The sequence below is a fragment of the Sorghum bicolor genome, chromosome 6, assembly GCF_000003195.3.
Source record: "Sorghum bicolor cultivar BTx623 chromosome 6, Sorghum_bicolor_NCBIv3, whole genome shotgun sequence".
Taxonomy (NCBI): Eukaryota; Viridiplantae; Streptophyta; class Magnoliopsida; order Poales; family Poaceae; genus Sorghum; species Sorghum bicolor.
In genome coordinates this window covers 53,679,263-53,743,141 of record NC_012875.2, presented here as the reverse complement: position 1 = coordinate 53,743,141, position 63,879 = coordinate 53,679,263, and the positions used below count along the sequence as shown (strand labels likewise).

Here is a 63,879-nt window from a genome sequence, read left to right as displayed (position 1 = left end):
GAAGCTACACTTCCCCGTGGATGATGTCACAGAGGCTTTTACTACCTGTGAGCTGCATGTACCAGATGGGAATGCCACCAAAAAGGTGGCTATCGCTGTTGTCAACCCTATCGACCGAACGGGCACTCCAAGAATCCATAATCGACAAGTACCTGGTGGATATGCTAGCGTCTCGGTTGATAGGGTTGAGAAAGGTTGTGGCAATGTGCCACTAGACATAGAAGGGGGAGATGGAGAGAAGACCTTAGGTGAAGCTGAGAAGACATTTATTTGTTGGCGCAAGCGCTTCATAATTATTCCTCAGCATAGGTTTATGTGTGATTTTACTTCTTATATTATTTATTATGTATTGAAATTTAAAAAAAGTTTACTCACAAAACTTGTAATTGTTTTCTTTGCAGGGACTCCTCCAACCTAAGTCCAATTCTCTCCCCAGCGCATCATAGTGCTGCGGGCGGTGACAATGCTGGATCTCCTCCAACACCTGCGGCGGCCAAACCGACCCCGCCACCGCCTCCACCACGGTCTCCACCTCCTCCACCGAGGTCTCCAAGTCCTCCACCGCGTTCTCCAACTCCTCCACCGCGTTCTCCAACGCCAAAAAGATCGGCCCCACCCCCTCCACCGCCTGCACCGCCCTCTCCAAAGAGTGCACGGTCGGTCCCCTCGCCTCCAAAGCGAGGTAGTAAGAAGCGGTCCGCCCAAGAAGGACCGAAGTCATCGGTCCCACCTCCAAAGAAGGCTGCCTCAGCAAAGAGAGCTAAGACGCCAGAAAAATTACCTTACGAAAAGAGTGAAGAGGAGGTAATTGCTACATCTAAAGCTGAGGTCCAACAATTTTTTGATAAAATAAAGGAGGATAGAAAAAAACGGCTTAACCCAGAAAAGCCGTACTTTTATGTGAAGCCATCGGAACTGAGGCAGAAGGTGGCGGACCATCAAAAGAAGCAACGCGAAGCTCAGAAAAAGCCAGCACTTTCAGACTATGAGCGGTCTCTGGTCAAGTCTTCACAGCCTACTAAGAAGAGAGTAGGAAAGGGGGTCCCACAGCTCAGAGAAGTATCAAAACCGGTGCCCCCTTTGATTGTGCCAAATCAATACGGCTCAAATGAAGACTTGATGCCAAAGAAATCCTTAGCGTTGTCTGAGCTAGACTCGCTTGAGCGTTACTTTGGACAGAGCGGTTTAAATATGGAAGAAATTGCCGCCATTCTTGGATGCCAAACATTTGAAAAAGCCGAGGTAGTTGATCAATGGAGGGCAAGATATGAACCGGGCAGGAGTCTATTCGACCCTAAGCGTTTACACGAGCTCGGCACACAAATGTTTGCAATAAACAAATGGTGCATTGAGGCGTCTAAAAGGGGAGATAATTGGATTTCTGTTCGTATTAGACAACATCACTACTTCCGTGGAGATGACCTCATATACGTGCAGTTCGAAGAATTGCACCAATTATGCCACCTTGACGCTCTTGACAAATCTCTTGTCAGCTGCTTTTGTCTGTAAGTATTTTTTTCTTTTTATTATACTTCTAACTTCTTTAATTACATGTATATAATCCTTACACACTTAGGATTTGTATGTATATATGCAGGCACCAAATGAGAGAGCTCAGAATGAAAAATGACAATAGTATTGGGTTCGTTGACCCTTATATTGTTTTCAAGGCTCCGCAGGCAGTGTGGACAGCAGATCATGAGACAGAAGTCTGCACCAATCTTATGAGGTTCTTTGTGAACCAAAAAGAAAAAAAAAATACTCTTCCCCTTCAACTTCGAGTGAGTTATATAGTTATTAAGTATATGCATATTTTATTTTAAATTAGAGGACTGACTATATATATATGTGTGTAAACAGCTTTCACTGGATACTCATGGTCATTGAAATTCCCAAGAACCGGTTCATAATCTTTGACTCAATGAGAAAACCACAAGAAAATTATCAACAAATGGTAAACATTATTCAAAGGTACGTAATGTCGATCTCAGCTACAAAAATATCATAATATGACTCTGTAATTATTAGTTCACGATATACAATGGCTGTGTATAGGGTTTGGGAAAGATTCATTGACCGTGAACATCTCAGTGGATGTAAAGCGCCGCTTAACATAATACATCACAAGTAAGTTCTACTAGCTAACAAACTTTCGCTAACTTTTAGCCTTCTTATTGTCGTGGTCGTGAATATTTTTATATATATATCGTACAGTGGTGTTTAAGACAAGAAGGGGGGAACAATCTATGTGCATATTACGTGTGCAAATTCATGATGGCACAAGTCAATCAAACACCCACAGAGACGCTCAGAGTACGTTACATGTCTCTTTTCATTATCTCCTGAATTATATTGAATAACTTAGATAACTAATACCTTTTTTATTTATTTCAAATTAAAGACGGAATGGCTGAGGGAAAAGGTCCTACAACCAGACCGAATCAAAGCTATCCAAGAGTCGATAGCAGGATTTCTCCGCGACCAAGTGATCAATCCAAACGGCGAGTTTCACTTCAACGGCAACGAAACTCTTATTCCAAACAACGATGATCATTTGTATCGTTTGTAGACATTGGGAGAAAAAACTCTATGTATATATGTGTTACGAATTTTGTACATATAAAACTATATATATATATTAGCACTTTTTACATATCTATTTAATTTTTGATGTGGTCTATTCATTTTATTATAGGCAAAGCTTAATTATTAAGCTAAGCCTATAATTTTCATTTATATATGCTTAATATGCGTGTAATATAAATATATTATTGTATCAGCAAAACATGTATTGAAAAACCTATTATTATATATTATATATAAACAATAAACAGAACCGAAGAAGTGAACCAAAAAAAAAAAGAAAAAGAAACCCTTTAACGGTCCTGCAACGTGGCAGCCCTGGCAGGACCCTTGTTACCAACCGGTGTTAAAGGGGGGGCCTTTAGCCCCGGTTGCCCGAACCGGGACTAAGGGTGGGCCTTTAGTCCCGGAAGGACAGCACCGGCTCGGGAACCAGGGCAACAGGCCCTTCCCGACCGGTGCTAATGCCCGATCATGCAGCATACTTGCTTGCACTGACCGACCTGTGCTTGCTTTTTTGATCCCAAAAGGCATTGCTGCCTGCAAGGCGTTGTTAAAGGATAAGCTCGAGCGCGCCATGCATGCTTGGATTAGGGCACTAGCTAGGCGATCGAGCTAGCAGTATGCAGCCGGGCCTGTGGTTGCGATGGATCACGTGGGCCAGTGGTGGTGCATTGCAAGAAACACCGTACGGTCGACAACACGGACGCGGACAAGGCGAAGGTCGGCCATCACTGTGATGGGCCCCCGGCCCGAGGGAGAGACCCTGGAGGAAACGTCGCGCGTCACTCCATCAGGACACGAAAGGCCTAATCATATAGACGATCTCCAAGGCCCACCCGGCCGCATGGAGCTTTCGCCTTCTCGCCGCCAGCCCGTCCCGTCCTCATTCCGGCTAGAGCTAGGGGACAAGTTGCCGTTATGGGGCAACAGTACAAACACTGTGCGTCGGCGTCGCATGTGTGGTAGCACTGGCGTACCTGCACATGACTTCTACTAGTATAGAGCGGCATTCACAGCCGTGTATAGCTCTATAGTGTACTGTATGTAGTAGCACTGCCACACTACTGTGTACTGTGACTGTTGTGTGTAACACATTAGTCAAACATGCATCTGGTTCGTGGGCCCTTAATCTCCATGTCAAGGGCAGGCCACATGAGAGGGACGTCAACGTAAGATAGCCGTGCCGCGATAAACATCGACGCACTGTTTCCTTGAATTGATCAGTGCGCCGTGTCCTCGTCGCGCTGCCGGTGGCCGCCTGTTTTGTTGCCTTGCGCGCGGAGCTGCGGTCCATCCTCCATCGTCGACGTCGTTGCAAGCAATGCAAATAAACACACTCCGCGACGCGTGCCTGAACACGCAGCTATCTTTGCTGGTGCGCCTCCTTTCATGCGGACCACGGCATAGTTGAGCGCCCGTACGTCCTGGCCTGATTGATGCACTATCGAGCTCGCTGTTCACAGGTAGCCATCCTGTGCGTCCCAGGGGAACAGTTCTGGTGATGTCGATTTGTTGTTCGCTTCGGCGAGGACGAACGCAACGTGACATGCCGTGAAGGCTGGACGAAAAACGAGCGAGACTCCGGCTCGTTATGATAACAAATTGAGTCGAGTTAAGATTTCAGTTTAATTAGTTATAGTAAGTTATTTTGAGCTAGCTCGCAAGCCGCTCATATGTTAAATGAGCCATGCTTCTCGGGGAAAAAAACAGTTTGAACTAAAATTAGTTTTTTATTACTCATGTATTACACTTTATAATTCATTGATGATTGGTCTAGACTATATAAATTTGAGATTATTATGACTTTATATTTTGTTTTTAATAGATATTTGTATACTTATGGACGCATTATGTATGTTATGAAATATAGACCATGGATGTATGATGTAATACTATACTACCTCCGGTTCATTTTAACTGGCGCGTGCAGGTTTTTTTTTTGCCACAATAGGAGGCGTATTAGAGTCTCGAGGGTGCATTTATTTACTTAGCTGGCTAGCATGGCAATTAAACTACTCAAAAGTAAAGCCTTACATGCATGCATGGTCATGCATCGAAGCAGAGCAGCCACTAGTTTTGTGGACGATGCATTGGTTTGGGGGCACATATGTTCAATCGTGAGGCTGAGTTAATATAACAGCGTCGTTAAGTAAATTTTCTTGGTATCTGGAATCAAGCTCCTCACGCTAGTTAAAACGGACCGGAGGGAGTAGTATATTATTATGTTAGCACATATTAATTTATTGTTTGATTTAAGGTTGTTGGATGTGTTGTTTTTGTATTATTATAATTATTCTCATCTTTATATAGATACAGATATTATATTTTATGTATTTTTTATATTTTTGTTTGCTCACGAGGCTAATGAGACAACTTGAGCTCGTAAACAAGTCGAGCCAAGTTAGCCTTCTAACTCGTTAAGATAAGGAGCGGATCCTACGTGCCTATCTATTTTGTATAGCAAATGGGTCACGTGGCAAATGCTGGGCCGAGTGTGCTAGCTAATGGGAAGTTGATGGGCTGCGTTGAGGTAGGGGAATCGCGAACTCCTTGATGTCCATTTGAGTGGACAACATATATTGGACTTGTGTTATGGGCCTCTCTTATTTACTGGGCCGGCTCTGGTTGCCTAGCCCAACCGGGCCGTTCCTCTTCACGGAACTAGTAGAAGAGTATTTCTTTTTTTTTTTATGAGGGAATTTCCGAGCTAGAACTACCTGTGGTCTGTGAATGAATTCTCCAACACGAGAAAGAAACACGCACCGGAAGCACACCGTCTTGCCTCACTGTCGACTTATTAGCGTTCGTGCACAGGCGCACACGAAGCGCACACCGAACTACTGAACATGCACGGACGCCCGTTCCATTCCATGTGTCAAATTAAACTCAAACCGCACGTGTTACAGATTTACAGCAGCCAGCACGTGCACTGCGCGGTCTCGCGGACGCAAAGAGAAATTCCCGGCACCCGAATCGTAGTAGCGTAGCAGTGGAGCTCGGCGGGGCGGAGGCATCGCGGGGCCCTGCAGCCACGCGCGGATTCCGTCGCTGCGCGCTCCCCTTCCACACCTAGAGCGGCCTGGACGGGAGCGAGAGGCGTCAGGTCCCCGCGCCGCGCCGATGGATCGAGTGAGTCCGGCCTAGTTGGACAGCGACCTCCACCGTGGCTCCATTAGGCTTGACCTGCTCTCCTCTCCTCTCCTCTCCTCCGTGCGTGTGCGTCCGTCCGTCCTGGGGAATACGAGAGCAAGGTCAGCCACAGAGCCCCACGGTCCACGTCGACCAACACAAGCCGGCCCTGCCCCCGTCGTCGTCACGCGCGCCGCCGCGCAGCCCGGCCAGGCCCTGCTGGCTGGGCAGGCACTAGCCCGCGTCGTGCGTGCCGAATCGGTTTTTCGTGGTGGCTGCGCGCGGGGCGGCCGGCCGGCCGGCCGGTCCGGTTGACTTGATCGGTCGAGCGTGGCAGTGCTAGTGCGGAGCAGGAAGGGGAAGTGGTGACTACTGACTGGGGAAGCGCTTCGCTTCGCTTCGCGTGGTGGTGGTGGATGTGGTTGGTTGGTCGTCCCGGGCGCCGGCGCGTCCACTGAGATTTGGAGCAGGTATTTTTGGCCGGCCCCTGTCCCCTTGGGTCCTTCCGCTGCGCGGCTGCGGGCTGCGGCGCCGTCGCCACCGGGGGTCAATCCGGAACGTACGCGTCCCATCGATACGATAGCTAGTGGAGTGCCGGGCCAGGCGAATAAACCTGACCTGCGAATAGGAGCCGTTACGTGCCGTGCGCGTGCCTGTCGATCCGCTCCGCCTTCCCTGTGGCGCTACACTTTGACTGACACAAATGGATGTGTTCAGATCTTCTCGGTACGTGTTCCACAGCGACGTAACGCTAGCTAGACTGCTAGACAGCACAGCAGGCACAGCGAACCCCTAGTAGACGTCCAACAGCTCGTCGCCGACGTCAACACACCTGTGAGACGACGTGTTCCTTATTGTCAAAAGATGCGATGCAACGAGTCACGGTCAGATACGCGGCGGATTTGATTTGACCTCTGGCAGCAGTGCCGTTTTTCATTCGCTTCTCTATATTCTTGGACGAATCGAAAAACATATTGCTTGTATATTCGGGAGTGGAGACGGTGAGGTCACGAAGGTGACAGTTGAGGACACGCCGGGACTCGGCGTTGAAACTCGGAGCTTGCTGTCGGGCGCTGGCTTGCCCCCGTTGCTCGACCAACCAATGTGATGCATGGATCGATGGTGGGGTACTGGAGTCGGTTCATCAAATAAAAAAAACCAATGCGTAGGGATCAAATTTGTGCTAACTGATGGGGAATCCATTCCATGAAGACTGACTTGAAATAATATTGGTGAAAATAAAATTCTCCTCCACTAGCCCATTGTGGGTCGGGTCGGGTGGCCTTTTCGTTGTTAGAGTCTGACTAGAATCCACGGATTCAGATTAGTAAAACAACCGACTCCCAAGGGTGCTGCAGTCATGCTTTACAGCATTGTCCGTCATAAATTGTTCTATATAGACCTACAATGCATTTTTTTTTATAGATGGTTAGATGGGCTCGGTCCAAGCCCGACTAGGCACGGGCCAATCAAGACACGATCCAGTGACTAGTGTCGTGCTTGGACCTGCTTGGACCACTGATTTAATTAATTTATAGTATCCGGACGAGCATACTTTGTTTAATTCCTGACCTATTAAGAATCACGATCACGACGAATTACAAATTGGCATCAAAGAAAACCGCTGAGGTAAATAAGGGATGGATGAAGCCCCTTGAAGGTGTATTGATGATAAATGTGGACGAAGGTTCACCCTCGTTCGTTTGGCTGATAAGCCATGACATAAAATACTGACTGATTTATTGGGAAAGAAAAACACTGCCGAATTCATCACAGCAATGCAAGGGGGGAGGTTTTTCGACCACGGGAGCAGGAACGACCTATGATGAATGTTGCCGTATTGGAAGGATTTTCTCTCTATTTCCATTAGTCACTGTAGTAGGTATTGTAATGTCGTGGCTCATGAGTTAGGTAGTAAAGCTTTGATAGGCAAAATTTCTTTTGTTTGGATAGATGAAAATCTTACCTCAATTTGGCAATTGCTTGTAAACGATGTAACTATCTTGTCGAATGAATAAAGCTTGCAGTGAGAATTTTAAAAAAAACTTTCAATTCCACCGCCAAGAAAAACATTCCCGTGTCAAAAGGAAAGCGAGACCCATCTTTTCCTGCCGCCTTTATTTTTGCCGAGCAGCAATGGACTAATCCAGCGAACCATTGCACCGCACAAGTCATTTTCTGAACATTCTTTTCCCGAATCGATTCGATGACGTACCTGGCTCGATGTCATCAGAGTGCCACTGCAGGGTGAACGCTAGCTTTCGATGCTTCCCTGCATTCGATCCATGTGCTTGAGCAGTCAAAGGTCCAACCGGCCAAGGGATACTATGATTTTCTGCACACGTTAGTTTGAAGCAATGCACGTACGTGTGCGCATTTTTTTTCTTGCCAATTCGGAGGATATGTCTAATGATATAATTATCTACTAACTGATCATCTAATCATATTTCTAACAGCGTAGTCATGTGAAAGTTAACCCCTTGTAAAAGAATGGTAGAGCCATCAGTCATCGGACCACGCATCTTCAAACCAGCTTGACCTGCAAAATCCTGCATGCAGCAGCTCGACCTCCAACTCCACGTCCATCACGCACGCTTGACCAACCGCCCATTTCCCGTACAGAACGGGCCAAACACAGCCACCGTCCATTCGTCCCGTTGCTAGTTCGCTCATTCTCCAACTTGTTCCAGAAGCCCGATCAATATTCCCTCGCATCATCACCAGCGGGCAGCGGCAGCGCCCCGGCAACGATGTCGTCCCAAGCAGCAAGAGACAAAACCAAAAGGCTACAGGACAAAAGGTAAGGGTGAGGAGAGAGAGACCCATGCAGTTCCAGGCCTTGCTTGCTATATATTAATTTTGTTTGTACATAATAATTATTATTTAATTATAAACTAACTAAATTTAAAAATATTCGTCTCACAAATTACAGATAAATTATATAATTAATTATATATTTTGTTTATATTTAAAGATCTATATATGAATCTGATGTGATATAGAATTTTGATTTTTTTTTTATATTTTAGGATAAACTAAACAAGGCGCAAGTGACATGCTATTTTAGAAGCCGGAGATCGGGGGCTGAAAGCTGCAGTTGGCCTGCCGGCCACCGAAAGGCGGGCCGAGACGGAATTCCATATCGGTGGACGCTATGGATTCTGGCGGAGGTTTTGATGGCGGCGTCCACTGAAACCCCGCTTCATCATCCGCAGGGGGACTCGCGCGGCGGGCGGCCTGCAGGCTGTGCGGTCCACGTCTGGTTCGCCGCGTGGAGTTGACGTCGGACCGGGGCCGCCACTCGCATGTGTTTTTTTTTTGTATTTTAGTTTTTTTTAAAAAACATTTTTTTACAAATAGATCTCTGACGAAACTTTTTTCTAAAAATGGAGTTAACTGCTGTAATTTTATCGAAGTATTTGTGCTGTGAAATGCTGTAATTATGTGGAACCAGTTGGAATTTCTGTGCAAATAGAAGTACTAGTTTGGTTTGCAAGTTCTGATTATGCTTGAGGGTCGATGTTAATTAAGTCAACGCCGAGTTTCGAGTGACTTAACGCCGAACACTGTTCAGTGTTCAGCGTCCGGAAACTAGTTCACAAGCTTGGCCTCAAACAAATTAGCGCCGACACACAAACCTCGGCACATTATTATTGTATATTAACACCGGTGCTATCGAACATGACGCCAAGCCTCGAACCTCCATCAGTGCTATACGACACGGCACTGAGGTTTATACCTCGGCGTGTAGTCATAATTGACGTCGAGGTATGGTCATAGTGGTAGAACTTACATTAGTACACAGATTGCGACCATACGACCGGGATTAAAGTTTATTCTCGAAACTAAAAAATAACTTAAATCTTAGGAGACAATTCTTACTGCACGTGAGATTTAAACCCAAAACCCTTTACCTCAAATGTACATTCCTTAACAACTGAACTGCAGACAACATATCTGACATAGTCATCGGTGCTCTCCTTTTAAATCAACCCGTGAGAGGCCTTTAATCTAGGTTCGCGACACCAACCGAGACTAAAGGGTGGCTTTTAGTCCTAGTTGGTGTAGTTCTAGTTGGTATTACCAACCGGGACTAAAAATCTCTATTATAAAAACATACTATACTATCCATTGGACAGGAGGTTCTAGTCCTAGTTGGTAGTTCCAATCGAGACTAAATTCTTTATTAGTCTTAGGTTAAATTTCAAGCAGATCTCAAAGCCAAGATCGAAGTTTGTTCTCTACTAGTGTTATTGATCACTAGAGCTCGTGGCGCCAACCAACATAAACTCGACACTAAAGTTACCCGAGTTGGCACCGAGGCTCATACCTCTACGTTTTGTTACTTGACGTTGTGATTATGGAAATCAATCCTTACAACTTACTATACTAATACACACCAACTTTTTTAAAATCTATGTTGGCTTTCCTACATTATGGAAATCGAACTACTACTTTTTTAAAAATTTTCAATGTTGAATTTAGATATTTTTTTAATTATAGTTTATATGGGCTGTTTATTTAGATTTTTATTTGTCAATTCATCTGAAGATCAAACTATTAGTTTTTTCATATATTTTTTTTCTAAACTTGCTTTTATTAGTGGTGTTTTATATGGACTCTTTATTTAGATTGCTGGTTTCCAACTCATATATATATATATGGAAATGAGATTGATATTTTCCATAACTATAGTTATGATTTGTCTATTTATTAATTGTACTTGGCATTGACTATCTTATCTAATCTAAACCATTGTGTCATCACATAAAATCTAATGGTGTGCTCATCGCGTAGTAAGTTTTTTCTTTTTCTCAATTTTTGTGATAATTTTATGCCCTCATGGCCAGCGTGGTGTATTCTTTTAACATTGTTATTACATTAAGATAATCGATAGTTAGATGTATTGCACTATGAAAACTACCTGGTGCTACATACTGTTCATTATTTGTTTGAAGAATACTACGGGTGAAGAGGATCCCCACCAGGAATTTTATTAGAAATAGTGCGACACAGTTCATTATGACGACACAGCACATGATTCTATGAACAAATATTCAGGCTTGTTTAGTTGGGGAAATTTTTAGATTTTAGCTACTGTAGCGCTTTTGTTTGTATTTGATAATTATTATTGTCCAATCATGGATAAACTAGGCTTAAAAGGTTCATCTCGTAAATTACAGGCAAATTGTACAATTAGTTATTTTTTATCTATATTTAATGCTTAATGCATGTGCCACATAAGATTCGATGTGACGAAAAATCTTAAAAATTTTAGGAACTAAACCAGGCCTCTCAGCTACAAGTGGGGTTGATCTCTCTTTTATACAACTCTCTCTGTTCCAAAATAACTTTTATTCTCATTTTCTGAGAAATAACTTTTATTAAATATATATTTAAAAATATTAATACTTATTGTACATAATTAATATCAACGAGAAGATCTTTGAATCTAGTTTTTTAACAAATTTATTTAAAAATATAAAAGTTATACATATTTTTTTATAAATCTAGTTAGACCTGTGATACGAAAACCTAAAATGACTATTATTTTGAGACGGAGAGAGTATTATATAGAAGTGTACGAGTAGGATAACGCAATATACTGTAATGCGCAGTCCATGAGGTGAGGTGAGCAGGGATGTTTTGAAGAAACGCGACAATCATTTTCAATCAGTGCAGCTAGCTGCTTTAGCACGGCTTTGTTTAGTTCACTAAAAAACTAAAAACTTATTCAGATTCTTTGTCATATCAAATCTTGGAGCATATGCATGAAGCATTAGATATATGTGAAAATAAAAACTAATTGCACAGTTTGACGGTAAATTACGAGATGAATATTTTGAATTTAATTAGTTAGTCCATAATTAGATAATATTTGTTAAATAAAAACGAAAATGCTACAGTACCGAAATCCGAAATCTTTTCGAAACTAAACAAGACCACAGTATCAATGAGTGAGATCAGAAAGCATCATACTACGTACTATCACATAATCCAAATTATAAACGCCCCCACAGACGCTACATGCATGCGCGACAGGCTAGGTGGTACATGATGCGAAACAATTTGCTAGCTAGGGCAGACAGCACCAGGCCAGGCTAGTCCTTAGGTGTATTTGTTGTTGGTCATCAAGCTCGTTCAAATGGTATCTGGCGGTCATGAGAGAGATACAACCTGGGCCTTGTTTAGTTCCCAAAAAATTTTGCAAAATTTTTCAGATTCCCCGTCACATCGAATCTTTAGACGCATGCATGGAGTATTAAATATAGATGAAAATAAAAACTAATTGCACAGTTTGGTCGAAATTGACGAGACGAATCTTTTGAGCCTAGTTACTCTATGATTAAATAATTTTTGTCAAATACAAACGAAAATGCTACAGTGTCGATTTTGCAAAATTTTTTGGAACTAAACAAGGCCCTGGAGTCATGCATGCACAGACGCGCGATTGGACTGGTTGTCCCACACTTCGCAAACATTTGTTCCCAAAATCTTTGTTCGAGTCCATCCACACTCGCCAAAGTACGTGCCCAGCACAGCATGCATGCAAGTACTGCCTCCGTTTGAAAAGTCAGACTAAATTCACAAGAATATCAATATTTATAACACAAAATAAGGTCTTGTTTAGTTTCAAATAAAATTTACAAAAATTTTCATATTCTCCATCATATCAAATCTTGCGGCACATGCATAAAGCAATTAAATATAGATAAAAGAAATAACTAATTGCACATTTTACCTGTAATTTGCGAGACAAATGTTTTGAGCCTATTTAGTCAATGATTTGATAATATTTGTCAAATACAAACAAAAATGCTACAATACCCATTTTACAAAAAAAAAAGTTTGGAACTAAACAAGGCCTAAGTATATTATGCTAATAACACTTACTCTATTCATTATCTTCATTCAATTTTTTTTTCTTATAATAAATTAGCGAACAATACTTTCGGTCATGACTTTTCAGCTAAACAAACAGACCTTTAGATATTGATATTTTTAATAAACTTAGTTAAACTTAAAATGATTTGACTCAAATTTTGTATTTTTTTTCCTTAGAGTAGTTAGCTAGGCAAGTTTGCACTGGAGAATTTACCCATGGATACGGTAATTTCTGATCATAGAAATGATGTGATTGTGTAAAAAGGATCGACTGTGCTAGCTTGACCCTTGCCTTTGCAGCTGTGTGCCTCTGGCTGGTCCATGGAGGTCGATCAGATGCAGATGCATGGATGGAGCAGCTGACAGGAAGGGGCCAGCCCCAGCAACCGAGAGCGGGGCCGGTTGACGGGACGCAGGAAAGCCGCGCTGCCAAAAAGCCCTGAGGAGAGAGCAGGACGACAGGTTCATCAATCTTCAAAGTGGTTGCAGTCGGGGCCCTTGTTCCTTGTTTCCCGCGAAACGCCAACAGGGCACTGTCTTATTAGCACGTTACCATGATGATCACAGATTTGAACCGAGTACTAGTGGCACCTAGCAATCGGAGTTGTCGTTGACGTGTAATTTGTGGTGTGACTAATAACTTAGCCAAGGTTGCATGCCATTGCTTTCTGAGGGGTAAAAGAGCACCATAGCCATAGCAAATTTGCTTGAATTGAACAATGTGTTTAGTGGTTAGTGGAGGTAGTTATTCTCCCTTCCAGTGATCAAATCCTAGGTTTGATTGATGCTCCTATATCTCGTTAACGGAGCCACTATTATGTGGTACAACGGTCAATAGCGACGATGATTAAGCCCCATTGTCAGGGTTTCGACTCCGGTTTCTCAAAGCTCCTTACAAGGAGTCCTAGCAAATGTTCACATAAAAAAAGACTCTTTGCAAGGACTCCAAGGAGTCAGAGCAAGTGAAATATGGCTTCTCATGGTTACTCCTCATAAATCTAACATAAATTATTATAAATTTGTCATTAGAGTTATTTTTGCCAAACGTTTTAACAAAGAGGCTTCAGCTCTACCAAAGAAGCCGCTCTACATGAGAAGTCAAAGCCCTACCGAACAACGTCATTCAATCTCAAAATATGTTAGTCTAATTCTCATAACTATTTATTTGTAGTGGTATTATAGTGTGATTACATTTGTAGAAACGGATATGCGTATGTGTATGCGCATAACCGTCTCTGTCTGCAAATCAATAAGGGTGGTGCATCACAGTAGGGGTGGGCACATGGCTACTGCATGAGCGTGCCTGGGCCCGCAAATAAATCTTTCTCCGCATGCGACCACACCCTTGTGTACGACGAATGTCGCAAGGAAGAGGAGCTCAGATAAGGCACACTGACAACTCGCTTTTTTGACAGCCATCTCCAGGATTTAGCTAAGGATATCAGAGGCAGTTCAACATTATTGTCGCCCATGACCAACAACAAAGGACAATGCCCGGCGCCATCACCAACCGAAGATCAAGGTGCGAAATCCTAGAAAGACTATGAACCAAATCTCCTTGCACTCCTCTGACCTTCCGATATATAAGGTTTGGCCGGGGGCTACTGTGGAGGAAGCCGAACAATCGAAGGACCATCGGCTCGGTCACTTGACCAAACCCTAGATCATCAGCTAGCGCTCTTCTACCACCTCTCTTTCTCTCATTGTAAGAACTCGATTGAGCATTTCTAACATGAATAAAAATACAGAATGAGAGTTATACAAGGTGCAACAAGCTAATGATATCAAACTTTAAAAGTCAAAATCTAGATTGAGGTTATCATGAGATATAGCTACAACGAGAACAATCATGACTTAAACAAATGTTTCAATAAATGAATATTTCACATGGAGGTCCTATATAAAGGGGAGGAGGACATGTATATGAAAGGGAAAAAATATATAGGGTAACCGATAAATTTATGATGACTAGATAGATATTGTGATGTATCCATCTAAAATGAACAAAAAAAAAGGGAGCACAACAAATTTCTTCTACTGATTATATGAATAAAACACGAGTCCGTATGCATGGACCACGGATAGACAGACTGGCCAAATGTGCCAAGTCCGCATACTGTTGCGATTGCAGTAGCGACCAAAAAATTGCAGCGGCAGTGTCGGACTTTTGGAGCGTGTGTGTGGCAGAGTTGAGGAGATCCTAGTACTGAACTGGACTGAGGTTAAACAAAAGTGTGAGGCCATAGAGTGGGCATCACCACAATTGTCATCATCCAGGAACAAACATGCATGGGCCACACAGGGACACGGCAGCCCTCAAACAGATTCAGCAATGATTGCTCTGCCTAACTAAATTCCATGAGAGGAGAAAAACAAGTTGAATAAAAGTCGAAAACGATAGTAGCCTGGGGACGACGGGTCAATAATCCCCATACCCCAGGCCACCCCCCTGAGGCCCTGACCTGAACGAACCGGTCCTGCTCTATTCTCATTCGCTTCTTCAGAACTGCTTTTCCTGCAACTTTAGGACCAAGCTCGATCAAGTAGGCGTTAAGGTCAGTAAGGATGACGACGGCTCGACAAAATGCCGTACCTTTTGTAAGAAAAGCGGTACAAGATACTAGACTAACTAATGACGCTTGTACCTGATCGATCAAGGACCGCCACTTTTAATTTCACTGTCCCATTAAATTTCAGGGTGTTTCTTCTGCTGCAGCGGTGGAGTACTGGAGTCCGTGGACTCGAGTCCAGCTCCGAGAAAACCCCACCGCTCACGATCCGGCCGGCGGCTGCGGCTGCGTGCTAGCGCCGCCGCTAGGCCGCTAGCCGACGACGGAAGAACTCCGTGGAGGTGCCGCGCACGAGAAAGGAACAGCAACAGGAACAATCCCCCGGATTTGCGCGGCAGGATATCGGACAAAAACGCGGTCGACCTCGCATCCCCGGCATTTCCTTTCCTTGTCTCTTTCCTCCGCCAAACATTACCACTGTATCGATCGTGGAGTAATAACGTGTGAAATATATACCTGTGGTTGTGCATTTCGTCCCCTTTTGGTATCGCCTTTCCGACGTGGAGCCATGCCCGAACGAGGCCGATCGATTTCGAAGGCGCGCGGGCGGTCCGCGTCCGCGCAAACTCTCGCGACAGACCCGATCGAGACGAGCGGGCCGGCTGGGGGCACGCGATGGCCGGCCTGCTCGCCGGCGGGTGGCGCCATCATGCCAGCAGGAGTACTCATCAACCATCATGCCAGCGCGCGGGCTGCCGGCCGGCCGTTGCAAGTGCCGCCCGGGGCCGGGGTGGGTCTGGCGGCGTGCCATACGCTGTCGGAGCGGGGACACATGCATGCATGCATGCATGCATAGAGTAGTCTCATGTTTCACGCGCGGGGCCCTCGGCCCCGCCGGGGTCGGGTGCGATCGATCGTCTCGGCGGGCGGGGCACCGGGGCCGGGCGACGTGGCACCGCGCGTGTGGGCGCCTGGCGCGCGTCTGCGCTGCGCCACCCGCCGCGGCAGGCGCCAGCGCCACCGCGCAGGGCAGAGCGGTCGCTGTGCCTTTGCCGTGGCTGCTCGCGTGCCAACGACGCCTGCGAGCGATCGAGCTGTATGGATATCGGGCGCCATCATTATCGGTCGTGGGTGCGCTGATCGGGCTTCGTTCGGACACGCGTGATGAGCAGTGTGAGTTTCCTTCAAGCATGCACGACACCCATGACTTGTCGATCGAAAACTGAGCTGCTAGCTGACTGTCCACTCGATTGTGGACGGCCGGGCAGCGCAGCGGCAGAGTGAACCAGAAGCATACTCCTACTGTACGTACCTTTTTTTCGAGCCACGAACCAGAAGCGCATGTCGTTCAGTTTTTGGAGCCAGGAACCAGAAGCATCGTCGTTGGAGTATGTTGTTCAGTTCAATCAGCTGATGCAGTATTTCTTTCCCGGGATTTTTTTAAGCTGAAGATGATGTTCTAGCAGGTACACTTTTCAAGGGGAAAACCGCGGGATGGTCGGGAGATAAATGGAGCATGTAGCAGATTGGAGGAGTGATGCAATCCAGATGGGCTTGATTGGTTCCTCCCAACAGACACGATGGATGAGACGGGATGTTTTTTCACTCACTAGTTATTTTTTTTTCTAATCGTCATACTTGCTTCTCTACTTTTCAATATTTATTTATTTATTATACAGTTTTGCTATGCCGTGCTTGAGATATCTTCCAAACCTGAATTTTCTGTTTTCTTTTTCTTCCCTTTCTTCTTCCTAAATAGCATGGGTGAAAAGGAAATAAACCTAAGATTCGGGTGAAAATCTTCTTTCTCACACACCCAATTTTATTTACTGTCTAGTGTCAATTTATGCTAAATTTACACTCAACTTGTACAAGAGTTGATGTGATTATTTTGATGAAATTTATAATTAGAATTGGTCTGATTAAAGATTCACGTGAAAATCTCTCCCAAGTCCCATACCGACAACTTATGTTTGATTTACACTCGATTTGTACTTGATTTAATATGATTATTTTGGTGTAATTTCTATGGAGGATTGATGCAACTAAAAATTCAGGTATGGGGTAAGGAAAATTTCACCCGGATCGCACAACAGTTATATATGCAGTAGCAACCAAGAATTGTACAAGTTGTGAATATACACTAAAGCATCTTTTTTTTTCTTATAACATACATGCTCACGATAAATCACCTATTTATAACGTCATCATTAGTTTGACAAAATCAACCATGATATATGTCTTGATGTTGCATTTGTTCGTTTTTGTAGATGTTCATATATTTCTCCATACAAGTTAGGGCGACTCGACTTATGGAACAATGAATCCATGCTTCGTTTTTATTTGCTAGTGCTAATATAGCCGCTAATTATTACTGGGGTGTTTAGGTGTAACTAGATAGTTGGTTAGACGTGCATATATATAAACTGTTAGCACCCCTCTTCTAACCAAGGAATTAATTGTTAGCAACTCACCCAATGATAGCTATCATATACTCTCTCCGTTCTAAAGTAAGTGTCATATTCTCGCTTCTTAAGGAGTCAAACACTTTTAACTTTGACCAAATATAAACAAGAAAATGCTAATATTTATAGTATACAATTAGTATTATTAGATAAATTGTTGAATACAATTTTATAATATAAGTTTATTTAGAGACATAAATATTACTTTATAAATATAGTGAAACTTGAGAAAGTTTGATTGACATGGATACTATAATGACACTTATTTAGGATAAAGGGGGTATGCATATATTTAGATCTTCACCTGCTAACTTTAGTTGCTCATAGATCAAAACATACCCTAAGATACCTTACACTCGAGAAAGAATGGAGTAGTTACACAAGCACCCTACGTACTGGTGAAAAAACAATAGAGAAAAAAACATGGGAATATTAAGGCCTTGTTTAGTTCACCCTAAAAACCAAAAACTTTTCAAGATTCTCCGTCACATCAAATCTTGTGGCACATGTATTGAGCATTAAATATAGTTAAAACTAAAATCTAATTACACAACTTGCCTATAAATCACGAGATGAATCTTTTGAATTTAGTTAGTCCATAATTAGACAATATTTACCACAAACAAACGAATGTGCTACAGTGACTGAAATTTTTTTATTTCGGCAACTAAACAAGACCTAAAGGTAAACGGTACGCTCTACAAAGTTGGACCATTGGATGGTATCCACTTCCATTGACACAAGTTGTTCGCTGTGTATATGTAGGCGTGCATCTTTTTGGCAACAACCACACCATGCTTTATTTCGACTATGACATTTTAGAGAGAAAAAACGGTTCTCAGATAATCGATTTGTTTATTTTAAAAAGTTATCTAGTAAAAAAACAATTAGCAAGTTATTTCGAACTATGTTGAAAACCTCAAAACATTTATTTGGTCCACGCACCTGTGGTATACCTATAGGTGTGACATGATCATGTGACTAAATCAACCAATGGAACTTGTGTACCACCTTTTTAAGCTTGGTGGTTATGCAAGAAATGTCCACCTACCTGAACAATAATTATGTTTTGTTATTTCTGTCACTGAGGACATCTACATCATAAGATAAAAAATCCTGAAAAGGATAAACACTCACTCAATTATAAATTGTAAATCAATTTTATGTATTTATTCAGAAAAGCCACGACGACATACAATTTAGAACATAGGAAGTATTAGCAAAATGGAGGAAATAAGGAGATCAACACAACAAAGACAAGAATGCTGAGAGGATCCACATGATTATTAGAGTTCATAAGAGGTGGTACATATCAAAACGTTTGAGCATGCAATGTGATTCTTTCATATTTCATATAATTTTTTTATACGTCTACAAATATGCTAGTACGTATTAGTAATATAATAAACACTATATGTCTGAAAAAGGTTTACAATTTCGAGTCGGAAATACATGAAAGAAGCAGGTGCCATGTCCCATGTGCCAAGAAAGAAAAAGGAGAACGTGAAAAGCAGCACTAAACAGTGACGCCCAGGGTGGGAATTAAAGCCGGGCTGGCCGCACGTGCCACGCCGCCCTGCGCACCACAAACTGCCATTCCCAGGGCTTCCTCCTCCCTTGGTGGCTTCCTCCGCATTCCTGTGTGGAATCCCGGCCGGTTGACTGCTGTGGACCTCACGGACTCATGAGCCAGCAAGAACGCGCGCGACTGCTCTCGCTGCAGCTGCCTACCCATATTATCAACAGCGCAACCAAAATTGGCCACAATTGCAGGCCAAACACAGCGCTCCAAATTCGTTTCCCAATCACTGACGACGCGAGCAGCTGAGAGGTGCATAAAAATATATTTTAAAAAAAGAATCCACTACTACTAGATTGGCTATTGGGCAAGAGAGAGGAGCGTGGAGAGGGAGGGGAGGCCGGGAGGAGGCATAATTCCCACTCACACTGGCCAACCACAGGGCAAGGGCATTCTCTCTCTTCCTTCTCCGCTTTGCTCAAGAAATCCAGCGGAGGCTGGTCGTCTTCTTCACCCTCCCCTCCACTCCAGCTCTCCCCTCCTCGGACCACTGCTGCATCCGAGAAGCAGCAAAGAATTGTGGGGGCAGCAAAGGAATTGGAGTTCTTGCATGGATGCAGCCCACTGGCAGCAGGTAAATTTTTATCTTGCGAAGCAAAGATCAATTCTGCACCACATGCATCTACATACCCGGCCCATATGCACCATCTTGTGAGAATTTGGCTTTTGTTGTTCTCGATCCTGTTGGTGTTCATCTTCCTCTCTGCGCCTTGTTCTTGGTGCGTGCTGCGCTTTATTTGATGGGGGCAGACCAGGCCTTGATCTCTCATGCTTCCGTCTCTTCTTGGGTTCTGTTCTTCCTTTATATCCTTCGTGTAGATCTATGCACCATACTCCATCATCAGCATCTATCTCATCCGTAGCCTTTGGAGGTGAGGCCTTTGTGGCTTTAATCCTCCCTCTGCTATACTACCTGCCCCAGCCCTTTTAATCGTTGATTGAAACCACCACCACCACCACCTTTCTTTTCCTCCCTTTCTAATCCCCCTTTCCTCTCTATCATCCTTTTTATCCTCCTTTTGTTTCCTCTCCTCCATGGCTTTTCTCCTTCTCTCTCTCCTCGGCTCACCACCACCCCCCTGTTGCATCAAAAGAGCAGCCATGTCGTCCCATGGTGATGTGTAGCAGAAGCAGCAGCAGTAGTAGTACTGAAACACACAACCCTACAAGAGCACAAGCAGCAAAGGTGTGTTTTGTGCTGTGGTGTCTTGTGTTTTCTCTTTCTTCATCTTTTTTCTTCCCCGGCCTGCTGCCTCATCACCTTTACTACCTTTCCTCTCCCCTTTTTTTCTTTTTCCCTCTCTCTAATCTGTCTTTGTATCCATTTGTTTGGTTCTTAGTTGTGCCATAAAGATTCTAGCATCCCCACATCCAGCTCCCCCCTCCTCCTTCCCTGCTGCATCTGCACTTCTGCGCGCCCACACATGCTGCTATTTTTGTTCACTTGTTCTTGCTTCTTGCTGCTGTGGTTGTTTTAACTAACTTGGTGCTGCTGATCCCTCTGCGTTCTGATGATGTGCTGTTGCTGCACCATGCGCGTGTCCTCATCAGGGCCTAGGGCTGGTGAAGCCCATGGAGGAGATGCTGATGGCGGCCAACGCGGGCGCCGCGAATCCGAGCCAAGGCTCCAATAATCCGAACCCGCCGGCGCCGGCACCTGGCGGTGCCCTGCGCGGTGGTGGCGCGCCGGCGGCGCCGCTGGCAGGCGCGGGTAGCACCGAGCGGCGCGCGCGGCCGCAGAAGGAGAAGGCGCTCAACTGCCCGCGGTGCAACTCCACCAACACCAAGTTCTGCTACTACAACAACTACAGCCTCCAGCAGCCACGCTACTTCTGCAAGACGTGCCGCCGCTACTGGACGGAGGGCGGATCCCTCCGGAACGTCCCCGTGGGCGGCGGCTCCCGCAAGAACAAGCGCTCCTCGTCGTCGGCGTCCGCGTCCGCCTCCACCTCCGCCTCGGTCACGAGCTCGTCCATGGCCAGCGCGGAGGGGGCGGCGGCGTCCAAGAACCCGAAGCTGGCGCACGAGGGCGCGCACGACCTCAACCTAGCGTTCCCGCACCACGGTGGCCTGCACGCCCCCGAGTTCGCGGCGTTCCCGAGCCTGGAGAGCAGCAACGTGTGCAACCCGGGCGGCGGGATGACGAGCAACGGCCGGGGCGGCGGCGCGGGCCCCGCGGTCGGCGCGCTCTCGGCAATGGAGCTCTTGCGGAGCTCCGGCTGCTACATGCCGCTGCAGATGCCGATGCAGATGCAAGGAGATTACACGGCGGCAGAGTTCGCGCTCGGAGACTTCCGCACGCCGCCGCCTCCACCGTCGCAGAGCGTGCTCGGGTTCTCTCTGGACGCGCACGGGCCGGGGTCCGGTGCTGCCGCCGCGGGGTACGGTTCCAGCGCGGGATTGCAGGGAGTGACGGAGAACGCGGGCAGGTTATTGTTCCCCTTCGAGGACTTGAAGCCGCCGGTTAGCTCTGGAGGTGGTGGTGTGGCCGGTGGTGCAACCGGTGGCGCCGGCGATGGAAATAGCAACCATAATCAGTTTGACCACAACAAGGAGCAAGACGGCGGCGGCGGTCCGGGTGCCGGCCACGACACGCCGGGGTTCTGGAGCGGCATGATCGGCGGCAGTGGCGCTTCTTGGTAATGGAGAAACATGCACGGAGGCGGCGCCATGCATGGCTCATGCAGAGCCTCCGTGCGAGCGTGCATGGGCGACTGGAGACATAGGCATGCAGTAGAGACAAGGGTTCAATAAGAGGTTGGCATCGGTGGTGGTCGCCCTGACATGGAAGTGGTGTTTGATCTCTTTCCTAGTGTTGGTTTCTGGTGGTGTTCTTCATCTTCTCGCCGTCGCCGTCGCCGTCGCCGTCGCGAGTTCATGTGTTTTGCTGACCATCGACTTTAATGGGGGCTCTAACACACCAGAGAGTACAAAAATTCAGGGGTCTTGATGATACATAGCTTGATCGACATCTCTTGGTCGTCTCTCTCATTTCTGATCTTTCACTTGATCTGCCATGGTAGCTGCTTCACTGTAGTACCGAGGGCTTGGGAAGCTTGTTTTTAGGCCGGCTTCAAGTTAGACGGTAAACATCAGTGTGTTCACGCCACACACTGACACAAGGTTTAGTGAATCAGTGTGTTTGGTTGGTCACAACAACGGGTGCAGTGTGTAAAACTTTGAAGCTACTGGTGTAGAGTTAGTAGATCTTAATTTCAAGGGGACTTGCAAGTTTGTGTATTCATCCAAATTACTAGATGAGATATTCATTTTGTTTTTGACTTGCTACTTTAATTATGATGGAGTAGGCCCATATATAACAGTACCAAGTACTTTTTATGAGAACAAAGGTTGTTTTTGAGCGCATGTAATGTATATTTTATTGGTATTCACAGTGTTATACTACTAAACTAGCTACAATAATGTGCTGTACAGTATATATTTGATGCTAGCTCGATGTTTCTCTACTTTTGCAAGCTTGTTTTTCTATCTGTCACCTCTGCCTGCGCTCCTTTTTCTTGTAGCAGGGCTAGCTCTGAGATGTCATGTCTCACCATGTTCCCAAACCAAGAATCTTCCAGCCATGAAAGGCACTAGCGAGGGAGGAGAGAGAGAGAGAGAGGGTGCAGGTCAGGAAGGAGGAGCAAGCTAGAGAAGGCATGGCCGCATGGTGATGGAGCAGGAGAATATGTACGTATGACAAACACCCCACTGCCTAAAGAAACTTTACCCTCTCTCTCCACATGGATATAGGTATTATTATATCATATGTTTTGCCATCTGTAAGTGCCTGGGCAGGCCATGGCCTTGTTTAGTTCTCAAAAAATTTTGCAAAATTTTTCAGATTCCCCATCGAATCTTTAGAGGTATGCACGAAGTATTAAATATAGACGAAAATAAAAACTAATTACACAGTTTGGTCGAAATTGACGAGACGAATCTTTTGAGCCTAGTTAGGCCATGAGTGGACAATATTTGTCAAATACAAACGAAATTGGTACTATTCATATTTTGCCAAAAAATTTGGAACTAAACAAGGCCCATTTGTACCACCTTTATAGTTTTTGTAAGCCAAAAGGTGCAACGCTAGCCCCTCTCTCCCTGCTCATCTTAGTGCTTGTGCATCTTTCTGAGATCTCCCTCCGTCCCTTAGGCCTTGTTTACTTCCCAATTTTTTTTGCAAAATTGCTACAGTAACTCTTTCGTTTGTATGTGGCAAATATTGTCCAACCATAGACTAACTAGGCTCAAAAGATTCGTCTCGTAAATTTCGACCAAACTGTACAATTAGTTTTTATTTCCGTCTATATTTAATAATTCATGCATGTGTCTAAAGATTCGATGTGATGGGAATTTTGAAAAATTTTGGGTTTTGGGTGGAAGTAAACAAGACCTAAGAATGCCAACTTTTTACTCATCATTTGTTTTTGTTTGTTGTTAAGCATTCACACTTGCCCAGTGTTCACCTGCCCACACCAAAAAGTTGTCACCCAATGATACTTCCAACCATGATACTTCCAACCAGCCTGTACCTCTGTACCACACCATTTTCCACTGTCTAGTACTGCAATGGCAGCAGTATGGCGCCTGGTTCGGGGAGTGTTTGGGTGGAGTGATAAAGTTTAATAGATATTATATTATTTCGTTTTATTTGATAATTAGTATTTAATTATGAATTAATTATGCTTAAAAGATTCATCTTGCAAATTACTTTCTAATTATGTTTTTAGTTTTGTAAATACTTTATGTATATGTCTAAATATTCGATATGATATAAGTTAAACTTTATCGGAGAAAAGCAATCGGGCCTTTAGAGCCTGTTCGCTGGTCTGAAAAGTCATAGCTGAAAATACTGTTCGCTGATTCATCGTTACATCAAATTTGTGGACACATGTATGGAGAGCATTATATATAGATAAAATAATTAATTATACAGTTTGTCTATAAATTGCAAGACGAATCTTTTGAGCTTAGTTAGACCATAGTTGGACAATAATTAATAAATGCAAACAAAAATTCTACAAATAGTCAAACTCAAAAAAAATTCGGCGAACCCAGTCACCACTCACCATGCGTCCTCCATGGTTCCATCTCCATGCCAAGCAGTAGTACTTGTTCTCTTGGAGAGATGAGCAGTTAGAGGGCCCTACAAAAACATTCTCCTGGGGATGAGGGCAGGAGGAATATTTGTTTCATCACTCTACTATTAAACAACTGTATACGTACTGCCTCAATGTGCTGAAGGGAGTATATTACGATATGCTGCGTTGGGGTCTCTGCTATATACTACCAAATGCCAAAGAATGTGCATGTAGGCTGTAGTATAGTACTCTAGTTGTTAGTTCCTTGATAGCACTATATCAACCTAACAATGTGTGGATAAGGATTATGCGTTCATGCTCCTCTCTTGTTCCCCATGATTCACATCATTGCTTCGAACTTTGATAACTACGGAGTATAGATAAAGTAACACCGTACACGAACTTTAAGGAAAGTTCTATTTCTATGTAGTAGTAGTAGTATGTACTACTGGAGTACTATACTCTAACGAAGTACTACTACTCTACATCAGATGATTACTGCGACTACATTCTGCTGATCTAATCTAGAGGCTAATTAAACACTAGTTTTGCCAAACTCGATCACTGATTCTTTGTGAAGTTGCTTGCTTATTTGTAACTATCACCCAAAAAAAAAACTATCACCTACATGGCTACATGCATGTCCCAATCTGCCTTTTTTTGCATCTATTTTCTGGGCTGTGGTCTCAACTTTGTCTGCATGCTGTCCTTTGCTCGCCCTCCTGGCACTACAAGGGGATAGCTCATTGTTAGTAGCATGGGAGCGTAGTTGCTGTGCATCCTCTATATACCTTGTGGTGCAATGGCTTCCGCCTTAACTTCTAGTGCGCATCTCTTTCATGCATACTACAAATGCATGGATACGATTGGGGATGTCCAGGACTTGGCCTTTCAAGTTACTCCATAGCAGCCTCTACCTAAACATGCAGCTCCTTGCACTTGTTCATTTATGCGAGAGGCCGTGAAGAGCTAGGAGAGGAGTGATCGGTATAGCATATGCATGCATGCATCTGGACTACAAGCCTCGTCTCAGTTCGCTTTTAATTTGAGTGCTCCAGCACTAGCTAGTATACCTCTTTCATGCATTCTTGCACTTAGGTCTACCTCTGCGTGTTGGTGCTTTCTATTCAGTTTCTGGAAATAGCTGGGTAGCAGAGACCAGAGAGTTCCAGGATCTAAATTAGCAGTAATACCACAATGTTCTCTGATATACCAGAATTGTTGCAGCAGAATGTAATCATACAGTTCACCAGACCAATGAATTCAGTGAAAAATGTGTGCAATTTAAAAGCAGGTACTGGGGTACTTTGGATTTATAATATTGCCATAAGTTATAATACATATAGGTAATTCAAAGTAGATATTGACCGTACTTTAGGTTAACTTACATAATGGCAAAATATTAGTAATTTAGAAATATGTTAGAACTAGCTATTGTTTTCATTGATGATTAGCACAACAAACGGATGGTAGGATGTTTGACATTTTGTGAGAATTTTTAGCATTCTCTCTCTCTCTCTCTCTTTTTACCATGTTTCATGTGAGGGTTAATGTGAATGGTCTAAATGTGGTAGCATTGTGATACTTTGGGTTAGGTCTTTATAATGGAAAAAGGTGGGCGATTGATACATGTTAGTTACATATAACTACTATTTTAAATATTCAATAATGATTAGAGCCCACCATATGAATGGTTAGATATTTTTTGTTCTATGTGAGAATTCTTATCAATTTTTTAATTCTAGTTTGAAAACTAACATAGATGATTTAAATGGGTAGAGCTAATTAAAGTGTGATCTTGAAGACCGCACCAAGTCAAATCGCGCCTTATATCTTGAGACGGAGCGAGTAATAGTAAGATAAGATATACGCTGCATCTTTAACCATATTGTTTGGACAACTTGGATTATGAGTTGTTTTTCATTTGGGGAACCTCAATGTAGTCGTGATATCGAGGGATAAAGATGATGATGTATCAACTAAACAATATTTATGAAACTAAACACCGCCTGGAGTTATGCACATGGTTTATCATATGGTCCGCCAGCCCCAACTCCCCATTGTTCAAACTGAAATAACACCTTGATGGCTAAGTGATACCTTGTGCAATGCTAACACGTACGACTATACATGCTACTTGGATAGATCCTCTAGTTTCGCAAAGATCAGCAGAAGGAGAACCGTCTCTGTCGCTCACTAAGTCCACTTACGAACTGTGCATGGAAGTGGGACTCAGAGTAGAATGCAAGACACCAAGAAAAATTAGGTCAAACACATGCTTTTAACCCCCACTAACCGGGGCCATCGATCCATTGGACCATCAGCCAAGGTCACCACCGTGATTTAAACTAGCTAGCTAGCTATAGTTAGGAGTAATATTTTTAGGCCTTGTTTACTTCCACCCAAAATCCAAAAACTTTTCAAGATTTCACGTCACATCGAATCTGTAGACGCATGTATAAAGTATTAAATATAAACGAAATTAAAAACTAATTGCACAGTTTGGTCGAAATTTACGAGACGAATCTTTTGAGCTTAGTTAGTTCATAATTGGACAATAATTACCACAAACAAACGAAATTGCTAGAAAAAATTTCGGCCAGCAACTAAACAAGGCCTTACGTGGATCGTTGCAAGCGCACAAGTGCCTAGCTAGCGTGGTGTGTTCCTGTAGCTAGGCTGACGTCCGGCAGCGGCGACGACGGGGCGATGTCAGTGCAGCACCAGCTCCACTGTTACAGTTTCACCCACGCCCGCCCGCCCACTGCACGCAGGTGCACTGTGCAGGGGCTCCCTTTCCCTTGGTTTCGAAGCTAGCTAGCCACCATGTGGGTCGCGTGCAGTGTGTGTGTGACCGGTGAGTGCCCAGGACGCGAAATGTTGCCAACCACCGTGCTAGCTAGTGCTGCTATAGCAGCGCGGCGTGTAGTGGAGCAGCTGCGAATTTGGGATCAAGATCGGGGTCGGTCGCGAGGCGTCGAGCACTCAGCGAGCCCTGGCCGCCGGCCGGAGCACGCACCCACGTGCCGACATACCTGCCTGCTCCTGTTCGATCTCGATCGCCACGACGTGCGTAGTTGTACGCACCAATGGTGGTCGATCGGAGTTCCTACTATATACAGTACACATAGGTCTTGTCTGGGTACAAAACAAAGTCCTTCTAGATAGTTCGTTCCGAAAGCCAAAAACTTTTTAAAATTTTTCATCACATAAAATCTTGAAGCACATACATAAAGCATTAGATATAGACGAAAATAAAAACTAATTACACAGTTTGCCTGTAAATCACGAGATGAATTTTTTGAGTCTAGTTAGTCCATGATTAGATAATGTTTGTCAAATAAAAACAAAAATATTACAGTGCCGAAATTCAAATTTTTTTGGAACTAAACAAGGCCAAAATTTGCAAAATATACCGTAGTACTCTCGTTTGTACTCCCTCCATCCCAAATTATAAGTCATTCCAAGAATCTTAGAGAGTCAAACTTTTCTAAGTTTAACCAAATTTATATGATAAAATAATTATAATTATGATACCAACTAATGTCATTAGATTCTTTCTTAATTATATTTTCATAATATACTCACTTTACGTTACAAATCTTAGTTTTTTTCTCTATAAATTTGGTCAAACATGAAAATGCTTTGACTCTCTGAGATTCTTGGAATGACTTACAATTTGGGATGGAGGGAGTATTTGATAAATATTGTCTAGTCATAGACTAACTAGGCTCAAAAGATTCGTCTTGCAAATTACAGTTAAGTGTATAATTAGTTATTTCTTTTATTATATTTAATGCTGCACGCATGTGTCGTAAGATTCGACCTGATATGAAATCTGAAAAAACTTGTAAAATTTTTTAGGAACTAATATATATACGCGTTTACATATACGGACCGTACATAAAATGAAGGTCTGGTTTAGTTTCACCTAAAGTTTAAAAACTTTTCAAGATTATTTGTCATATTGTAGTGCATTAATATAAAAAAAAATAAATAATTACACAATTTACTTGTAATTTATGAGATAAATTTTCTGAATCTAATTAATCTATAATTAAACAATACTGCTAGATTTATTAAATATAACTGCTATCGTGTTTATTTTGTAGAATATTTCGTAACAAAACATAGCTAGATTCTCGGATGTGTCCGAGTGTCCGACAGAGGGGAGTGGCCACTGCTGCTGTCCGGGTAGACGGCCGCCTCCTTTTCGAGTTCTCAGTTTTCACCTGTCTGATCTTCTTGGGCCCCGAGCGACCGAGCGAGCGAGCGGCGGCGGCAGGACAGCAGCAGCTGGGGTAAACCCGAGTCGAACCGAAGGGTGAAGTGAAGAGCTGCTGCCCTGCCGGTGCCGGGGGTTGGCCGGCTCGCTGCTCGCTCACGCTCACGATGGTTGGGACTGGCCGACTTGTATAACTTGGGAGGGGAAAGGCCTGGGCACCCGCCGCCCGCAAATGCGGCCGCTCGGCATGTGGCGCCATCCCGCGCGCGCTAGTGCCCAGCGACCAGCAGCGTGTGTTCGGCCGCGCGCCAACAGCGATCGGTGAATTCTGAACTGCAACGTCGCGACGCCTGTGACTGAAAGGTTTTTTGACCCATCGTCCATCCGCCGTAGATCTAGGGCCGGCATTCAATTCAGAATTCCCATGGAGGAAGCTGGGGGAGGAATGTTCCAAGGCCCATCCCGGCATGTTGGTCGAATTCAATGCGGCTGTTACGATCCGGTACGGCGACGGCGACGGCGACGCATGATCGTGGGCTCATCAATGCCCGCCCGCCCGTCGGCGAACAGCCATAACCAACTGGCAGAGCCGCCCGCAGAGGCAAAAGTACGTACAGTACGCTCACGGCTCATAACACAGAAGCGCCTGATATACACATGAACACATCATCCTGCTCTCGTCTCCTTGCTGCTGATATACGCAGGGCTCTACTAGTACGTTCGTAGATGATTCTGACGTGAGCTTCCGGTGAGTTCCGTTCCGTGTGTTCTCACATCATCTTGCTTACGTACCACGCGCTTCGAAATACGTACGGAGTAAAGGCATGTTGCCCGTGTCCCGTTCTCTTGTATGGACTCGCCTGCAGAAAGCAGCGGAAGATGATCATGGCCCTGTCTCACGAGCGTGATTTCCACGTGGTGACTGGTGAGGAAGCACCCTGGGGGCACTTGGGACAGCATTTTCAACCGCGCACCATATATATTTGTTTGAGATTATCAGCCAAATCTAACAGCTATTTAATTGTATTTTTCTTTCACATCAAATTAGTCAACAGTGTCATAATTTATCAGTCAAACGAACAAGACGTAGTTTTTGATCTACACTTTTTTTTAGTTATACTATTGATTTTTTTTTGTGATTTGTGTTGAAAGGCAAGTGCTTTGGCTCTTCTTTTTTCATACCTAGGCTGCACTCAAAGAATGTGGACTTTTTTCTTATAAAAAAACTACTTCTATTCTATGAAGTATCTAATACTCTTTAAGTTCTAATTTCATAGCATGCTAGTAAAAATTTAGCAGAAGGTACCTATCACAGAGAAGATGCCTTTCAAAGCAACAACGAAGCTAAAAGCTTTTAGCAGTCAGGACGACTTTTATTATACAAAAATATTTAACTATAAAATTTCAGAATTCTACTTAAATCTTAAGAAAAAATCCTTTTAAACTTTGGCGAGGAGCTCGGGTGGCCGAGCGGTGGCTCCACCGGTGTTTCAAAGTATGTATGGTTTCTCATTAATGCTTCATGTATTCATTAACATCATGTTTTATTTCTCTTCAATCCATTGTTAATTTGTTAGCATCTATTAGCCCCCAATTTTATCCGAACTGAGTTACACTTGAAAGGTGTTAATATAGCTAGAGAGTAGGTGAATAGTCTATTTAAAAATCTATAAAGCATTAGGGCAAAGAATTACTACAACAAATGGCTTAAAGCAAATTTGCTCTAGCTCTACAAGGATTGCAAGCCACCTATCCAACAATTCTAGTTACTAAGATTATTAGACACACAATAGCTATGTCACTACAAGCTATACTAGTGATCTAAGCTACATAAGACAAAGCTACACTACAAGAAATCTGTCATCTTTTGACATTTGTTATATGTCATAATACATGGAAAATAAGTCATAAGATATCATTTATGACAACAGGATGACAAAAAACCAAATGTCAAAAGATGACTGTCTTTAATGACAACTTGTGACATTAATGTGTTTAAGTCATAATATTATGACATTGCTTTTGGATGTCACAAGCATTTATGACTTTTGATTTAATGTCATAGGTCTTTTGGACCTCTCCACGTAAGCAGGTGCCACATAGGATGCCTCGTTGACATGGCGCTGAGGTGGCAAAGTCTAGGAATGTCATAAAGTTAAATTGTGGCCTGTTTAAGCCCACGTAGCAAGAAGGCTTCTAATGAGCCAAGCCCATTTTGTGCTGTTTTTTAGCCTCTGATAATTTTTCATGTGTAGCATTTTTGGCCCATTTACTTTTGCACATTTCTAATTAAAAGCCCAGAAAAGATTAGCTAGCTTGTTTAACATTACATAAAAGACCATATATTAGAGCAACGATTCAAATACATAGGCCCTGCTCACTAGTCACTACAGCCATGGTGCAGCTATAGCTGAAAAAAAACGTATGCAACTACAAAAAAGCAGCAGCAAGCTATAGTGAGCAGACATACAATTTACAGTAGTCACATGCTAGGAAGGACCGAAATGAAGTAACAACAAAAATATTTTATATTCTATTAACACTACTTCCTACGTAAAACATCAGGGGCAATCTTCCATCTCATCCACACCTGCAACAATCTTCCAACTCAAGATACTTGCACCTGTGCGACAAAGGAAGAAGACACATGAAAAAAAAACTAAGCAATAACACATTGATTCGTTTAACATGTTCAGCCCAAGAGAAATGAGACATTACATTGATTGGTCACTACAATTAGTGCTTGAAACTCTAGCACTACAGCTTCAGCACAACCTTTTCGGTAGCATTGGACTGAAAAATCACATCATTTGTCATAGCAAGCTGTCCCCATTATGTGTGAAGCTCAAGTAGAATAGAAAGGTTTATTTAAACAACATGATCATAGGCTACAATAATAAGCACTAAACCCAAATGTTAACTTCATCAATTTCAATCAAACAACCAAAAAATACAGACATGAACACAAGAACGGGTCTTTGAACCAGCATATGAATAAGGTCTAGTGTCAAGTCACTAAATCATTTATCAGAAGAAAAAGCACTTGAACTATGATATGGGTCAACCCAGATTATTTTGCCACCATGGTCTACAACTAGGAACACCCAACTAGAACTAGCATATAAACCATACTGATCTTTCTATATATAAAATCAGCATAGTGGAAATGAAAGTAATTTTAGACACATCACCTCACACGTGGCTGCATCAGTGACAATTATGTAATTTTTGCTTGTACTTGCTATCTAATAATTGGACAGTTTACAAAATCTAACATTCAAGAATCACAGTAGTAAGCAGGAACAGGTTCAATGCAGTAAGCAAGGGCAAATTCATAGTAGTAAGCACCAATCAAACTAAGACATAACCTCAGACTAACAAAGTAGGAGCATGGACCTGCTTGGATCTATAGCCTACGGATAAAAAAAATCATCTCAGCTCACCGGATACCATCAATTATTTTAACAAGGAATCTTACGTTGAAAATCCAAAGATTAACTTAACTAGCAGTAACAAGCATAACAGAATTATAGGTAATCCCTATATTAGTAGAAACAAATATTGAAGTAATTAATAAAACAACCAAAGAAAATAACCATTTGTTAGCTTTTTGCCTGACGGTTCCTGGGCATCCTAGAACCTAGCCTATGGCAGATTTCTTGCAACGTGAGTCAAACTTAAAATATTTACTGACAACAACATGTGGACAAAGCATACGTTGTTTAGCTTTAGGAAATCAGGAGCAGTGCCAATATTTAGCGTAGATGTACTATGTCTAACACCTCATGCAGATCAATCAGAGAGCACCTAAAATTTGTTCACGAGAAAAACGAATCTCAGCCTGCGTCTGTATACCAATTGAAAAATGTGTTGGAAAAAACGAATCTCAGCCTGCAGTCACGTAATCTGAAGGCTTATAAGAGCACAACAGAACAGAACGCCAGAGAAGACAGGATAGGAAAAAATATAAAAGGAAAAATGCGTACATTGGACCTACACAATAGAACATTGTGTGGCGTAGATAGGTGTAGATCAGGTTAATTCAGCGAAGGGCCTGCAACTCGGCCGAGCTTCCTCCTTACCGGACCAACCAAGGGCGCTCGCCTCCACCCTGGGCACCGATCTGGGGTAGGGTCCTCGGCAAGGCAGACTCCTCGGCCAACCGTAGTAGATCAGGTCGAGGAGAAGGACGGCCACCCCGCCGGCGCCGTCAATCCAACCAGGGGAGAAGTATCAAGCGGTGGCTAGGGCTTCATGCACCATGCCTGACCCGCGCTGCCACATGCCATGGCCCATCCAAGCAGCAGGGCGACCTCAGTGCCGGAGAAGAGAGGGAGGGAGAGCTCGCGATGGGAATGGAGGAGCAGGAGCGCCGTCGCCGATGCCGATGTTGGTATTCTAGGTGGAGGTCGTGAGAGAGAGATGCAGGATTGCTGTGCGGCGGCTGTGGGACTAGAGCGAATGGGCTAGGGTTTCTATCAGATGGGGAAGAATAGTAGGCGTCCGATTAAATTCGACGGCCACAGGCGCTGGGACCATTGTCTGGGCCGGTGGGATTAGAGGCCCGGCACACTTTTCAGCCTACGCCCAAGTTGTACTTTCAATTACAATTAGCCGAGTTAAATTTTATAAATAAACAAATATATTGTATTAGCCATGTTAAATATTAATAAAACGACCTTACATGAAAATTTGATAAACATAAAATTTGATCGCCATATTAATATATGCAAATTTTATTTTGTTCATCTTGGCATTTGACAAAATTTGAACCTTTCAAATTTGAAATTTTGAAAAATGTCAAGTTCGAACCAAAATTTGAGATCCAAAATGATTTCAACATAAAAAGTGATTAATACAAAAGTTGTTCGACTGTTCAATATCTACAACTTTTATTTAGGCCATATTATCATTTGATAAAATTTGAAGCTTTGAAATTTAAAATTTTTAAAAATGGCAAGTTCGAATTGAAATTTGAGACCCAAAATGACTTCAACATAAAAAGTGATGAATATCAAAGTTACTCAACTCATCAAGATCTACAATTTTGATGTTGACCATTTCTTCATTTGACAAAATCTTAGTATACATTATTCACTAATCTTACACGTTCTCATATAGTTTATGAAACCTCATAAGTGATGTGTCACATTTGTGAACAATGTTATTACCACTTTGTCATATGAATAAATGACCAATACAAAAGTTGTAGATCTTGATAAGTTATTTAACTTTGGTGTTCATCACTTTTCCTGAATCGATCATTTAGGATACCAAAATCATGTTAGAAGTTGTCTCTTTTTTTGAAATTCAAATTTTGAATTGCTCAATATTTGAATATGTAAATATTGACAAAAGTAACTCAATAAGTTGATAGAGAATGATTTCAGAAACTTTTAGAAAAAAAATCATCACATTTTGAGTTAGTATGAGGGAGAAAAACTAGTTACAAATTTTACCCGCAGATTAAAAAGAGAAATCACACTTTTCACTATGATCATGGAATGATCATCTAGAATAGTGTCATTTTTCTTTTTAATCTGCGGGTAAATTTTGTAACTAGCTTTTCTCCCTCATACTAACTCCAAATGTGATGATTTTTTTCTCTAAAATTTTCTAAAATCAAGATCTACAACTTTGATGTTTACCATTTCTTCATTTGACAAAATTTGAACCCTTGAAGTTTAAATTTTTTCAAAAACGATGAGTTCAAACCAAAATTTGAGACCCAAAATGATTTCAAATAAAAAAGTGATGAATACCAAAGTTGTTCAATGCATCAATACCTACAACTTTGATGTTGACTATTTTTTCATTTGACAAAATTTGAATGTTTGAAATTGAAATGTTTCAAAAATGATGAGTTCGGACCAAACTTTGAGACCCAAAATGACTTCAACATGAAAAGTGATGAATACAAAAGTTGCTCAACTCATCAAGATCTACAACTTTGATGTTGACCATTTCTTCATTTGACAAAATTTGGACATCTGAAATTTGAAGTTTTGAAAAATGACAAGTTCGAACCAAAATTTGAGACCCAAAATGATTTCAACATTAAAAGTGATGAATAACAAAGTTGTTTAACTTATCAAGATCTACAACTTTGATTTTTACCATTTCTCTTTTTGACCAAATTTGAACATTTGAAATTTGAAATTTTGAAAAATGACAAGTTCGAACCAAAATTTGAGACCCAAAATGATTTCAACATAAAAAGTGATGAATACAAAAGTTGTTCAACTCATCAAGATCTACAACTTTGGTTTTGACCATATTATCATTTAACTAAATTTTATGAGTTCAACTTTTGAATTTTGAAAAATGACAAGTTCAAACCAAAATATGACAATAGTTAATTGGTTGTTATGACATGATAAATAAAGTCACAAAATGTCATTCTACTAGCAATAAGACATTTTTTATGACATAAGTTAACCAAAGTCACTGAATCTAGCCAGCTCCGCAAAAAAAGTCATAAATTGGTCAAAGTTATGACTATTTAGCCTAATGTCATGGGAAAAAAAGTCATAAGATGACTGATTTCTTGTAGTGCTAGCAACTATAACTAATTACACTACTTTACGGAAATATAAATGGAGAGAATGTGAACTTTATACCTATGTGTAGAGGCAAGTGAACCAATCAATATGGTGAAGAACAATCACCGGAATAAATCCAATCAAACAAAAGAAGATTTTTCTCCTGAGGTTCACGTGCTTGCCGACACGCTAGTCCATGTTATGTCGACCAACACTTCGTGGTTTGCGCAGCTAAGAGCTGTTGCACGAACCTCGTCCTCACTAGGACACTGCAAGAACCTACCCACAAGTGAGGTAGCTCAATTACACACAGTCCACTAGAGTTGTCTTCGGCGCTCCGCTGAGAAAGGGACAAGCACCCCTCACATGATCATGAGAGCCGACCCCGAACAATCACCAACACGTGTTAGACCTCTAGCACTACTCCAAGTCGTTAGGTGACGACAACCACCAAGAGTAACAAGAACTTCACAGCTCCAACGATCCCCAAGTGCCACTAGATGCAATTGCTCATACTAATGCACTTAGAATCACTACCAATCTCACTATGATGACGGATCAATGAAAAAGAAAGTGTGAGATGTTTGCTTAGGCTCACAAGGTTGTCAAGTATATCAAAGTGCCAAAAGAGACATCCTTGAGCCTACAACCACGTATTTGAAAGCCCTCCAAAGAAATAGAGACGTTGCCTCTCTCACTACACTAAACTCGGGGGCGTTGGACGAGCCAGTGCTAGGGCATCAGATGCTGCTAGTGTTTGACATTGCTCTGACAGCAACCCTGGATGCTACCACGTGTCCTTAGTTAAGTGTGATTTGTTGATCTCCAACGGTCACTAAAATGTTGAAGTACCAGGACAGGAGGCATCGGACGCCTCAGGTGCTATGCACCGGACGCTCCACCCTCACACCGGATACTACTCAGAGAGTTCGACAAACTCTAGGAGGTACATTGGACGTGTCTAACGGTGGGCCACCGGACACACCTTAGCGTCCGATGCACACTGCCTTCACTCTTGCTCGTGACTCTGCTTACTCTACATGCATCATATGCTCAATAGTGTTTGGCCAGCGTCCGACGCAAAACCCTCGGACGCGCCGATGTTCCGCACAAAAAAGTGTCACTCAACCAGCGCGCACCGGGCACTAGGTCAGCGTCCGACGCTTCTGCAGCCAGTGTCCGGTGCTCCTGTGACTTAGCCTCATCTTCAACAATGCAATTCATTTTTTCTAAAAAAGTGCCAATCCCGCCTCGCAAGTTTGGCGGAAGGGAGAGAGATACCAAACTCCTCTCCATCTCGTCACCCCTTGCTCAAAAATGCTACCCATCAAGTGTACCACCTTGTGTACGTGTGTTAGTATATTTCCACAAATATTTTCGAAGATTAAGTCATCACACTAGGTTTTAAATGTATGCACATGATTAAGAACACCTAGTGGCACTCGATAGACCGCTTAACTAAAGAATTCCTCTTTTTATAGTACGACTATCTATCATAATTATGATCACACTCCCTATGGTGTCTGCACAGTTTATCTGTAATTTACGAGACGAATCTTTTGAGCCTAGTTAGAGCATCTCTAAAAGATCTTCATATTTTGTTCTCTAAAATATGATGTTTGCTAACTTCTAAATTAGTAAAAGTTTTTTTTCTCAACACTTTTCCCTATGATCTGGTCTCATGTTTGTATCAGGATCCTGAAATTATTTCTCTCTTGCATTTTTCTTACCTGAAATTCTATCTTTATTTCTGCTTACTAGATGAATCGAGAAACTTCAGATATGCACTCCTAGACCGTGTGTATATATACGTGCTCGGAATAAATTTTTGCGACGTTAGAAAAGATGGAGAGAGAAGATGTCAAACTATTAAAAATAGTTTTTATTTTATTACCAAAAAATTAAGGATGAGAAAACTGAATGATAGTGTATAATTGGACAATAATTAATAAATAGAAATAACAAGTTTTTTGAGGAAATATACAAATGAAAAGTGCGTACCCAAATCTAAACAAGGCCTAAATTGGCCTTGCCCGCACGCCTCTTGGCCCACGGCCTGGACTCGTCTCGCCCGCGGCGATCTCCTCCGTCCGCTCGCCGCGCCGCAACCCGGGAGACTGCGCTCGGTCGAGCACCACCTGGGGCCCGCCATCCTCGCGGCCATCTCCGGCACGGCGTCCGCCCTCTGCAGCCCCGGTGTTCCTGCGGCCGTCGCTGCTGTCCTACTTCGCCACTGGCCACTTTGCCCGGCGACGAGCACCACCAGCACACTAGGTATTCCCTCCCCTTGCTCCTCCCTCCCTGCTGTGTGAAACCGTGAGCCCAAACCTTAAGGTAATTCATAGGTAAAAAAAATCGTGCGCCCAAACCCTAACATACTATTTGTAATCCGATCTGAATCTAATTACAGCGGTATATGCTGGGTCCGCCCCTGCCAAACAGGTGCGGCGGCGGCGGCGATGAGTATCTCAGGGGAGCTTCGCGGCGAAGGAGGATCTGACGGTGAGGAGGAGGTCTTCATTAACGAGGAGGACATCATCCACGAGATAACTATCGACGACGAAGGTTGGTCAGCAGTGCTAGTCTCCCTCCTGCTTACTTACCTGCTTGCTTGCTTGCTCCGTCGCTAGCTGCAGCTGCTTATTCGTGTTTGCCTTTACCTTGTCAGATCTCCCCGACCGCGACGAAGAAGATGACGACGTTGGCGATGGGATGGGTAGGTGGATTTTGTTCGGTTTATCTGTTTTTTCTTTACTTCTTCGTTTATTCGCCGGCTCGGCTAGCCTCTCAGCTCGAGGAGATTGAGATAGTTTTTGCGTTTTTGTTCTGACATAGTTAGTGTGGAGCGATTTTCATATTCTAGTGATATGTAATGTTCTTGTATGTATCACTTATTCACTTGACACGTGCATCCTAAGCTTGGCTGGTCTAGGTCTCCAATGATGCATCATAATGAGATACAATCAGACAGTGCAACTGGCTGTCTCTGTATCCATTTCTCGTTAAACAGCACAGTTAGCTCCCTTTGTGTTACATACTTTTGTTATTTTCTTGCTACTAGTTCCATTTGCATTCTGAAGAATGTCGGCTCTTGTCCTTCTGAAATTTTCATTTTGATAGAAACCTGCACTTGATGATGTGCTCAGTTGCTCACTTTTCATGATGTACATTCTAAGTCATCCGGCGATGCTTCGTTATGCAAATCTAATGGCTACTTTGGTTTCCAGTTGACTCAGAAGACGTCGATGATTCTACATACACATTTCAAGGCCACAAAGGCAAGTTGTTGCACAAGAAAAATGAACGCATTTTTTTTATAACCACGCTAATACTCCTTTTATTGTTCCTTCCATTTTTCTGGGTACAGACGAAGTCTTCACTGTTGCATGCAGTCCTACGGATGCATCACTTGTGGCTTCTGGAGGCAAAGATGATAGGGGATTTCTGTGGAGGATTGGATCACAAGAGGGTGCCCTGGAGCTGACTGGTATAGTTTTTTTCTTTTTAATTTGTTGGATGGCAATTATTATCGAAATATCTATGTACTTGCTCTGAGATCTTCGTGCTTTTCTTTCTTTTATTTTATATGTGAAGTACACCCACTCTTGATCTGTTTGAATTCATGTATGATGATATTTTTTGTTCTCTTCATTCATTATTGTTTATCCCGAACATTACATGAAATGAACTTTGTTCTTGTCCATGTAAATAGTGGTGGTACATGTATCATGTATGGTTTTCTGTATTTGGCATTGTGCTCGAATTTCATGACATCCACATCTTCTCCATGGATGTAATTCACTATCTAATTTCTATGCTTTTCCTGCATTTTGCATCTACTATTAGTTAGCCTCTTCTCATGTATAGTATTTTTTCCATGTTGATGCATGCTCGTTATTTTTCCATGTTGATTTGTAAGCTCAGGAAACTTACAGAATGGCCGTTCTTAATACAGGACATAAGGATACTGTTGGCGCAGTGGCTTTCAGTTCAGATGGGAATTTGTTGGCTTCTGGAAGTTTTGACGGGCAAATAAATGTGTGGAATACAGCTACACGAACTCTCAAGGGAACCCTTGAGGGTTCTGGGTCAGGTTTTGAGGTGAGATATTCTGATCTCATTCAACTGAACTTATTTCCATTGTGAAACCCTTCCTTTCCATCACAAATACATCACTATTCGATGACTAGTCTCATATACATGTTTGATTTTGTAGTGGCTTAAATGGCATCCTCGGGGACATTTGATAATCGCAGGATCAGAGGATTGTAATGTATGGATGTGGAATGCTGACCATAATGCCATTCTAAATACCTTTGCTGGACACAGTAACACAGTGACATGTGGTGATTTTACTCCAGATGGTACCATCACGGTTCCTTGATTGCTATGCATTTGCCTATTTATAAAGTTGTGGTTTGGTCGCCTATGTAGGTTTACCTATGAATGCTCTGTTCTTTGTGAAGGTAAACTCATATGTACGGGATCGGATGATGCATCTTTGAGGATATGGGACCCAAGAAGTGCACAAAGCAGACATGTTGTTCGAGGTAAATTTCCACGTACTCCCTCCATTCCGAATTAGTCCACTTTGGCTTTATCCAAAATCAAACTTTTTTTTAACTTTGACAAAGTTTATAGAAAAATGCATCAACATCTAGAACATCACATCAGTTTCATTAATTTCTCCATGAAATGTGTTTTTGTAGATCATTTCTTTGAACTTGTAGACTTGTATTCCCTCCGTTCGAAATTATAAGACGTTTTTGGCTTTTTTAGATACATAACTTTTGCTATGCATTTAGGTATACACTATGTCTAAATACATAGTAAGCAATGTATCTAGAAAAGCCAAAACATCTTATAATTTGGAACGGAGGGAATAGATGTTAATATATTTTTCTAAAACATAATCAAAGTTAGAGAAGTTTGATTTAGGACAAATTTCATGTGAAAGTATAATTTGGAACAGAGTGAATATGTTGTGATGACTACATATAGTTTTAGATGTGCTCAATCAAGCAGACACATGAAATTTGTTTGGTATTTCTGTTTCCCATATTGTAGGCCATGGCTATCATTCTGATGGATTGACATGCTTATCAATGACTTCGGATTCACAAATGGTTGTTAGCGGCTCCAAGGACAGTTCTGTGCACATTGTGAATGTAAACTCAGGCCTGGTAGGTGTAGCTTATAGTTCAAGCTGGTCTTTGTTTTTTTCCCTCATCATTTCTCCCTTTTTGATCAGTGTTTGGTGTTTTTTCAGGTCGTTGGCTCATTAGTAGGCCACACCAATTCCATTGAGTGTGTTGGTATCTCGTCAAGGTAGTGTCTCAAATTAGTTGGCAAATGGCAACACGATTTTGTTGCAGATTGTGACTTTCTTGTCTGCAGCTATGGCTGGGTAGCTACAGGGAGCATGGATCAAAAGCTGATCATCTGGGACCTCACACGCCAATCCAGCCGATGCATTTGTGAACATGATGTGGGTCGATTGCTTCTTGTTCCCTCTATGCGCACCCGCAGTTTGTTCGTTCAATCACTCATTCATCCATTCTTCTGCGTATGCATGCATTGATGCAGGAGGGCGTGACATCACTGGCATGGCTAGGTTCGTCAAGGTACGTTGCGTCAGGATGCATTGACGGCAAGGTGCGCATCTGGGACAGCCTCTCTGGGGACTGCGCCAGGGAGTTCAGTGGGCATGCAGATGTAGTGCAGTCACTGGCTATCACTGCCGACGGCAACACCATGGTCTCCGCCTCATCAGATGGCTCCGCCCGTGTGTTTGACATCTCCATGTTCAAGTGAAGGAAACAATTGGGACGGAGTATGTAGATGGTTGCTGTGTATGCTATGGCTTGTTTGTGCTGCATGAATGATGATGGCATGTCATCATGGTAAAATGCGATTGTACTCATGGCCTCAAGGTGTCAAATGCTTGTAGAAGTGGTCATTAAATTCATATCCGTCTGCTGATGCTCAGGTTGTGTGGCGTACTGTGGGACAGATGATACTGCTGTGTACTTGCAGGTGAACTTTCTAGTTGATACTCCTATATACCATGAACATCATTTCTTCTTGTTCTGAGTTGCAGTGCTGTAAAGTGTAAACAGCTATTCAACTTGCTGTGGGCCTGTGGCTTAATTCGAGATTCTGGGATGAGGAACCTGGGCGTAACCGTGTTCCTTGTTTCCTCTCTGGATCATTATCAGAGGGAGGAGAAAATATTAAGATTGGCAGCAGAGGCTGCAAATGTCTCCATTACCAAATGTTTTTGTGGGTCACCAAAAACTGAAAGGGTTGAAATTTGAAAACCATGCCAAAATAGTTCAGGCACTCGCTACAAGCGTTGTCACAGGCCTGCTGACATGTCAGCTCAACACCCCCACAGGAAACAAGCGTTGCCCATAGGTGTCAGTGTCACTCTCAGGCGGCCGGAGTACTATGCTCGTGTCACCGCAATCTATGCGACGAGGACCCAACGCCGAAAAGCAGCATACTGCACGCCCCATCCGCCCCGGTCGGCATTTGCATTGCAGCTCCACATGCCAGGCGTGGGTGGTCGTGGGTTCGCCTGTTTTCCCTTCAGCGTGACAAGTCTACCAGCAAAGTTGTCTGTCCATTAAAAGATCGACCACGCCTTTGTTTCAGGCGACCACGAGAACTGTGGAGTTTGCTTGCTGAGGATATGTGTAAAGCTCTACTACAAACAAAGGTAATAAAAAGCCACATGCTGGAACAGTAGCCAGGTTCTCTCCAAGTTCTTGGGCCTTGTTTTAGTCCCAAAATATTTTGCAACATTTTTCACATTTCCCGTCACATCAAATCTTGCGGCACATGTATAGAACACTAAATATAGACAAAATAAATAACTAATTACATAGTTTATCTGTAATTTGCGAGACGAATCTTTTTAGCCTAATTAGTCCATAATTGGACAATATTTATCAAATACAAACGAAAATGCTACTATTCATATTTTGCAAAAAAATAAATAAATTAGTAGCATTTTCATCTATATTTAATGCTCCATGCATGTGCCATAAGATTCAATGACAGGGAATCTTGAAAAAAAAAATGGTTTTTGGTGGGAACTAAACAAGGCCTAATACACATGATGAATAGTAAAAACATAGGATTGAAGTTGTATTCACTTGCAATCCAACAGAAACTTAAAATGTAGAAAAAGCTTCTAATGAAGCATTTCGATACAACACATGGGAACACATGAATTAGCTAGAAGAGAGAGAGACACACACAAAAGAAAGCTTCCAAGAGGTTCAACATTGTTAAATCTCCTCTAGGCCTTGTTTAGATGCAATTTTTTTTGGATTTTGACACTGTAACATTTTTGTTTTTATTTGATAAACATTGTCCAATCATGAAGTAACTAGACTTAAAAGATTCTCTCGTGATTTACAGACAAATTATGTAATTAGTTTTAATTTTTATCTATATTTAATGCTCCATGCATAAAGAAGAATGTTTGGTTCAAGTACGGTAGTGTTTTACAACCTCAACTTACCAGTGAATATTTTGTGTAAGAGAATACACAAAATTCCAAATTTGATACGTGAACTCAGGTAACCCAAACTTGGGAGCATAGGAGTATTGTGTTACCTGACTTCACGTATCATGTAAGAGAATATTTTGTGTTACCTCTACCAGCCATGATTCTGTCATGTCACGCTGCGTTATTGCCTCTTGGCAAAGAGCAGATCTGTACATGTATCAATTGCCAAATTCTTGCTTGCCAACATATAGCAACATTACGAATCTAAACATGTCAACTATACAATGATTACATTTCATCTACAAACAGATCTCAAACACTGGTACTCTGGCAAAAGCAGTTTAGAGCTAGGTGAAACACATCCCGTGATCCGTATGAAACATACCGTGTATACCATTCTACCGTGGGACCCTGCTGCTTAGCTTCCAGCATTGATACCAAAAATCCGAACCTTGTGCATGTTTGGTAGTTTGGCAACAACCAGCACAATGACTGCTAGGGTGTTGAGGAAGAGCATAGGATGCTGATAATCTGTCGTGTGGGAAGCTATGAGGTACCTGCCGAACAGAGCAATCATCCCTATATTAGTGCCACGGTCCATTCCGTCTGTCTGACATAAAATTAGATTGTGTGCGTGTGGGGGTGCAGGGTGGAAAACTGCTAGTCCATGTATTTATTGAAAATTCTATAACCTTTTCTTTTGAATAAGTGAAATTCCATGACTTATGCACATGAGGTCACTCAAGCAAAGAAAATCAAACTTCAGAAATTACCACGCTATGTTAACTCATGTGAACTCCAAATTAGTTATTGTCCAAAAGTCAAACCTGCCATCTTAACTAAGGCGACTCAAGCTATTATTGTCTCTATAACATATACAACAGTTGAGTGGAAAACATGGCACAACCATGCCACACATCACAATTCATCTTCCTAGCTTTAGATTTAAGATACAATGAACATAGATACATATTTCTAAAGAATATGCTAGAACTTAGAACCAAAGAAACAACTAAATTTATTATTGATTGATGATTGGTCTGCTTCCAGCCTTACACCATTGGAACGGGAAAGACATGGGAAATAGAACTTCAGACCTTTTTGTTTTGCAAAAAGAGAGCAACCTTCTAAAGATAAATACTCCCATAGCTAATACTACCGCCACTTTAAAACACAAATAGTCAAGAGTGCCTTACAAACAATCATGTTTTTTCATTGTGCAAAACAGGAGAAAATCATGTGGGTCAATTTAATGTACATTGACACTAACACATAACTTGAACTTGAAAGGAAATGCATGGTGTCAGAAGACAAACACAGAAAGGTCAGACTTCTGCATTTGCAACAAAAGCAAATGACACATGCAACAAAAATTACTTGGTAGTAGGCATGACAAAATCCAATTGGATCACTGCTACACTGCTGAAGGTACTTATTGTTAGAGTACGTAAAGGGCCTATTGGGCCTGGGCTGGCAGCATAGCCCATTAGTGTTAGGGTTAATTAGAGATAAGGGTCGTTTGCTTAGGGGTCAAGTAAGCATTGCTTGTAAATCAAGTAAACCTCTCTATATACGGAGAGGAGATGTATCAATCTAATCAAGCAAGAATTAAGAAGGAAAACCCTTCCTCTTGCTTGGCTGTGGGCAAAGGCCCTGCGGCCAGCCCTCTCTCGCCCTCGCAGCTCTAGCCTATGAACAGTACCCGCGGGTACTGTAGTGCATCAGCCACCGCTTCCCTCAACCCTAGCAGCCACATAACACTTGTACAATCAAAATGAAAATTACAGTGCATGATATCTATTTTTTTTAAAACAAACAAACAAACTAGAGGTTATGACAGATATGATTTGTTTATTGTAACTTGTGTCACTCCACTCATATAACAGAAATATTACTGAAATGTTGAATGGGCCAAGTGATCTTGGACCGTAACTATCTTGTATATGGCAGATATGATCTACTTTGGCAATTCTCAAAGCCCAACACTGAGAGCTAAGGAGGTAGACCTCTTTTAATGATTTTTTTCCTTTAATCTAGAAAATGAAGAGAGACAAGTCATATCTACATTCATAAGAACAGGCATTAGGGAGTAGTGGGCTCGTAGCTGCACTACAATAAAAAATGGCACACCATGGTGTATTTACTAATGACAGACAGTTTCGGTCCAAGATTCAAGAGGATGCCACAATCAGTTGTGGCAGTCTACTTTCATGATGATAGTTCAGTAAATCTCCCAGTTGACAGATATAGAGATTTGGTTCAAACTAGATATGTTGTTTTAATAAGGGAGATTTTCTGATACCCACATCTAGAAGTTTGAATCCAGTCATCTAATGGAATAGAATGAAATCCCTTTCCACAAGCATATACGAATCAAAATAGAACTTAGGACATACAAAATGTAAAGCAAAATTTGAAGAAAATACATTTAAAGAGCACAGTCCTTTCCCTTCACCCAGTGCCCTTCCATACTATAAAACGTTTTGGCTTTTCTAGATACATTGCTTTTGTTATGTATCTTGACATGGTGTATATCTAAGTGCATAGGAAAAGCTATGTATCTAGAAAATCCAAAATGTCTTATAATTTGGAATTGGAATGGAGTATAAGGGACCACAACAAATTACTTCAAACAGAAACATATTGTTAGTTAAATGGTTATTAACCAATCCATAGTCCATACAATCATATGATGTGATAATGTTAATTAAAAACACATCAACATCAGTGCTAAGGGCAAATCACTAGCCTGTGTTTTTTTTTTAAAAAAAGAACTATCTATTGGCTATAAATAACATTCGCCACTCATATATCCATCCATGTAATAATTTCATGCAAAAAGGCCATCATAGAGGTTTCGTGTATAAATGGAAGCAAATTTGCAAGAGATAAGCCCTTACAGAACGACAGGAACTGCAGTCAGAAACTTTCGGTTGCGTGTAAGCTGTTTGCCATTGTCCATTTGTTCCCACCATGTCAATGTGTTATACATCCCCTGGTCATCAGCAAATGGAGTCCCCTTCTTCCAGTGGAAAAAATGATATGTGATCTGAAACAAATACTTAATGAGGCAACAGAAATGAAAAAAAAATTCTGGCTGATGACAGATCAAGAAACTGCCAAACTGTAACCTTACTCAGCTAAGAAAATACAAATACAATTCTACTGTATATGAACCATCAAAACTAAGTATGCTGCAGGACATTGTTAGTTTGAGTACCAATGCATGTATCAAGTCCAAATTATACCCTAATATTACCTTCGGACTGTTGATTTTGCAAATGGAGACCAACAATAATAAGAAACACAATGCTCACGGTGCCACTTTTGGTGTGCCAGTGACACCTCATTAAGCCTGGAAACAATACGTTCCCATGCTACTACCATGACAAATGTGATCGGATAACTGAAACACTCACTCCATCAGACTGTAAAACACTGGGCAGCTATGTGAAATCTGTAGTCTGAAGTCTGAACTAAGGCGTCTAGGGCATATTATAACTAAAAAGATCAATAGCTGAAATTTGAAAGGACCATAGGATGGCAATACACACTCTGCTGCCAAATCATTTGTGGAACTATGAGCTGCCACTACAATGCAAACATACCTTTGCTGCTGACCAGGTCACTGTTACGCACCCTAGAATTATTTGAATGTAATTGGCCTGAGAGGAGCAAACCTCTGCCTAAACTATCTTCAGTAATGCAGAACCTCGAATGAATATTTAACAGGTAAGTAAAGGTCAGTAATCCTATCCAGCACGTATAGCAACAGCTAGAGGTTAGAACTTAGAACTCATGAATCATGATGTAGATGACCAAGGGTGGAGCCATTTCCTAGAAGTAAGATGCTAGAGCAACCCAACATTTAGCCAGTGGGAACAGCCGAAACCATCAGGAAATTTAAGCTAGGGAAGGAATTCATAACCGCCACACGGCAGCATCCGGACACGAACTATCGAACAAGCTAGCCACTACACAACAGGCAGCGGACCTCAGATCCACGGGGCGGCCCAAACCAACAAGCAACCACAATCCCCCATGGCAGACAGGAGGACGATAGCAAGGGTGGGGGGGGGGGGGGGGGGGGGGGGGGGGGAGATAGCAGGAGAACGCCTCCGCGTACGTACCGCGAAGTGGCCGAGGTTGACGAGCGTCCACGCCGTGCCGGGGGCGCAGCCGAAGACGGAGAGGACGAGGATCCAGCAGAAGAAGAGGATGAGGATGTAGGTGGTCCAGACCCCGGGGTACATGAACCACTCCGTGTTCCTGTTCAGATCCGGGGGCGGCACCGCCTGCACGTACAGCTTCGCCATCGAATCACCCTACCGCCCTCTCTGCTTCTCAGGGCTCAACTCTCCCCGTCGGCTGCGTGCTGTGCTGCTGCGGTCTGGGAGGGAGACGACGGCCCGCCTCGGCGCCGATTTATAAGGATGATGACGGGCGCCTCGGCCGTGCCGCCCTGGTCAGAGCGGTGGAGGAGGAAGGTTCAACGATGGTGGCGAAAAAGTATTGCGAGGCGGGCGGGCGGGCGGGCGACCGACGGGGCGAGGGAGGGTGAGCGGACGGGGAAGGCCGGAGGAGGGGAGGCGAGAGCGAGACGGTTGGCCGCTGCAGGAGGGAGAGGAGACGGTGGAAACGCGACCGCCACCGCCACCGATCGGGTCAAACGCGACGGACGTGGGGCGGGCCGTAGGTGCTGAGGGAAGCAGTTGGGCTGCTACCGGGCCGTCCGGCCTGTCAGCCCGCGGTCATTTCGCCGTCTTTGCCAAAAACTTTGGTTTCCTTTCTCCGTTTTGTTTTTTTTTTTGGGAAAAAATTTACTATAGGGTCGAAAATTCTGGTTACCGTTCATGTTTAGGAGCTGAGCTCCGAATGGAGATGATGAGATGAACACAGAACACGGCACGATGGTTCGTGGGGGAGAACCAAACGGGCAGGCATGAACCTTCAAGGCTCCATCGCCATTTCTAGGCCCTATTAATCCATTTTTCTATGGGTCATGCCCCATGATCTCCACGGGTTCTTGGCGTTGGTTGTGCCCCAGTTTATATATCCTGATAATCTTATGATTGCGGATGGTGCTCCAGCTTGGCCAGATCAGATGGACGTCCTCGGCAACTGCTGTCATCTGCAACGTGTGTTTCATTATTTCAAGGGCAAGAAGCCCCTGTTGCTATAGAGTCAAGCAAGTTTCCTTGAAACAAAAGCACACGAGCTTTGTCCATCATTTCAAGGGCAAGAAGCAACGAGGCGTAAAAATATTTACATCGTGAAAGCGCACACTCTCTTTAACTAAGTTTTCAAGTTATCTTTAAGAGTGATATATTGTAACTTGATTATTTTTTGTAAGTTTGCTATCCAGTTTCGTACCGAGCCAAGTTCAAACTTACGTCGTATTTTAATTCAAACTTAGCTAACATTGAATGAAAAAAGAAAACAAGTAGTTGGAGCAATTTTGTAAGAAGTCGTCGAGACAGTTCAGCGAGCTCTTTGCTCATGATATGTTCATCATAATCTTTTGGACGGCTAAATAATGCTAGAATTGAGTTTTGAGTAGAACATTTATGTCGTTAACTATTTGTGTAATAAGTGGGTCTGATTCTCTTGATAATAGATGAGGCCAGATATATTTCGATTATCTAAAAAATGTTCATTGTAATCCGTATGTTTTACATATATCCCTATACTTTTTTTAAATCGTGTGATCCTGTATTTTTTTGCATTTACCCCCTGATATTGGTAAGTTTCTCTTAGTTTTGTGGCTGCTCTCCGCTAGTCCCTCTTTCCCGTCCGACGACGGCGACGGTAAGGGCCGCTGCCCGCCTGGCCTGGCCTCCTCTCCTTCACCATCCGCCGTCTCGGTTCTGCTAATCCGTCTCTTAATCTTTGCTGTCTACCTCCTCCCCCTTCTCTCCCCATATCTGGCGGTGCGGCCACATCAATAGATTATAGATGTGAGACGACGAGAACTCGTTATGCAGGTTACTACGCACTCTAGTGCCGTACTGCAGATGGGCCTTTCCCGCGGATGTCCTTGCTGATGGATGCGTTACGGGTGCGCCTTCACCCACAATCCATACGCTTCTGTCAAGGTTAGTTTAGGTTCCATGCTTTATTTTTTTTTAATAAAAGGTTAGCTTAGGTTCCATGCTTTATAGCAGTGGGAATTTAGATTGGTACTAATTGACTAACAGTGATGTGATAGTGTGGAGTTCCATCAGAAATCAAAGAATATATGGAGATAAAAAAGAAAGCAGCAGTATTTTGTTGCTTTGTTGATTATCCAAGATGGTGCCAATTGCTAAAAAGTACCAGCAGGAAAAAAAAAGACTAAGATATGATGTGGTTTTCCTTGACCACCGCTTTGATTTCTGTGATGGTTCCTTTGTATTTCTATAAATAAAGCCCAGGGCCCCTATATGCATTTGCTGGATTACAGGTACTGATGTCTTTCTCTTTAGTTTTTTTAGGATTGTTTCAGTAGATGTTGTTCGACTAGCACTAACTTAAATTGCTGGCTAGTTTAGTTTATTGGTAATCGAGGTAGTCAGATTGACCCAAGAGGAAGGGGATGCATGAATCATGTGCTACCATTCTCTTTGCTGAGGTCCTGAGGAAATGTAGTGCTTAGCATTGGAATTGTGTTAGCTGGTAGTTTCCCATAGTGCTCCACATTTGTTCTTGCTCTGAGCGTGTGATAGATGAGTTGTGCTAGTGGGAACTGGTTCAATATAAATGTACCTCTAAAATGAAAGTTTTGGTTTTTGAGAGATCAGCGAGTACATTTTAAGCTCTGATATCTTGCATAAGTAACTCGCTAATCATTCAGATCATAATCACAAAATGAGGGGGGAGAGGGTAATAGTCCGGTATAGCCTCTGAGGCTCTGGCACTGCAAGCTAGCATTACTACACTGCCATCACTGCATAAGAAACACCAGTATCAAGAGCCTAGCTACTCTGGGGCAAGGTGTCAACCTAAGATTTCTAACTAAGCAGGAAAGAATGCCACTTCACTGATCACACCCCAGTAATCAGGGAAGTTCGTAATTTATGCACTAGAAGCTCATGTTTGCATCAGTCATGTTCTTGATACTGGCATTTCTAGCAGCAGTGAGACTATCACTTCACTAGGCTCTGTCGAATGCATGGAGTTCTGGCTACCAGATATGTTACAGTCGTGGTACCTAACACTATCTAGTTGAAACATTTTGCAGTCACTGTAGTCTCTCAGCAATGCCCACTGGAACTGGCATTGGAGATCGCTGATGGTTTGCAAATGATGGAACCCCATTATTCATGACCTTAGCCATTTGGTCGGTAGATCGAACAAGGCTGTTCTGTTCCAGTAACTTAACAAGCGACAAAAATATATCCATCCTTGTGACTTCTCTGTTTGCCTGAAAAAACAAAAGCCAGCATACAGTTTAACAACTAGCGAAGCTAGAAATGAGGAATGTGAACATATGGTTCCTTCTCTACCTCAACAAGAAACCGCGACCATATCTTGCCATCACGGAGCTCCATCTGTCCTTTCAATATCGTGAGACCAAATCCACGTATGTTGTCAGCTATCTCCAGAAAGAGCCCACGTTCCTCGCAAAGCATCTGTAAATTAGACAAACGATTATCTGCATATGCTGCAGAGAGAGAGAGAGAGAGAGAGAGAGAGAGGTAGATAAAGCTACTTAAAGTTCAGTTTTTCACCTCAACAAGCATCTGACCAGGTGGTGAAAGATCCTCAATGATTATTGGGCAAACCATGGTTTGCCCAGCAACCTCGTAGGCCCACGTGGCACCACCATTTCTGCCAGCATCTGGGTTGTCTTTCAAGACAACACCACTCTCTTTGTCGATTATCTTAACAATCATGACAAGTCAGCATGTGTCACAATAGAGGACTTCTTTATAAGAAACATTTAATCAATACATAATTTATGTGCATACATACAAAGATAGGATACCTTTGGTTCATCAGCTTGCTTAATTTTCTCTGCATATTTGTTTACACTTTGTAGAAACAGCATATGCTTAATTGTTCGCTCCAACAAAGCGTCAATGCTACACTGTTGTAAAAAAAAAACGAATAAAAGGGATCAGTCATTCAGTCTCGATCGATGTAAAACATGATAAACTTACAAGCAAGTGTTTGATTGACTATTACCTTTGCACCATTAGGGACAATCTCTCGTAATTCTTTAACGCGATCTTGTATCAGTTGTCTGTCTTTTGGTCTAGGTCTGGTACTCTCCCCAGCTCTAGCTCTTCTCTTGGCAACCTTACCCTCAGGATTACTCGACTGACTTCCCTTGGAATTTGCTGTGTTGAAACTGCAGGTGTCATCCACAGATATGTTTGCTGATGGCACTTCTGAAGAACCATTTTGGGCACTTCCGGTTCTGGATGTATAATTACTGCAGGCCAGTGATGGGACTTGTGCATTGTGTGCTGTTAGGCAATCTCGAAAAGCAAACTGAGGCAGCTGATAATCTGAAACACGGCCAGCTAAAGCAGTAGCATCAACCTCAAGCGAACTATGTCCAGCAGGTGGATGTGCAACATCACCTAGTAATTGTTCGATGACAGGTATGAAAGGCAAGCCTCTCTCCCCAGTTGGCAATGAATGCCTATTGGCCAATTCTATAGCAGGCTCTGAGTGCTTTTCACTTGAATTTGGAAGGTTTTCTGCCAGTAGAACACTATCATCCCACCAATCTTGCACAAAGCTATTAGTGCTAAGATCAAGCATCATAGTTTCCAGCAGACTGTTATTTCCACTACTTTCCTTTTCTAAAGTTTCAGCAGTAGCTTCTTCAGGTGATCTGTTTGGTAATTCAGGAAATGTACTGTTATCCTGGCATGTAAAGCGGGTACCATCCTCGAATTGCATTGAGTCACCTTGAACATTAAATGATTCTTCATGTGAGAGGAGCCTCACAGATTCTCCAGGATCGTCAGGTATCAGGGATTGTTCATGCATGAGGGCATGGTATGGTGATAGGCGATTTTCTTGGATTTTAGAAGCACAAGGGTTGCTGCTGAATGATACAGACTTACATAGAAACTTGTCACTCTCAGTTTGCAGGCAGTTTTTAACTTTTCCAGATACTGCTGTAAACGATGACGACAAACCAGTGCCAGAATAAGAAAGTTCATCTAAGCCAGAATTTGCAGAGTTGGTGGTAGTGTAAAGGTATGGGGTATATTCTGTGTTTTGATCACATGAATCATTTTCTGTCCTATGAATATTGTTCGAACTTTTGTATCCTGACATTACACCAGCAATAATAGAACCAGGCTCTTTACTAGGATTCACTTGAAAACCAACTCTGTCATCAGCACTTTGATGAAACAACTTAGTGACGTTATCAAATCGTTTAAGCTCATATATAGTCTTGGAGTTAACAGGCATGGCCAATATATGAGTATCCGTACTGGTGTTTCCAGTACCATGGGAGGTTAAATCATTTAAAGATCTTTGTGAATTGCTTGGAGAACACATCGAACTCCTTGTAGATTCTGTTATCTCAATATTCTCCTCAGGTTTCTCAGTTTGCAATGGGTTGACCTTATTATGTACGAGCATGTCATTGGCAGATATCAATGAAGCAAGGATAGGTTGCTGACCATATGCAAGAGAGTTGTGGGTATATTCCATTGGACCATCGCTTGAAGCATTCTTCATCCGATCAAATATATCTCTGACTTGATTCAAAAGAATTGAACTCCTGGGAACCTGGCGAGTTGTTAAATTAGAGTCAGGTTCAAAAAAAGAAAAAGAAAAATTACAGACATAATTGTACCCTGATAAATCCATATTCTGCATGCTTCACAGGACATTCTATAATTCTGAAACTAGCAGTAACACATTCAAGGAAGCTTTTCTTGTCTGTCATACTAATATAACACTTCAAGAAATTCATATATGTCATACTATCAATGTTTGCTTGACATAGGACAATGTAACAATTCTACTGTTGACAACTGACAAAGACTACATTGGCAGCACGAGTGTATAAAGATTGCAGTTTGGAGTATCACTCACCTTCCGTGTGGAACCAAATTGCACCAGTCCCTGTAACTGAAGAGGCAATACTGCAATAGTCTGCATATAAGGTGCCGCTCTTCAGTATCCAATTTGACGTTGTACAAGCTAAAACAAGCACTCACAACTATATGAAATGGTCAAGGTTCCCTAGTTTTTCAGGCAAGTAACAAGAAACACCAACCTTTATCCCATTCAGAAACTGATGCTGCCACCAAGTATAATCCTGAAAGGGGGGGAATTTTATTTGTTAAAATCAACTGTCTGCTGCTGTAGGAAATGTTAGCACGAGCGGTTAAGAATGGAAGAAAGAGAGGAAGAGCAGAATGAAATATTATTCTGACAACCCTAGGGATTCCTCACAAATTAATTATCTATATATACTTCTCCAGCCATAATACTATGAGCTCTGATAATAAAGCTAAGCGAAAAACAGAATTATACCAGATATAAGTCTCTGTTATCAGCATGGCTTGTCTGATTCAACACATGGCAAGTATCGTCGTAAATCCATTGACACTCTCCGCTTACTAGAGCTTCTCCTAGGATGCTGAAACCAGAGGGCACAATGACATATCAATGAATGTCAAGATAAAATGCCAGAGATAACTGGATAGATCTATTAAGCGTACACTCTTACCCTTCCCCAACAATTTCAACGAGATTAAGCATCTTCTGAACCATTGTTTTTGCCTCATCTTCAGAGTAGCAGTCCCCCAATGTGAGCAACCTGGCATCGAATGGGGTAACACCAGTCAGTATTCTGGACATAGAGGCGCATGTAGTAGTACTTCGTTAATTGCACTGCATACAGTACACACACACACACACCCCACCAATGAAGCAACGAAACAAAAGAAAAAATATATATATATATAGGAATAAAAAAGCAAAAGCTGGACAGTGAATGACACGATGCATCATGTCGGGAGGGAAAAGAGGCATCCAAAAGGAGGCGACACACCCTGCTGTCAATTTTGATGGGATCACAGTGTTTTGCTAGCTAAAAAAGTTGAGGAAAGGGGGCAGCTTCCTGCAGCCGCATCTAGCTAGTATCACTCTCGACAAACTGAAGTTCGAAAAAACAAAGGGTTTAGTCCCTTCCTAAATGCATTGAGAATAGCAATTGCAGTCGCACGAGCAAACCCTTCAAATCAAACTCTCGATTAACCTATATTTCCCTGAGAATGATATGAAAAAAGAAAACGGATTTCGAAGCAAACTTCGGACAGAAAGAACACACGCAGACACAGGAACATCTTGTCCTTCGTCCCTGCAACATCTCTCATGGTCTCTCAGGAGAGACAGAAACACTGAAACAGGGACCTGCTGTAGCCTATAGGCAGATTAATGTGCGACAAGCAGGCAAACGGGAAGAACACAGGCATGTAGAGCTCCCAAAATTTCAACCAGCCTTAACCGTCCAGAAAAAACCATCACCTAGCTATACGTACATGCATCGGCACGAAATACAGTAACACACCCGGTCAGCAAGTAATCGCAATTCACACGGCTCACCGAGGGTCTTGGGGATGGAAGCGCCAGACGGCCGCGTACGACCACCCTCCGGCGCGGCACAGCGCCCCCAGCGCCGCCTCCATCGCCGCTTTCCCGGACGCCGGACGCCGGGGACGACGACGTACGAAGCAAGGCGAGGACGACGCGCAGAACGAAGCGGAGGGCGTCGAGGCGACGGGGAGAGGGGGCTGATAAATATACTTGGGGAGACGGACGGACGGACGGCTGCAGAAGTTGTAGACTGTAGCCAAGAGAATTTCGAGAAAGAGACGTCCAGTACCAGTACGGAGACGGCACTGGCCCGCGTTGGCGTTGGCGTTGGGGGGAAAGCTGGCTGAGGCTGTTTCACCCCGCCCGGCTGCTTCTTCCAACTGTTTTAACCGAGGAACGGATCGGAGTTGCTGTGTTCAAGCTAGTAAACTTTTTTTTTTGGATGGAAAAGCTAGTAAACCTGCATAAAATAAAAGGAACAGCTGATAAATCCAAGACCAGACGCTCACGACAAAAAGGCAAAGCCGCCAACCAAGATCAGATGGGACTGTTAAGTAAAGAGGAAGAAAAGGAGAAAATGACTCGTGTGCGTAATGAAATGGGTGCTGTCACCTTACAAAATCTTCTGCAAGCTTATGAATGAATGAATGAATGGAACCGGTGGGCGCCATGGTTGTAACTAATAAAGGGCTAAAAAAAGCAGCAACCTTTTCCTGAAAGGACCAGGCCACTGATTCATACCTGTGTTTTCTGTAGTACACAACTTCGTTTTCTCTTTGTTTCCTTAAACATATATTATTTATTTTGCCTGAAATGAATAGCTATTTAATTTCATTGGCAGGTCAAATTTCTCTACTACACTTTTGTCCTATTATTCTGGGTTACTACTGCTACTGCTCCTACCATTCATTTTGCTCATTCGAGCGGACCAAAATTTTATTATAGCTTGGGGTTTGATATCTAGCTACCGAAGAGGCTTGTTTTGGTTTCTGGTCGTCGCTAGCCATAAATGTCATGGCGCCGCCAAAGAATGTGGTTGACAAAAAGGCCCGGCGTAAATTTACACAAAAGTGAAGCAGCAAATTGTGCATGGCTGCCTCAACTTATTTAGTACAATAATCATTTCTGCCACATACAAGGCACGCCAAAGTTTGGTTGGGAACCAAACCACGGCGGTGAGCTCGCACCGGGGCCTGGGCGTCATGCCAATAAGCTCGCGCCGAGAGGCAGACCCACCGCGCCGCATGAGGCCATAGTGTCACGAACAACAGGGAGGTGGAGAGCTCGTGCCGGGCCGGGCAGGGTGCGAGCTAGTGAGCTCATGCCAGGTGCTCAAAGATGGAGGGCGGTCGTGGAGGAGAGCGGTGAGGCCGTGGTGCACGAACGGCAGGGAGGTGTTGCGAACACTTGGGGTGTGGATAGCTAGAGCTTGGCTAGCCCCGAACGATTGAAAACAGCGGTACGGAAAGCTTGGCCAGGCCCCGACGATATGGATGGCTTGATTAAGCTTGGCCCCAGAGGAAAAACAACAAACCAAACTAGCAAAACTTGGCCCCAAAGAGCCAAAGCCAGGCCCAGGCCACCCAACCAAACACAGTCTATACTGCACCTATGTGTGTGTTCTTCTTCACATGTCTAACATAAAATCACTTTAGTAATAATTAAGAGATGCCTTTATTATGTTCTACTGGATAAGGGGCTGTTTGGTTTCAGGCCAGTGTTGACCACGCCACAACAACACTCGCCACAGCCGCGGCGGCCAAAAGCTCCGCCACACTCTGCCACACACTAGATGAAAAACACAAGAAGCAAAACGATAAGATAAAAAGCTGTGGCGGCCAAAACATAGATGAGAACCAAACAACAACTTTTCTATTATGGCAGCCACAGTTAGACGTGGCGTGTTTGGGCTGGCAACCAAACACGTCCTAAGTCATGCCTCAACAACTCTCCTCAATTCTTTCAAAAAAAAATAACTCTCATCAGTATATATATCAACTAAAACACGACATGTAGAATATAGAAGAACAGAAGAATGATGCATAATAAGACAAGTAAGCATGACTCGCAGCGAACTAGAAGTAGTAAAGGGGCCGGGGCCATTCTCTGCACAAGTCCTCCAACAGCCTGCTGTGCAGTGCACGCCAATGTGCATGCATGTGACTGCATCATCTTTTCTGTATCACCCTCCGGCCGGTACAGTCCGTGTGCACTCACTCTCGGTCGTCCTTTTTTCTCGGTTATCCTAGGCATTGTTTAGTTCACCCCGAAATCCAAAAAGTTTTCAAGATTTTTTGTCACATCGAATCTTGCGGCACATGCATGAAACATTAAATATAGACGAAAACAAAAACTAATCACACAGTTTAACTGTAAATCACGAGATAAATCTTTTGACCCTAGTTAGTATATGATTGGATAATATTTACCACAAACAAATTACCACAAACAAACGAAAGTGCTACTGGTTCCGAAAACTTTTGCCTCGATGACAACCCCAGCCTCTCGAAAGCATGCATGTGATCCGTTTCTCATGCATGTGTGTGAGCGCAATGGCAGCGGTGTGGCGGCACAGGCCCACACCGGCCCAGAACCGCGCGCGGGCGCCCCCCACATCAGCCGGGACTGGAGTGGATGGTGCAGACTGCAAGACCCCACGCAATTGTAGGAATCTTGACCGGGGAAGATCGCCGCGCCCTCAGGGGCAGGGCAGTGCCAGTGTGCAACGACCGTCGGCCATCATGCGTGCGCGGAGATTCCCAGACATTCCATTCCATTTTGGGGGCCAAAGGCTGGCCATGATCGACACGATGGCTCTGTAAAGCGCTCTCTCATCTCAAGCTCATCATGTGTACGGACACTAACCTTTTTAGATCCATGCATGGCTCTCAACTCATTCAGCTCTGTTTATAGCTATGGCTAATATACAAAGCTACTAGGAGGAGGAGGGAGGGCCATCATGTGTAGGAGTAGTGCTGTACTGTACCTGGTAACCCAATTCATGTGTGGTCGCATCTGATTGAGAGCCTACCAAAGGAATATTTCTAGGGTTTCCTACCCGCTTTTGCAGGGGATGTCTGCCACTTGGTGATGTGTCATCGATCGACATGCCCAGCCTAGCTAGCTACAGGTCCACTGAGATGTTGCACGTCGGCAATGGCAAAGAAGTGCCACCTACTCAGAGTCTATAGTCCTGTGTGCTAGTATACGCAAATGCAAGTAAGGCCACGCGCGATTAGGTGTAATTTGTTTTGGACATTTAGGTCGTTTAGTTCTAAAAAAAATTGCAAAAAAAATTCAGATTTCTTGTCAAATCAAATCTTGTGGCGCATGTATAAAGCATTAAATATAGATAAAAATAATAACTAATTACACACTTTGTCTGTAATTTGCAAGACGAATCTTTTGAGCATAGTCAATATATGATTAGACAATATTTGTCAAATACAAACGAAAGTGCTATAGTGTCCATTTTGCAAAAAAAAATTTGGAACTACACAAGGCCTTAATGAAAAAATATATGATTTTTTGAAATATGTACTCCCTCGATCCCAAATTATAAGTCATTCCAAAAATCTTAGGGAGTCAAAACATCTCAACTTTGACCAAATTTATATGATAACATAATAACATTTATGATACCAACTAAGTATTATTAGGTTCTTCATTAATTATATTTTCATGGTAATATATATTTGATGTTATAAATCTTTCTAATTTTTTCTATAATGTTGGTCAAACTTAAGATATTTTGACTATCAAAGATTCTTAATAAAATGTTACAGTGTTCCTACTAGGTTGGTCTTTTTAAAAAAAAAAATTGTAACAAAATAAACTAGATGGGACTTGCTGAACGACAAAAGATATATTCCTTCTTGATTAAAGTTCCTTCAAGCACTCCGTGTATATATGGAACCGTGTGAATTTTTTCCCCATGGTTATTATGAATGGGAGAGGTCTATGACCGGAGGCTAACTACTGTAGCTGCTAACCAGCTCAGCTATGGGTAAGGAAGTACTCCATCTGTCTCAAATTATAAGTCATTCCAAAAATCTTGGAGAGTTAAAGTTTTTCAAGTTTGACCAAATTTATATAGCAAAATAATAATATTTTTTATACCAACCAAGTATCATTAGATTATTTGGTAGTTATATTTTCATAGTGTACCTATTTTATGACATAAATCTTTATATTTCTTTCTATATTTTTGGTCAAACTTGAAAATATTTTAACTCTCCAAAATTTTTGGAATAACTTATAATTTGGAACGGACTGATCAGTCAACTACTAGGCTGGGCGACCAAGCCCATCCCCATCATTTTTGGTGCTCACCAAGCTAGCTACTATAGGCCTATAATTTTGTCCCGTGAAGCTTTCCAAGTATTCCCAGGCAAGGTCAATCTCCCAATCACAGCCACAATCCTTTTCCCGGTAGAGCTTTTTCCTCCATTCCGATCCCCTCTCCCAGTGAAACAATTGCATCACCACGACTCCATGTGCTGCTAGCTAGCTCTGGTGAGAAGATGATGTGCCGAAAGCAAGGATGATTTCGCAGCTGACAGGTGGTAAAAAGGTCAGAGAATTATGCTAGCACTTTCAGGCCACACCCTCAAAGGCAATCGATCGAGCTTATTGTGGTGTTTTATTTGCCCTCCGAATGTAGCAGCTGCCACCTAGAAAGTCACTCTGCTGTGACTACTTTAGTTTGCATTGGGTGGCACTTGTGTACAGTTTAGCAATGAATTTGGAAGGTCCACCATGTACTGGTAGGCAGTCGTAGGATATTATATACCCCGGCCGTGCCTCGTCCATCCCTGGGCTGGCCCCCTCGATGAATTACACATGCTTGATTGGATATACTACAATCATCACTTGACATAATTAGTATATTCTAAATGATCGATGATAGTCGCGCACCATGCATTAGCTAATACAAGTGCATGCCTCTACGGCCTACCTAATCCAATCTTTGATACATGATCACTCCAGATTCGACTTTCACAAAGACATCACGATTAAACAACACTGGCAGATATTATTGGAGCGAAAAAATCATTCCTGCATATGGAACTAGTTCGTCAGGCGTGATAGAATCGTGACATCATATTGCTCATGCTTATCATTAGCAAAAACACAGGCGGCCAATAATAGTACACACAAACTAATTGATCCTGACTAGAGTGCACTAGTAGAAAAGAGTACAACGCCGACGTCTCCTTTTTATACTACAGGCGGTTGTAGTTATCACGCGCCTGTGGTGTAAAAAGAGCAGTGTCAAAACTACAAACCGTCTGTGAAGATGCATTTTCACAGGCGGTTTTCCTAACAGAACCGCCAGTAGAAATCATGCATTTCTACGGGCGGTTGTCCTAAGGAACCGCCACTAAAAATCATATTTCTACGGGCGGTTTTCCTAACAAAACCGCCTGTAGAAATCATGTATTTCTACAGGCGGTTCTCCTAAGAAACCGCCTGTACAAATCATATTTCTACAGGCGGTTTGTTAAGAAAACCGTCTGTAGAAATAATTTGAAATTAAATTTTTTGAGTTTTTCAAATGATCTTGTTTGAAAAAACTGTTAACATGAAAGTTGTAGATCTCGAAAAGTTATGAAACTTTGTAGTTGATAATTTTTTCATTTTACATCATCTTGTCGTCGAAAACTACGTTTGAATTTTTTAAATTTGAAATTCAAATTTTGTAAATGACCTCAAATGGAAAAACTTCCAATATAAAAGTTGTAGATCTTAAAAAGTTATGAAACTTTGTAGTTGACAAGTTTTCCATTGGAATCCGTTTAGGGCCTCAAATAATCAATATATGCTCGGTTTGGGATAATATGTGTGGAACTAAACTCTAATATAGACATAAGTGAGTGATAGGTGGAGTGGTAGAGGAGGCTACGCGCAAGGGCAAGGTCGCAGGTTCGAATCACACCGGCCGCGAAACATGCGATTTTATACGAAAAAAGCCAGTAGAAAGCGCGATTTGCGGGCGAATAGCCGATGGTCCTTCCTTGTATTAAAATCTTTTTTTTTCTATTTTTAAAATCGATTTCCTATTTTTTGGAAAAATATTTCTACAGGCGGTTGGCATAACTGAACCGCCTGTAGAAATGCATTTCCACAGGCGGTTCTTAATTACCGCCTGTAGAAATATCCCATTTCTACTGGCCTCCAGCTGGCCTCCAGCGCAGGCGGTGCTGAAAAACGCCAGTAGAAATGGGTTTTCAGCCGCCTGTACAGTATGCGTTTGTACTAGTGGTGTAGTAGAGATTAGTAAGCTAGACAGTTAACTAAAGATCATTCGGCGGCTTCACCAATCACCACAGCAATAATATCCCCTCTCGAGACGTCGCTCTGGATGCATGATGAAGCACTAGCTTAGATACAAGGACTGATAGCAGCCCGGCCAGTGTAGGGATTGCGGTAGCTGTCGCCGGTCGTCGTCGATCGATCGCCAGCTCCATGCTGCAAGAGAGGAGTACATCGGCATCGACCGCGCGCCGGCTCCTTGCAGGCACACACACACACACACCCAGGCCGGGCCGGGATGATAGTGCATGTCCCTGTGCCGTGCAGCTCACGCACGTCGATCCAAGTAAGCTAGCTAGCTAGCGGCCGGCCACAGTGGTCGTTCAAACAAGTCGGCTCCGTCCGTCGCATCCAAATCGTCTCACGCAATGATAAAGGCCGACTACTATATACTGTACGTACATTATTAGAGATCGAGTGAAAGGGACGGTGGTGATTACGATCGATCGCTCTGGAAGCTTGCATTTGGACGAAGCAGAGAGGTCGATGATCTCGGTTTAATTTGGGACCATGCATGCATGCATTATTATGCTATATGCGTGGATCGATCGATGCATCGATCCAAGTGCCAGTTGCAAACAGGGACGGCATGGATGGGTGAATAATGGTGTTCATGCCCGGTACGTCAGGACATCTCTGCTCTGTATGTCCGTGTATCACGCGCGATGTTTGGCGAGACAGGCAAGCTAGGGCTGGCGGAACAAATCAAAGGCAGCTCCCGGACCGGACCGGACCGGACCGTACGTCTGGATTATTGCGGTTGTTTGCACTGGGCGTTCGCGTAGCTGTCTCCCGGTGGTCCCGTCGCGGCGCCGCGCTGAATGAACTCGCGATCTCGTGCAGCCGGCGCCGGCGCCGGCGCGTTGGAGTTGTTTAGGGCAGCAACCACTTCTTTTTTATATATGATTTATGATCAGAGAATTCAGAGTTTTTTTAGAAATAGAGAACGCAGCCGCTAATGAGGCCTCGTTCGTGGTCAGCCGGCCTAATGCCCAATTAATCGCTCAGCCCATATAATATACGTAGGATGCAGCCGAGCACCAGGACGTTCCAGTCCATCTGGTCATGAGGAGGGAGAGCCAAGGGCCCAAAGCCCACGCAAGACAGAAGAAGATCGGCACCTTCTCTCGGGCTTTTTTTTTTATATATATAGACTCTCGGGCTTTTTTTTCCCCTTTGATAGACTCTCGAGCTTCTTGTTCATGCACAACAGTAAAACAGCAACTCAGTTGTTCATACACAACTCAGTAAAACAGTAAAATATGACATTTGTCAACAAATGTTTCTTGTTAGCTAGCCAAAAGGTAGCCACCCATAAGACCAGTCTCCACTCAGTTCAATATTTTCAGCAAGGAAAGCCCAAAGAGCTTTTGCCACACAGCAACAAAAAAAAATAGGTGATGAATAGACTCAGCTTCGGAACAAAACAAGCAAGTAGTATCAGATAACTCTCTTCTCTTAGCTAGGTTATCTCTCGTGAGCAACTTGTTTTTCGAAAGTAACCAAAGGAAAATTTGAACTCTAGGAGGGATTTTCAGTTTCCAGATAGCAATTCATAAGACCAGATGGACCGAACCGATAGCATGCACAAACAGTTTCCAGATAGCATGCACAAACACAGGTACCAGATTAGCATGGCTAATGACAGCATATAAGGATTTAACAGAAAATTTTCCATTAGAACTAAAGCTCCAGATAATCTGATCAGCATCATCAGTTTAACATCCTCAACAATGCTTAACAACTTGTACCATAGATTCATATATAAGCTAATGTGAGACAGTCCTTCTAAAAGACAGCATTAAGACTTCACCATCCCATACTTGATGGATGGTCTTATCCTGCTGATCACAGATAACATAAAGAGGCCAAAACTGAATGGCCAGGCTAGAATTTCTAAACAATTGATCTTCCCAAAATCTAACTTTCTTCCCATCAGCAACCTTCCACGTAATTCTCATATGGGTTGCTTGCAACACCCATGTCACAACTTTCCAAAAAGGGGACAACTGGTTTCCCGAGGGGTAGCAAATATTAGGTTGATCAGACGCTTGGTGTCGTGCAGGTTTCGGAAAGCTTGGTGCTCTGTTTGAAGAGGGCTGATTTCTAGGTGGTCAGGTTCCTGGTTGTTCTGTGTTTTCTGTTTTCTCTCTTGTCGGGGTCCTTGTGAGCAAGCTTCCTTGCTCTGTTTTTTCTTTGCTGGGCTGCGGTAACTGCGGTTGCTGGCCGCTTCGGTCTTGTTGGTTTGTTTGTTTCGTCGTGATCAGTCGATTTGCGTGTTCTTATCTGTTCTGTCTTGCAAACTCTATCCTGCTTAATGAAATCGCGCTTCGGCGTGATCACAAAAAAAAATATTTAAAATCAGAAGAAATTTTGATCCAGATAGCATTTGTACTCAAGCCATATCTGAAAAGGTGTGATCTGGGCGTCTGTTTGGATGTTCGTTCATATACCAGTACAACTTGTGTACTACGTACCCGTATGTGAGGTATAACAAAAGGAAGCAACTCCTAAGCAGCTCTGTGGCTTTTTACCTGATAGTCGAATTTGTGTTTCATGTCATTCTGCACTTACCTGATAGTCGACTTTGCGTTTCATGTCATTCTGCACCCGATACATCGGTCGATGATAAGCGCTGCACAAACACAACCATCGTTAAGTTAATTACTAGCAATTGGCACACAAAGGTGATGGAGTCGTGGAGAACTCAGTTGTGGTTCTAAACAAAGCAAAAGAAACCAGTAAAAAAACAAAAGCAAAAGATCTTTGAGACGTACGGTGATCTGATAACCTAATTCTGGTACTGTATTAGAACATTTCGGTTCAGAAAACAGTTCTACTACTTTAACTGGCCAATATAAACCGCACTAGCAAGGAGCCAAGGACAAATAAAGGAGGCTCGTGTCTCGCTGGCTTCGGACAGACGGCGCGCACATGGCAATGACAAATCCTTGTTTTACTTTTACAGATCATTAGTGGTACTGGAACAATGGAATTGGACCGTTGACGTCTGGAGATAAGCATCTGAAACAACAGCAGACATGTTCCGCGGGGGGGGGGGTGAGAGTAGCAGTACTACGCGTAGAGTGTGTCTCAAATATTTGCTTTAAGTTCACAGAATTTGAGAAAAAAAATCATACAATCTCGGATAGAAACACATCTTATACTAAATTTGTAGTGCTTAATAAGATTTAAAACTTTATAGGGGGGGGGGTTCGGGGGAGGAGTACCAGTACTACGCGTAGTTGTGTGTCTCAAATATTTGCTTTAAGTTCACACAATTTGAGAAAAAAAAATTCATACAATCTCGGATATAGAAACACATCTTATACTAAATTTCTAGTGCTTAATAAGATTTAAAACTTTATACTTTTTTTTCTTTGAGTTTATTTAATAGCTAAAATATTTAATATAAGACTATATAATGTTAAAAAAAAGAATCTTATGTATAGAATGAGTTGCAAGCTATCGCTAGATCAGTTGGTCG

The 63,879-nt window shown here is 42.9% G+C and overlaps 4 protein-coding genes across 9 annotated transcripts; 2 read left to right on the top strand and 2 right to left on the bottom strand.

Moving 5' to 3' along the window:
* On the top strand, positions 19,010-22,520 carry LOC8056613 (dof zinc finger protein DOF4.6). 2 transcript variants are annotated; one of them, XM_021463913.1, is made up of 2 exons: positions 19,010-19,728; positions 20,706-22,520. In XM_021463913.1, the coding sequence occupies exons 1-2, from the start codon at positions 19,705-19,707 to the stop codon at positions 21,795-21,797; spliced, it is 1,116 nt and encodes a 371-aa protein (XP_021319588.1). In that variant the 5' UTR covers positions 19,010-19,704; the 3' UTR covers positions 21,798-22,520. The 2 variants fall into 2 exon arrangements, with proteins under 2 accessions (XP_021319588.1, XP_002448355.2); XM_002448310.2 differs by lacking the exon at positions 19,010-19,728 and adding an exon at positions 19,737-20,340.
* Positions 37,023-41,095, top strand: LOC110436535 (angio-associated migratory cell protein). Of its 4 annotated transcripts, none has more exons than XM_021463762.1 (12): positions 37,023-37,347; positions 37,445-37,567; positions 37,671-37,718; positions 38,230-38,280; positions 38,370-38,489; positions 38,958-39,103; positions 39,219-39,366; positions 39,469-39,552; positions 40,070-40,185; positions 40,272-40,330; positions 40,400-40,490; positions 40,589-41,092. In XM_021463762.1, the coding sequence occupies exons 2-12, from the start codon at positions 37,462-37,464 to the stop codon at positions 40,814-40,816; spliced, it is 1,197 nt and encodes a 398-aa protein (XP_021319437.1). In that variant the 5' UTR covers positions 37,023-37,347; positions 37,445-37,461; the 3' UTR covers positions 40,817-41,092. The 4 variants fall into 4 exon arrangements, with proteins under 4 accessions (XP_021319437.1, XP_021319435.1, XP_021319433.1 ...); XM_021463760.1 differs by having other exon boundaries at positions 37,024-37,276; positions 37,413-37,567; XM_021463758.1 differs by having other exon boundaries at positions 37,027-37,276; positions 40,589-41,095.
* Positions 42,510-47,177, bottom strand: LOC8056612 (ORM1-like protein 3). Its single transcript, XM_002446903.2, has 3 exons — positions 46,652-47,177; positions 45,422-45,570; positions 42,510-43,078 (listed from the first exon to the last, which is right to left on the bottom strand). The coding sequence occupies exons 1-3, from the start codon at positions 46,835-46,837 to the stop codon at positions 42,940-42,942; spliced, it is 474 nt and encodes a 157-aa protein (XP_002446948.1). The 5' UTR covers positions 46,838-47,177; the 3' UTR covers positions 42,510-42,939.
* On the bottom strand, positions 49,309-54,395 carry LOC8057599. Of its 2 annotated transcripts, XM_002446902.2 has the most exons (10): positions 54,087-54,395; positions 53,209-53,298; positions 53,013-53,118; positions 52,753-52,794; positions 52,569-52,628; positions 50,688-52,259; positions 50,488-50,589; positions 50,231-50,383; positions 50,006-50,131; positions 49,309-49,923 (listed from the first exon to the last, which is right to left on the bottom strand). In XM_002446902.2, exons 1-10 carry the CDS (start codon positions 54,167-54,169, stop codon positions 49,741-49,743), a joined length of 2,517 nt encoding a protein of 838 aa, XP_002446947.1. In that variant the 5' UTR covers positions 54,170-54,395; the 3' UTR covers positions 49,309-49,740. The 2 variants fall into 2 exon arrangements, with proteins under 2 accessions (XP_002446947.1, XP_021319050.1); XM_021463375.1 differs by lacking the exons at positions 53,209-53,298; positions 54,087-54,395 and having other exon boundaries at positions 52,569-52,676; positions 53,013-53,094.

Bases quoted from the DNA above. Each gene is read 5' to 3' on its own strand.
- LOC8057599 (XM_002446902.2), bottom strand. From the start codon at position 54,169: ATGGAGGCGGCGCTGGGGGCGCTGTGCCGCGCCGGAGGGTGGTCGTAC. The intron at 52,260-52,568 runs GTGAGTGATACT...ACAACTCGCCAG, and splicing joins AATTTGGTTCCACACGGAAG to GTTCCCAGGAGTTCAATTCT. The intron at 50,384-50,487 runs GTATCCTATCTT...ATGATTGTTAAG, and splicing joins AGCAAGCTGATGAACCAAAG to ATAATCGACAAAGAGAGTGG.
- LOC110436535 (XM_021463758.1), top strand. From the start codon at position 37,462: ATGAGTATCTCAGGGGAGCTTCGCGGCGAAGGAGGATCTGACGGTGAG. The intron at 37,568-37,670 runs GTTGGTCAGCAG...TTACCTTGTCAG, and splicing joins GATAACTATCGACGACGAAG to ATCTCCCCGACCGCGACGAA. The intron at 40,331-40,399 runs GTAGTGTCTCAA...TCTTGTCTGCAG, and splicing joins TGTGTTGGTATCTCGTCAAG to CTATGGCTGGGTAGCTACAG.
- LOC8056613 (XM_002448310.2), top strand. From the start codon at position 20,266: ATGGTGATGTGTAGCAGAAGCAGCAGCAGTAGTAGTACTGAAACACAC. The intron at 20,341-20,705 runs GTGTGTTTTGTG...TGTCCTCATCAG, and splicing joins CAAGAGCACAAGCAGCAAAG to GGCCTAGGGCTGGTGAAGCC.
- LOC8056612 (XM_002446903.2), bottom strand. From the start codon at position 46,837: ATGGCGAAGCTGTACGTGCAGGCGGTGCCGCCCCCGGATCTGAACAGG. The intron at 45,571-46,651 runs GTACGTACGCGG...TATTTGTTTCAG, and splicing joins TCAACCTCGGCCACTTCGCG to ATCACATATCATTTTTTCCA. The intron at 43,079-45,421 runs GTAAGGGCTTAT...TCTGTTCGGCAG, and splicing joins ACTGCAGTTCCTGTCGTTCT to GTACCTCATAGCTTCCCACA.